The sequence below is a fragment of the Ptychodera flava genome, chromosome 14 (assembly GCF_041260155.1).
Source record: "Ptychodera flava strain L36383 chromosome 14, AS_Pfla_20210202, whole genome shotgun sequence".
Taxonomy (NCBI): domain Eukaryota; kingdom Metazoa; phylum Hemichordata; class Enteropneusta; family Ptychoderidae; genus Ptychodera; species Ptychodera flava.
Window position 1 is genome coordinate 7413728 of NC_091941.1, and position 72089 is coordinate 7485816.

At 38.4% G+C, this 72089-nt stretch overlaps 4 protein-coding genes across 6 annotated transcripts; 1 reads left to right on the plus strand and 3 right to left on the minus strand.

Annotated features, from left to right (window-relative positions):
* Positions 1-468: 468 nt before the first annotated feature.
* Positions 469-13767, minus strand: LOC139149156 (netrin receptor UNC5B-like). The gene is made up of 9 exons (XM_070720728.1): positions 13641-13767; positions 13060-13149; positions 7919-8145; positions 6948-7128; positions 6466-6507; positions 4476-5429; positions 3899-4045; positions 2500-2673; positions 469-1677 (listed from the first exon to the last, which is right to left on the minus strand). The coding sequence occupies exons 6-9, from the start codon at positions 4767-4769 to the stop codon at positions 1297-1299; spliced, it is 996 nt and encodes a 331-aa protein (XP_070576829.1). The 5' UTR covers positions 4770-5429; positions 6466-6507; positions 6948-7128; positions 7919-8145; positions 13060-13149; positions 13641-13767; the 3' UTR covers positions 469-1296.
* Positions 13768-26660: 12893 nt separating this feature from the next.
* On the plus strand, positions 26661-36228 carry LOC139149142 (netrin receptor UNC5C-like). 2 transcript variants are annotated; one of them, XM_070720711.1, is made up of 7 exons: positions 26661-27067; positions 30560-30832; positions 30972-31188; positions 31685-32704; positions 33706-33852; positions 34585-34773; positions 35430-36228. In XM_070720711.1, the coding sequence occupies exons 3-7, from the start codon at positions 31078-31080 to the stop codon at positions 35802-35804; spliced, it is 1842 nt and encodes a 613-aa protein (XP_070576812.1). In that variant the 5' UTR covers positions 26661-27067; positions 30560-30832; positions 30972-31077; the 3' UTR covers positions 35805-36228. The 2 variants fall into 2 exon arrangements, with proteins under 2 accessions (XP_070576812.1, XP_070576813.1); XM_070720712.1 differs by lacking the exon at positions 30972-31188 and having other exon boundaries at positions 26773-27067.
* Positions 36229-37489: 1261 nt separating this feature from the next.
* Positions 37490-40508, minus strand: LOC139150576 (netrin receptor UNC5A-like). The gene is made up of 4 exons (XM_070723012.1): positions 39552-40508; positions 39225-39377; positions 38727-38909; positions 37490-38298 (listed from the first exon to the last, which is right to left on the minus strand). Exons 1-4 carry the CDS (start codon positions 40506-40508, stop codon positions 37888-37890), a joined length of 1704 nt encoding a protein of 567 aa, XP_070579113.1. The 3' UTR covers positions 37490-37887.
* Positions 40509-53492: 12984 nt separating this feature from the next.
* On the minus strand, positions 53493-69575 carry LOC139149143 (UNC5C-like protein). Of its 2 annotated transcripts, XR_011556077.1 has the most exons (9): positions 69323-69559; positions 63447-63709; positions 62377-62557; positions 61443-61502; positions 60158-61165; positions 59835-59981; positions 58966-59142; positions 57214-57864; positions 53493-56856 (listed from the first exon to the last, which is right to left on the minus strand). XR_011556077.1 is itself a non-coding variant. In XM_070720713.1 (8 exons), exons 1-8 carry the CDS (start codon positions 69389-69391, stop codon positions 57442-57444), a joined length of 2328 nt encoding a protein of 775 aa, XP_070576814.1. In that variant the 5' UTR covers positions 69392-69575; the 3' UTR covers positions 53493-57441. The 2 variants fall into 2 exon arrangements, 1 of the variants encoding a protein (XP_070576814.1); XM_070720713.1 differs by having other exon boundaries at positions 53493-57864; positions 69323-69575.
* Positions 69576-72089: the final 2514 nt, after the last annotated feature.

The window sequence follows — 72089 nt, forward strand, 5'->3', positions numbered from 1 at the left end:
CTATAGCCCCGCATATAAGTATTCAAAAGTTTATTTCTTGTTAACACGATTGGACTTTGGGATAATTGGATGGTGAAGTAATGTCGATTTAATCTACAAATGTAATCTCATGTGTTTTTCTTTTCACATAACACACTTGTTTTTATGTGTAATTTCCAAAATTGTCACATTCAGCGATAGGGCCCCTAACACTGTTGAGAAATTTGAGAAATATAAAAATCCAATTATCCCAAATGGTGTCAATTTAAGTTTATTGAAAACGCTTGATGACTCGGTTCTCAGGGAAGGATAGCAGGGCGCCCCCTACTATTGCAAGATAGATAGAAGGCCGTCTGTTACCTGAAAATCCATCTATTCCTTTTACATGTTAAAACTTTGCTAAAACATGATAAAAAGAAAACGTGTTTGCTCAAAATAAAGAAATACGTAATCAGCGTCTGCTCACTAACTAGTACCACCATTCAAATTAGAGATTGGTTCATCAAAAAAGCTTTATTACAATTTACCCATATTTTATTACAAATCACTGCAGTGAATGTTAATATAAATTATTACAAATTGCGCTAGTGCTAGTATTAAAAATTACTCCAAAGTTTATTACAATTTACTGCAGTATTACAAATTACCGCAAAATTTTATTACAATTTACTGCTGGATTACAAATTACGAAAGTATTACAAATTACTGCTCTACAGGGCGCACTAGAGTGCAAAAAATGCAAGCTGCTCGGTAAACCATACATCCTCCAGAAAACCAGGGTCTATGATCATGAGCAAACGAAGGCTTCTTTGAATAACTGACAAAGCAGGACTACATACCGATTAGATGTCGTGATAACAAGACACTAGCAATCAAACGTCGTGATAACACTTTAAAAGGAAGTCACATCTCACACAAAAAAGCTTTTCATACTTGGAAAGTTGTCACAAGTTTTCATCCTCTTAATTCCCTGTAGCCGTAATTTACATCTAACAACATATTCCTATATATCTTATAGCTGAACGTTCAAACATCAAAGAAACTTTAAAAATTTTACATTTCTCTTGAGCACACTGCTGACAGAATTATAAAATATGAAATCCACTTTCTGACCGACATACTCGTTGATCAGAGTCCATGGCAGCATTAAACAAAATATACATAACCTTTACTTTTGCAAACTATGTCAAGATAATTTTGAATTGGATTTTGCACATAATCGGACTTCAACAGTTTGTCCTCGTATTTGCACCAGCTATCTTAAAAGAAATGAAATTTCAATTGTGCCGAAAACAAAACTATCGCAAAAAATAATGACTAATTTGATGACTGGGCTTCCGTTTTACTCTCTGACAAAACGTTCCTCAAAAATTCAACAGCGTCAAGTCGTTCAATGTCCTCTAGAATGACCAGTAGTTCATCCAGGGCTGCGTCCTTCTTTGTCGCCTCCCAATAGTTCAGTACCTCTCTGGTTGGGCTGAGCACTGTACCGACCTGATATTGCCTCTCCATCTGTTGAATGGTATCATAACTGAGAGACATTTTGTCAGCAACCATTCTCCAGTCGTTTCCAAGAGGACTGGCAGGGTCGAGAAGGTGGCTGAGTTTCAATCTATCACGGTACTTCAATCGGAGACTGCGTCTCGGGTTCTGCTGCAACGTGTAACGGGCGGCCATATCTATCGAATCAGAAATTAGCTGAAAGTACATAGGAAAGCTTGTCAATTGGATGAGCTTACGAAGTTTTGTTTAAGACTCTCGACATATGGCCTGCAGTGGGTTGAGAGTAGACTTGGTTCAAGTCGGTGAATTTCTAAAAAAATCTTTTGTAATAGTTTCTCTTGTGTATCTCCTATTTCATACAAACCTATTTGGAATTTTGGCAGCCAAGGCCAGGTTTCCGTGCAATTAATTGAACGCGTTACCTTTGAGTCTGCGCAGTAGTGAGTTAGTTTCTGTGATTCCAGGAGAAACTCCCCTGTATAGCGTTCACCCCACTCGTTGCGTTCACCCCACTCACACGTTTCACATGAAAACAGAACACAAATCATCACGTTCACCCCACTCAAACATTCACAATCACAGACTTGAACCAAGTCTAGGTTGAGAGTAACATAGCATAATATGGGCAGTTCGCAGGTTAATCGACTTCTCGGTTGCCCACCCGCCATCCTGAACAGTGTTGCTCACAGAATGGAGCGATCTTCGTATAATTGCTGTGCTCATCAATCATATCATTTTGTTTTTAGGTAACATTTATCCCACTGTCGATTAGACACATAGTCACTGATGGGCTTCAGATCGACTACATTCTAGTTGGCACAACGATTATGATGATGTTGATGATGATGATCCCATCATCATCATCATCATCATCATCTTCATCATCATCGTCATCATCATCATCATCATCATCATCATCATCATCATCGTCGTCGTCATCATCATCATTATCATTATCATCATCAAACTCTCCATCATCCTCTCAATCATCTCCTCCATTATCATCATGTTACTCACCGGCTCGTTGATAGTGAAATGAATAGGTAGTCTGTTATTTTCGTCGTATTTTGGATTGTCTCTCTGGAAGGCGCTGACTGTGCAATCGAAGGTGTTGGCCGACTTTTCTTGTCTAGACATACTATAAGAACACGCCGAGAATGACGAAGACATCACTGCTTCAATGTCTACATACTGTGGTGGACAAATTGGTAGATAGATTTACTTCATAATCATTATCACTACTTAGTATTATTTATTCATTAAATTCAATTTTAGAAGAGGCATTGCAGACGTCATTCCTTTGCCTTGAAAGCCTGTAAAAACTAAATTTATAACTCTCGCTTTCAGATATTCGACGCTGTTGGTAATTTCAAACTACGAATCAGTGCAGCGAAGCACTGGAATGTGACAGATCAGTCCAGAAGCGCTGACGAAGGATGTGCTTCCTACAGTAGTTCGTATCACCGTGTGTGTTAATTGTTGAGTTTGCCAATAATTGCGATATATCAGAAATCTAGTTCTTGGCAGAACTCGCAAGAGAATACCTGACCCATACGCTAAACTCCGCCCTTTGCGGTGAAGGCCAATCGTATAAAATCATTAAAAAAATCATATAAAAATTAAAATGTTCTGAAATAATTACTGAGAGGATCCACTACCAGATGAACCAGACGTAACAGCTGGCTTATCATAGGGGTGTAACATCACAACGTGAATTTACACTGGTAAGGTAATGCCAGGTGAAATTTAAAAGACGTACTACCATGTCTCAATGATTTGGTTTGTGGCGATGCAATGCATCTAATTAGTTTTTATATTTTTTCTTTTGTTTACTATAGAACTATTATAATTAGACATCCGGGTAATACTCTGTGCGATTAGGAGGAGAACCAGTGAGAAGGCACTGTCTTTAGTAGCAAATGTTTCGGTGGTAGAGGAACGAAGTGAGAAGAAAATGTGGAAGTATATAATAAGACACTGAATAGTAATTGAGATACACGAAAATATATATCTACGTACTCATGCAGCGTGGTGTTGAAATACGAATATGGGTTTGTATTTACAGTATTATTTTATCTTTGAACATGAAGATGGCACGTTCTGTGCGATTTAGTGGCAGCCCTTCCTTTCATGTAAGGGGTGTTCGTGTGGATGTGGATGTGAAATAGAACCTTTATCCTGAACACGCTGCTTCAAAGTTGTACATCGACACCCAGGTCTACTGAAAGTTGGCAGCACTTTGATAAACCATAGAGATTGTTTCGGTTCAGCATTCGTGAGGAAGGTTTTCTCGAAAACAAAGAGATCATGTGTAAATCTCAGTCGAGTTACTAGCTTACTCGGTTCGAATCACCCTTTCTATTTTGAGATGAGTATCGACTTTCTTTCGGATGTAAGTCAAGAAATAATGTGTTACCTGAATGGGACCTGTGCCTCCTATTTTCCACGATTGATCAATTTCGGACAAGTGAAATTCCACATCTCGTTGATTGTTTACCACCGACAGAGTCTTCGGGGCATCGGCTTGGTGGCCACGCAGTTGATGTTCTTCTTCTAAAACCAGCTGAAAGGGTAGGCGAGTTTTGCAGGGATTAGGAACAGCCGTTTAGAGAAATTTTGTAAAGCTCCAAATAAAAATTTAATATTCATTTCAACGTTTAATATATTATATTATATATATATATATATATTATATATATATATATTATATATATATATATATATATATATATACAGAAAAACAAAACCTATTCCATGTTCTCTAAAAGTCATGTTACAGGAAGCAAGCGAACATAAGTGTATTCTAATTTGGACTTAATGCGAAGGAGACGATATTTACGGTCGCTCTGTTGACGTTAACATAAAGAAAATGCAAAGATGAGAAACACTTCAACGCTGGAGTTGATCCAGCTCATAGGGTGACTACCTACAGATAACCATGCATGTCAATAACCATGTCAGGAGATATGATTAATGTGACATTTCCTTAATACCTGTTTTGCATCGTCCGTCTTGTTTACACAATACAGCCGGAGAGGCAGTTTCTTAACCCGTGGATTCAAATCGCCATGGAAACCAATGATGTCAATCAGTTTTTTTATAGCAGCAGTTTGTCCCTGTATGTCAACATCTTGTTTCTGCGTCGATGATTCGGCAACTGACGTAAAACCTGTGAAGTGGGAAATATGTAGTATGCACTTGCTTCCTTGCACAATACTGAGAGAAGAGTGGTCGTCGTCCAACCTCCTGTATTCAGCTTTGTCTCCGGGATCTGCGTTCGAAGACATCGCCACAACATGCACCCCTCGGCTTTCGATGTCTGCACAGTGTTGATACGATAAAATCACCCGTTCGTTGAAATTCAGCCCTGAAGGACCACAGTGGACAACAGCACTTACGGAAACGCGATTTTCCGAAATATCAGGCTTGTCTTTTGGTCGCCGCTTACGTAAAGGTACACCAGCGTGGGTTCTTTATCCTCGCTAAATGCTCCAGGTGGAATGAAGAGATCGATGTCCATCTTCTCCAAGGAGAGACGACCGCCCTCAACGTCATACAAGCCAGCCGCGAACACAGGGTTTGTGTAGAAAGTCTCGTTCCAAGTGTCGGTTCTCTTGGCCTCCTCGCACAGCCGTCGCGCCTCTGAGAGATACTGCTCAAGCTCTTTGTGTTCTCTTATAGTCGCCAGTCTGTTGGTTCTGACAACGTCCTCATCAGCAACGAAACCGAGGTTTTCTGCCGAGGAGATATCCGCTTCGACTATAACCGAGATTCTGTTTCAATCGGATCGGACCGTCTTCTAGAAAGCCTAGATTGTCATGATAATTGCATAAAAGCGAGAGACGTTTGACATCTTTTCCAATTTCTTCGATCTGGCTTTTAGCGCCATGATCCAAAAACGTTACCAACTGTACAGGAATAATCTTCGGAGAAGGGGGCGTTTTTACCTGAAACACATATCGTTGAGACATCATTGAATATTGTAGTGCGAATCATACTTTAATGAATGGCAAATCTAACGGTCATTTAACCAATAATGCGATCCTTTTAAGATGTACATTTATTAAAGCTTATTCGGAAGTTACCTTTATGACAATACAACATGTACAGGACATCCCAGAGGTATTTATTGCCAACAAAAACATCGCAAATAGGTGTTAGGTGTCCATAGCTGAATGTTCCAATATTAAAAATTACTCATAAAAATAAGTGTATAACTGAAAAGAAAGGCAGATGAGCTTACGTTTCCAGATTAAACCGACATTAGTTCACCATCTAATTATCCCAAACTAGTTCCAATCGTGTTAACAATAACAACAACAACAACAACAAAACTTATAATATAAAAACTTTACCTGGCTTGAACCACTGAACAAAGTATTATTTCAGATCAAGTGATCATTGAATATACTGCATATGTAACGTAGCAGTACGTATATAAAGATGGGTTTCAGATGACACTTACTATTATTTCACTCACAGTTCAGTATTTAGAAAAGGAATCATATTCAAATTGCTATTACAAGCTTAAGGCTAAGCAAGAAGACAGTCATCGCTGTCTGTGATGGTCTCATCATTTGCATTCGGACTGTTTCTCATTTACGAGTTTAAAGCTATTGGAGTAAGAAACACTTGCACCGTCTTAGTTTTTGAAAAATCGAAAAATTTTATTTTTCCCCGTAGAGCTAACACGGGAATGGTGGCCATTTTGAATTGAAAGTATAGGTGAATGCCAAGCTATTTTCTTCTCTATTACCAAAATTACACGGTGATCCCTGATTTTTATTCTTGATTTGGTAAGAGAATGGCTGAAAATTTTATTGGGAAAGTTTGAGCAAAGTTTTAAGTATTTCACTTTTGCGGCGCGTACTACCCTAAGCGACCTGAAACGATATCGTGTATATTGTTGTCACCAATTGTGCCACCTGTGTTGTAATTGTCACATATTGTTACACACATGTATTCATTGTAATTCATACTTACCTCGTGTATTATTTCGATATCGGTCAACCTGATCTCTTCAGGCTGGGATATCAAAGCGTGTTCCAATCGACAAGACGGAAAAGAAACAGAAAAGTATAAATGGCTTTCAAAAAAAACACAAAAAATGATGGCACTAGTGCATTTAAATAAATTTTCGTGCACTGACGCCGTTTATAACAGGGTGTCAGTTTGTTACATACTAATGCATACCGTAATTTTTTTAGTATTATCAACACAATTACTATTGCGTTCTATCATCATCATCATTTTAGGTCTAGTTAAGGTATTGAATGGTGTTTTTATCATTAAACAAACGCTTTTCAATTAATAATATATATATATATATTATATATATATATATATATTATATATATATATATACAAAATGTATATATAAACCTGGAGGTAGCAGTATAAGCTACTTAAACCCTTATTTTCCCTTTTCATGGAGAGTATGACAATCTTGAATTGCTCTTGTTTACCTCACAACAGGAGCTTTGCACCTTACAAGTACAGGATTTAATGACGTGGTGTCTTCGCAAGCAATAATAAACGGTCGCTGCCAAGATAACCAGTACAACAACGCCAACCATAGAAACAGCGATTGTCAGAGCTAAGTAAAACGAGGAGTTGTCCACTGGGTTCTTTGCGTATTGGCCTTCACTGGAATACATATAGAAATAAAAATGTCAGAACGTCAATACAGATTGCGGCTCTTCAGACCGTTTTGCTGCAGTCAACGAAGCTTTTAGTGACATCTCATAAATGTCACCAACGGGACGAAAATAGATTTGAATAGCCCATTAATTTACTTATACTCTTCATGTCGTCTTGATTGGAGGGACCTGTTTGTCGTTTTTTATCCATCAACACGCAAGGAAAGTATAACGTGGGGGCTATGTTACTCATGTATTTCTACCACTTTCCTATCAGTGGTGCGGTGGAGTGACAATCACGTGTCACGTAGTTACTCCTGCATTGTCGGAGTGTGAAAATACAGGGATAATATGTGGACTTGGTTCATTTGTGATTTTAGTCACGCCTTGTTTATTGTGATCGTTCGCACTGAAATACAAAAGTGAGGACAACATATGTTGGAAGTTTTCCTCCAAAGTTGATAGTGACAAGTTTGATCAAAATTAGCCCTACTGCGCAAACTCGACTTTTTCGTCACTGTGAATACTTCTAACTTGCGCTCACCAAAGTCAAATACCTTTGGATGAAGTCATGAAGGGAGATGCATGATGGGATGTTTCACGAGATTTCTTATTCACCCTACCGCTGGCTCATCTAAATAGAAAACTACGGTTTTAAATCGATAAAGTATTCGCACCTATAGTCTGCGTTGGCGATTCAATTCAGATATCAAAGACGCTGTATATTCTATTCAAACAAAAGACCCCGTATGCTAACGGCGTTTTCCGTTTTCTAAGGTAATGTATACAACTCTGACCTGCAACACACTCCTTTGTTGTCCGAAGTCATCACCTCCCCGTCTGAACTGTTTCTTGCCGGACACATTACCGGAACTGCGTCTACTCTCACCTGACAACCGTTGTCAACAGGTCGATAAGCCGCAGAGCATGTCTGCGATAGGGTGTGGTTCGACGTACAGCAGTATTGACAGCTCGTGGGCGACAAGCATGACCAGCACTTGTAAGGCGACGCAGTGAACGAAATCTTCAGATAAAAGAAAGAACCAAGTCAATCGAGTCAGCAATGAATGTACCTATTAAATGATTGAGTGAAAGTATTTTTTTCAAGTTTTTTTATTAAAGCTTTTCCGTTTTGCTGACACAATACAAAGACACAAGAAAAGAGACAAAAACAAGAAAGACACACAATAGTGGCATACAGAACAATTAAGCGCATTGGAGAAAAAACCCTGAATTACACGTCTTTCAGTAATGACCATTTTGTGTCATGAATTTCTATTTTGCCATTATGCTTTGCAATATATTCCTCAACATTCCGTGTTTGTTTTATCATTGCTCTAAATTCTGGAAATATCGGTAAACACTTTTGCATTTTGCACTTGTACAGATATTGTTTCCCAATAATCAAAAGAGGGTTTAAGATGCTTGGAAAATCCACGGAACCGAGAATTACACGTTGTAGAGTTGGAATCTCTGAACTACTTACAAGTTCTTTATACGATTTGTGAAAAGTATCCCAGAATTCCCTAGTAGTGAAAGTAATTGAAAGTGAAAGACTTAAACTTTTGCTCAACCTTTCCTTAAGGAATCTTTAAACCATTCTCTTTCAAAATAATGAAAATTGGAGGTCATTGTGCAAATTTTGGTACAAGAAGAGCAAATAACCAAAGATTTACCGATATTTAAAATTCAAAATGGCCGCCATCCATGCCTTAACTCTATTTAGAAAAATAAGATTTTCGAATTTCGTATATTTTAAGCCGAGGAAAAGTGTGCTTACACAGAGAGCTTTAAAATGAACCCCTACAAGTGATATATCTGAAAAGAATTGTAAAAGTTTGAGAGTCCAAATTTCTGTTCCCAAGGCGCATTTTAACTTAAAATTGAAATATAACTTCTAGTGTTGTTCGTTTTTACCTTTATGACGGTGAAAGGGGAGACTTTTTTGAAAGCGGGAATTTAAATTTCCCACAGTATTTACGCCCTATGTTACGCGTATTGTTCATAATTTGTTATATTGTATCTCTTAGCAGTCGTACAACCACCAATGAGATAGCACAGCGGAAACTAATACATACCCAAACATTCAAACGCACAACAAGAAATAAGTAATATACCGCAACATCATTTATGGAACAAACCTCTAACGTTTTTAACAAGTATTACTTTTAGTGTTGCAAATATCATATTCAAAAATAATCCGCAAAATGTTGATTCGAGACGTTTCATTCTTTGCGTATGCGTTGTAACAGGCATCTCTTCAGACAAAGAAAGCACCAATGTTATGAGATTTTATACCTAAAAGTGAAAGATATATCTTTACAAAGGCTGTAAAATGTGATACCGGGACCGAACTTCATCGGTAAAACCGTATACCATGGTAAAAGTATCAAATTCAGTGGACAAAGTGTCATTCAAAGAAAAATGCCGATACTTTATGGCATTTTTTGATGTCTGGAAATTGAAACACTGTGTTTACTTTATGGTGGATGTTGCGACAAGAATAACAAAGTCAGATAAAACACTCAAGGACCACGTCACAGCATCGCCTTCAGTCACGGTGTTAAAGCAGTTTTCATCTAATCTCATCCTAAAATCTGAGAGTGGACACGACAACACTTTACTGGCATTTCCGTCACCCTGAAATTGACCTGAATGATATCGCACCAGTAAAATTGGTTTACAAAATCGTTTTAAAAAGTTACGATTTAGTGGCCTGTCATTTAATTAGCGTCAAAAGTCAAAGGTGTAGCAACTGTTGACAATAAAAAGGGCAGAAGATGATAATGACAGAAGATGATAATTAAACGGTATGTAATAGCAAAACAGGTTTGTGTTAGTTTTCTTCAGTTTTCCGTTTATTATAGTTATGATTTTAGTGATAATCATTGTCTTTCATGAGTCAACTTATTCACTATGTCATTAATGTTCATAGCAAAAGTTGACAGAAGTTTTTTGTTGTAAAGTAGCGACTGAGATACAATACACTTTACACGTCACAAGGTTTTGCAAACATACGAACAAATTGGATTGATCAACATTTAAGGGAGGCGGTCGTCGGAACGACTTTATTGTTTACAAACAGTGTATTTCATGAATGATGTCTAGATGCATCCTCAACATAGCTGCAACATTTAAATTTATGATATTTCATTGTTAACAAACATGTTTCAACTTTCATCAATCGCCAACGTACCCAAGTAGACACAGTATTTACATCGGCCGCAGGGGTCGCTGGCAAACTTTGAACAGAGTTCGACGACCGCCTCCCATTCACATAAAATTGAAAGCTTCCGGGTAAGATGTACACTGTTTGGTGTTGGGTTTTTGGGGGGTCCCTTACCGAAACTCTACTTTACTCGATCGTCGGAACATTGAATCAGCAGTTTCTGAAACAACTTCCCAAGCAATTACATGTACGGGAAAGTGGTAACATTAAGATTCTGACTGTGTATAGGCGTGTAAAATATAGTAGCTAAAGTACATGCGACCCCGAGGGCAATCGGTTGCTTATATTCCTTCCAAAGAAAAGGGAAGAGGTGCGACAGGTGCGTGTGTCGCATCAGTGACCAAGGACACGTGATGGAGACCACATGATAATAAAGAATGCAACTTCAAATGAGCGCTACACCACATGTATAAGTCGGTGTAAATATGGTTCCTCACAGTACGCAGCTGGACCCGAGAGCATGCCGATCTGTTTCCACCACACTGACTGTGGTTTCACACTTGAACATGTTTTGTGGCATGCTGGAAATGTTTAACCTTTAAGAAACTTAATTGATCATGACTTTTTCGATGCCACAGATTATACGATTTGGATTTTTTTTTCGATTTGTCGTGATAGTTGGCTCAGAAATATTACTCACACTCCTGTTATTACGTTCTATTCTTCAAAAACTGAGGGGCATTGATGTAATTTAATCTTCATTTGTTTTCAAGATAAAAAAGTGTTCGACGTTTAGTTCCTCTTCAGCAATGGGAAGCGACCATTGTTTTGGTTGTCGTGTTCTCGATACGGATCATTGTCTGTAAGCTCACATTACAATCAAGCTGTTTTATTTATGGATAGAAGGTGACTTTTATGAATTACATATCAAATAATTGCTATCATCCGGCCACTGCTGTTAAGCTATCAACTCAGTGTAGGAAATTTAAAGCAATAACACTTCTTAATTAACTCTTTGAGCGCCGAAGTCAATTTTTGTCACCTCTATAAAATATACTCTAGTCAGTTTTTTTCATATTTTGCCAAAACTTTGATTAAAAACTGTAGCAAATGAAATGTCATTTCTAGTTAGTTCAAAAGTATTTAAAAAATTACAGAAAAATTCTCAAATATTGGTAAAATGTTATACTAAAATTTTGGTGGGAAAAAATTCTGGCACTCAAAGTGTTAACAAGTGAATGTGTCGAGTTTATTGGCCTAACTTCCCTTTCCACATGCCTTGTTCAAGTTAATGACAAATAAAATGATTCATAAAATCACAAACTCTATCTTGCTTGTACAATTTGATATTATTACACAAATCTGGGCTTCACATTTTTTTACAAATCTGGAATTTTAACACAGTAATATGACAGGTTTTTTCATGGGAGAGCAGTAAGCAAGAATCCTTTCAACTGTATTTGAATTCAACACCGGTTAAGCAAGAAATCAGATACATGATGACTGTTGGATAAATGTGGTGAACAATTCTCAGAAAATATTTCTATATTCGAACATAAACTAGTGCCGACATCAGAGCTATATGCACTTGATTTATGTAGAGAAACCTGTTTCTGAAACACGTCGACGTCCGAAGATTGAGACAGGTTGTTTGAATAAGCTTAATATTCCAAGACGAAACAAGGCTCTAGACAACAGTGTGCACGGAACCTGAGGATGAATAAAACTGTCCATTTGTACGTCGGAGGTATAATGACTCGAGACTTGAATACGTTTTTCCTATTTTGCAAGCCTCCAGTCAAGTATAATTTATTTATTTATGAACCAACAGGTTGCCCCAATTACAGGTTCTTTTCATAAAGGAAAGAGAAATGATAAAAATGACAAAGAAAAACGAGATAATCTAACCCGACAAAAATGGACAATGAAAAAAAAACTAACATAAGAAACAAAGAAGTAAAAACAGGTTACACCGTTTATAATTTCAAGATATTTCTTGTATCTCAAAATAGTATCATATTTCACATCGAGAAAACAATATGAATTGATTGTTCTGGCAACAAAATGCATGGAAGAGCTTACCATTGATGGGTAAATGTAGCTGCGAAGTAAAAAGTGCTATTTATTTTGTATGAAATTCTAGCACTAAAACGCTTTAGTTTTTTCTGAGCCATTTATGGTTGAAGTTTGATTTATAAAAATGTTGTTTAACATTTTAATGAGATGACGCTGACCAAAGCAAAGCAGTATATGTCCCTTTCTTTAATTATTTTGAACGTGATGAGTAAGCAATGACTAACGAACAAAACTTTAAATAGATGGGCGGGTAATGGTTGTTTATTTGGATTGTGTTTATTTGTATGTGCCCTTTTCTGTATTTTTAAAATTTTACAGCGATCTGTATTCTGTTTTTATTAGCTCTTTCTACTCTTGTACCGGAGGACATAAACTGAAGTCAATTGAATTGAGTTTTTCGTCTCTCTATACATTTTTATTGTCCGTTTATCGCGACATATCCCGGAACTTCCTCAGCTTACTACAGAAATTACCACAACTCACAAGCTGCGATAACTTCTGTAACACAATGGCCTGAATGCTAGGGAGGAGCGACCCGGGGTCAAGGCAGCATTGGTACGCTCAAAGGGTTGTCTGTTGTCACCGTGCCCACATCAGGCAAATAATGGGCGTTGGAATGTTGCGATGGGCGACTTTCCTAGCATTGGCAATGATATAGTGTAGTTCGTGTTGAGAGTGATATAAGTGACATACCTTCGATTGAAACAATACGATGGCCGCATTGACCAAGAACAGTCTAGCTATGGTCATTGTCCTCAAACTGGTCTTCCTCTTCAAGACTTTCTGTAAGATGGTAAAATGTCAAACCATACGATCAGACATGTGTAAATGTAAACAGAGTGACAATTGACGAGTTAAAATAGCTATATATTATTTAAACTTGTCGACTGACTCTCTTTCAGCCAAACCACATATAGTAATTACTATGGCCGGACACATGAAACTTTCAGAGAGTCGTTCACTACTTGTTTGCCAGTACAAGCTGACCTACATGTAATTAGGCCAAATAATAAATACACGTGTTTCCTGTGACCCGACCGAATAATTTCTAATTTTACCGTATTTTATGGGTCTAAGTCAACAGAAATAACAATAAGAAAATCCCCCGACCTATCTTCTCTAACTTTCAGAGGTATGTTATAGGAAACACACAATTGTTTTCATTTCAGTGGCCCAAGACCTGTCGTTCTCTAACTAATATATTGCTAATAATAAAGGCAGCGATATCTGTAATGTGGATTTCCATACGTTCAAAACGGTATTATCGTACATACCTCGTCTTCTGGACCGGAGCGACTCTGTCTAAAACTGAAGCGCTATGTGATTGTTTACTCATATGTCAATCCTTATGTACAAAGACAATGCATGCAACGACTACGCCCAGAGTTTTAGTCTCCTTTTGAGGACCCGACTGTGGCGGCGCTCCTTAATAGGTCACCACCCAGTTTCTTATTGTCATATGTTTATGAATATGCACATGCGTTCGTTCGTTCGTTTGACCGATGTCCCCTAATTTTTTTAATTAAAATATATCATTTGTTTCTAGCGTATTATAACGGTTGTTTTTTCAAGTTCATTTGTGGAACTTATGTATGCATTGTGTACTTGTGAATGTGCGCAGGATTGCGTGTATATGGCTTATCTGTGTGATTTTTCTTCTGTATTTACAAAGTATTGATTGCAACTTGAGCAGGGATCGAGTTTTGAGGAAGAGAGTAATGAAGCTGTTTGAGCGATAAGTTGTCCCGTAAAGTTGTATTTGCAGCAGATTCGGAAGATTACCCATTGTACCTGATTATACTTTAAAATATGTTCATTGTACTGCAATGGGATGCAGTAAAAGTGCTGCAATACTGTTGAAGCTCAAGTGGGCGGTACAGTTGTGGTTGATATAAAAGTGTTTGAAAGCAACCTTGCTCTGTGTTCCTGGAATCCAAACACTTTTAGATGCTCATCTGTTGACATCTTCCACATTATTCTAGAAATGAACAACCAGATGAATTAACAGGGAAATAATCGACTGAAATGACCGTCAATGTAAAATGACAATTGCAAATAGAATATCTCACCTTCCTGTATTCATAAATGGCATCTTGACAGTACAACTTGATGTCAGGATAAACGTGAAAAATGCCAGGAGGACCGCTAGGATGACCGCCAAATATACCGAAATCGTTCTGATAAATCCGGTATAAACTTTGAATATATACCTTAAGTTCCGCTGATATCACAGAAAGTAAGATGCTCTGTTCAGACGAACCAAACGGGTGCCCTTTGTTGCCACATACATTTGTAACGTAACGACCTCCTTTGTAGAGATTTTATCTCGAAGCGTCCTTCACGTGGCCAAGGCGTGTGAAAGTTGGTTCCAGATCGTTCGAGAAGGAGATAGGAGATAGTATCAGACTTTTAAACAATCGATAATGGGATATGTCATGGTGTGTGGTCTTGTTTAATCTTAAGAAACAAAAAAAGACTGGCGGGAAAATTTCCACATGATGATTATTATATAATGATGATAATTTAGAAGTTATGTGAGTTTAGAAAAGGTGTATAACTTTGTAGACAATGCACCATGGGGAGATAAAGAACAGAATAAGACGTGGAGTGTTACTATGCCATCTTGAAATAACTTCATTTGCAAAAAGCATTACGATCCAGACCGGTACCTCAACTCGAATTCCCCTAACTACGAGCGCAACACATTACAGCAAACTAGAATTCTACCTTTATGAATTCTTTACTCCAACTTAACCCCTTAGTCAATTATTGGATATTCACATGACACTCAATATATCTTTGAGCGTCCGGATTCTCTACCACGTATATTGACATTTTTGTGTGCGGGAAACTTTTAAGTTGAAAAACTTGTATAGAAGGTAAAGTTAACAGTAAAGTACGGAGATAGCGGGTAAGTTTGCGCTCTCACACACACACACACACACACACACACACACACACTCACACTCACTCACTCACACTGACACACAAGTATATAAGACTTTATTTGTTCAGAAGCACACTGGAGGTAACACAATCTCAGTGCTTCTATCGACACTCGTGCTTCTGTCAACCTCAACAGTGGCGCATTTACAGCAATAGTAGATTCGGTGCACGGTAGGCAGCAAAGCTACTTCCCACGTCCTGTATTTCCATTTGAAATAAACGAAGACATTTGAAAAGGCAGGAAGTAAAGGTCGGCAATGTTTGTATTCTTTTGAAGCCCTCAACATTCAACTTGTTGCTTGTATTTTCTGGGAACAACGATTGAGTCTTTTGTAATACCTGTATGCAATAGAATGTTTAAAATTTTGCTTCCCTCCAATGCAAAGGCACTTTTTAACTTGAGCGTTCGTCTCACTGAGAGCTCGAATTCTCTGATTGGCAGCTTTGTAAATTCTGATTCTTATCGTTGGTCATCCTTTTTGATATACTTTGATACACGACTGCTTAGTGTTTTTCATTACTTTGTATAGTTGATATTGGTCTAAATTTGCCTGAAATAATAATAAAAATAATAATAATAATAAAAATAATAATAATAATAATAATAATAATAATAATAATAATAATAATAATAATAATAATAACAAGGCAGTATTGCTGAAGGCAATGAGTACTTGGGCCGTGATGGAGTAATTTTGAGGACAATATATACTACTATTCAAATATGGTCTTGAATTTCCTCCTGTCAATTAGGCATTTGATTAACTGGTTATTAAACGAAGCAATGGCATGACAACGGCAAAATATGTCTAGCAACTTTTGTGGAGTTTGAGGCAGGGGTTCTTTATTTATAGTGGAAATTGCTTAAACTCCTTAAATATTCAAATTACAGCAAATTTCTTTTGTTCTGGATGGTAGATGTCTAATATTTAGATGGGCATATTTAGATTTCTACCCTATAGTTATCCCTATATACCAAAAATCGGACATCCAGCTCTATTGGCTTGCTCAGAATTAGATATGCGCATAATTAATGAGGTACAATATGTGGTGTCATAAGGTGTCCCATCATACCGAATATGAAGGGTGTAGCACTTGTGGTTACTGAGTTGTGGACAAATATATATATTTGAGGTCAAAGGTCATTGAGGTCACGTGACGTTTTGTCAAACAAATTATATTGTTAACTTATCCCTATATACTAAAAATCAGACCTCTAGCTCTATTGGCTCGCTCAAAATTAGATATGCGCATAATTAATGGTAGAATATGTGGCGTCATAAGGTGTCCCATCATACCAAATATGAAAGGTTTAGCACTTGTGGTTACTGAGTTATGGACAAATATGTATATTTGAGGTCAAAGGTCACCAAGGTCACATGATATTTTGTCAAAATGTCTGAGATATCTGCGTGAACCTATGGACTCACTGATGGACTCACGGACAGACATGACTCAATCTATAAGCCCCTCGACTTTATCCATGGGAACTAAAAACTGTGTCGCTGCATTCTTTTGAATACGATGAGAAACTAAATTTTTTATTTTTCTTGGCCTTATACATGGGAGTCTATGGAGAACTGTCTTAAACATGGGAGTCTATGGAGGTGTAAACTATAAAGTCCTCTAACACCGCCAAATTTGATAGCATTGTGAAACAAATCGACGTACATCTGTATGGGGTTGGGTACTATTCTTGTGCAAAGTTTGAAAGAAATTGACCAGGGCATGTCTGAGATATCTGCGTGAACGGACGGACGGACGGACAACATGACCAAACCTCTAACTCCCCCAGGACTTCGTCCGTGGGCACTAAAAACAACGCAACAGTTATTACAGCTACACCGGCGGTAGGTTCATATCCAGAGCCCCGTACGGTCTGCTGCCGTCGCTTGAAACAATCTCATAAACCTGGCCATATGGGCAACTGTGTATGGGCAGCTGGATGCTTGACTTTCCGGAGAAGGCGAGCTGTCACGTTCAAGCTCAGGATTATTTGTCGATCAAATTTCAGTAAATTTACCTTACCTAGATGAAATTTTTTCTATAGGCTGAAATTTCGCCGAAGTTTGACAAAATTGCATCGATTTTTCAGGTTCATATCCGACATTTTTGAGTTTTGAGTGCAGACAGAAATAAGTTTTGAGGCAACATGGCTGCGACCCCATGTTGACCCCTAGCCCTGCGTACGATGCTATGTGCTACAGCTAACACACAGCATCGTACGCAGGGCTAGCGAGAGAGTTGCCGACATCGACGGTTATTTACGAGAAGTGAATAAAAGACTGTCATTTTTGGAAGCGATCGAGTAGCTGAGGTAGGTGTGGATACGACTTGGGCCCAAGAACGCTGAATTTCGGCAGTAATTTGGCTTTTTACGTCAAGTCCCAAAATGGATTTGAAGTCACGACCCTACGTAAGGTCTTTGCACTTGCAGGGCTGTGGTGAGCGGGACGATTAGCTGTAGAGGAACACACAGCATCGTACGCAGGGCTAGTTGACCCCAAGTGAAAATGTGTTCGCGATCAAATCTTCCTATATTTTTTTCAGAATTTTCGACAAAATCATTGCTTCTTAAATCTTTTGTAAAATACAAAATACTAAAATAAAAATGCAATGTGCCATGTCTCCAGATTTCTAAAATATCGTTCGTTGACCGTTCGACGGAATACTCATTTCACAAACTTGTGACGCAGTTGAAATTCAATACTGACCGCCAAATAATCTTAATGAGACGAGATCATTCTAGTACGGTGGCCCCTACACGCCACGGAACTCTATTACTTTTGAATATAAACTCTAATTTTTCTTGACAATATCTTTAATATTTGTAAGAGATTTTATTTCTCCACCGCAAACTTTTATTTTGTACGGGCAACTTATCTTAACATTATCTTAACTTTAACTTCTCGAAAGTATTTTTAGTTTTAACCATAAACAAAATATGTTTCTCAAAGTATTTTTTATTTGTAAAACAAACGTAAAATTTTTTCAAGATAACAAACTCCCCTACACGTCATGGAAATTTATTACTTTTGAACATAAACTCATATTTCTTGACAATATATTTAATATTTGTAAGAAATTTTATTTCTCCACAGCAAACTTTTATTTCTGAACGGGGAAACTTTATTTTTGGGGTAAACTGTTTTTAAAAACTTTTAACAAAAAAAACTTTAACTTTTAAAAAATAACTTTAACTTTGAACAAAATATTTGTTTCTCAAAAGCGTTTTTTATTCGAAAAGAAGTAAATATTGTTCACAGCACGAATTGAAGAGTTTTGCTAAGCGCGAACTGAGTTACTTAATGACATAACCTTATGTCTTTAGAGCAGAAAACTTAAATTCTTAAATAAAAGTTTTATTTTTCCAAGAGTAAAATTAATTTCTTTATGGAAAAAAGATTTTCTCAGAGCAGCAAATTGAAATACAGAGAATAAAACTTTCTTCTCAATGGCGAGAAATTATTCTCTGAAGACAACAAAACTAATTCTTTCAAGATATATCTTCTACATATGAGTGTGGTTTACATGTAAGAATTTGGTAAAACTGAAATGAGAAAGAACGAAAAAGGAAGGATGAAAAAGTCAAACTTACTTTTCTTCAGAGCGAAATTTATTTCTGAGAGGAGAAATATTTCATGTGAGGGCGCAATTACCTATAATGCATAGCAAACTCTTTCTAGCGAGAGTAAACATATTTTTGGGAAGAGTAAAACATTTTTCCGACGAGCAAAACTATTTTAACGGCGGCGGAAGTTAAAGTATCCCACCATGCAACACCCAAGTTTGATGACCCAGAGTCTCCGAGTTGGTAGCCGGTATCAGACAGTTCGTGTTCGTGTCGGCTACATGGACGATCTGCTCTCCGAGACAACCATGACTGACTTCATCGGCGATACGGGCACGCCAGCCCGGTGTCCGGCCCTACCCTGCCTGCGTACGATGCTGTGTGTTGGGGCCGTATAACGCCGGGAACTCACAACATCGTACACAGGGCTACGGGCACGCGGGTCAGTTGCCACTTGTCTGAGTCCCCGAAGAATGGTTTTATGTTTGAGTGATTCGTCCTGACGGCAGACGGTGTGCGACAGGACCGCATTGGGGTTCTTCATTAGCTCTGCATGTGGCATAGCCCTGCGTACAGGTCTGTGTGTTCCCGGCGTTATACGCCGGGAACACACAGACCTGTACGCAGGGCTATGCATGGCAGGGCTGTGTGTTACCGGCGTTATACAGTCTCCCACCACATAACACAAGTAACACACAGCCAATGTGTGTGATATTCATCTTTTCTAAGAGGAGAAGCCAGATTTGTAATTTATAGAAACTGAAACTGAACCGAGCCCGCCAGATTTGACCACAGTCGCGGACTGGTTTTGACTTTCACGTGTGCTCTGCGGGGTCAAAAACGTGAAAGTCAACCAGCCCGTAAAAGGCATATCCCGTCAGAAAACACCACAGCTGTGGACCCACAACTACTGTATTGAACCACGCTCGACTGTGGTCAAATCCGGCGGGCCAGGTTCAGTTTCAGTCGAAGATTCTATCAATTACGAATCTGGCTTATAGAAAAGATGACTATCACACAACATAACATTAACAACACAGCAACTGATGAAGGCATAGCTCTGCATGGCAGGGCTGTTTGTTACCGGCGTTATGTGGTGGGAGGCCGTAACACACAGCCCATGCAGAGCTAATGAAGGAACCGAATGCGGTCCATCCCGTCGCACAACGTCTGCAGTCAGGACGAATCACTCAAAACACAAAACCGGTCTTCGGGGACTTAGACAAGTGGCAACTGTTGAACTGACTCGTTTGCGTGCCCGTGCCCATAGCCCTGCGTACGATGCTGTATGTTCCCGGCGTTATACGGCCCCAACACACAGCATCGTACGCAGGCAGGGTAGGGCCCGGCTAGCTGCAATAATTGTAGCCCTGGCCTTGGTTGGTGGGGATTGGGCTTCTGTCGTGCGGCTCGCGCCTTGCCCCAACCAGGGCTACAATTTCTCCAATACCTGCTCGTGTAAAAGCTGCAGTGCGGATCTACACTGCATGGTCCAGGCACACACGGGGCCGCATTATCAGAGAATCTCCCCTTACCGTGTGCAAATTTCACCATAATCCTGCTCCCAGATAATGTTAGAGCCCTTGTAACTCCTATCGATGGTCAACTTTACTCCTTGCGGCTGAAAAATGACAGTTTAATGACTCAGGCGCGAAGTCAATTCGAACCTGACCGCCGTCGTTGAACTCTGTACCCAGCCGACTTGTACCATTACATTTTAGGGGTGGCCGACAAGGTGTGAGGGACTAATGAAAACGGTGGCATTAGCAGTAGCGCGCTAGTGGCAGTAGTTGTTATTTTAACGTTATCTTTTCGAAGGATTGTAAAAAGGTCATAGGACCGTTTGCTCCTTTTCAATTACTGCAAGAATACAACTATCGCTGAAAGCAAAGAGAGACCAGTGACCATTGAAGAACTTGCCATCTTTATTTCTGAAGAAGTGAAAGAGATATTCACGCCATGCAAAGTCTGTCGTCTGGTCTTTGTCATTTTATACAGATGCTCTGACAACAAGAGGACACCGCAATATAATTATAAGATATCCAATCGATATTTACGGCTACTATACTATACGATATAGATCTCTAAGGCTATAAAATCTTCGATATATATCGGATATTTACCCGCCTAATTAACAAACTCTAGTATCATCTAGTAGCGAAGTTCGAGCCAGACTAGCGCTTGGCCAGAGCTGTAAAGTGGTGAAATGTCTGACATATATTCGCAACTCTTTTTAATCTTGAAGCTTATAGTGGTACAATTTCCGACTGTTTCAAATGTGCTGAAATAGTTCCGATTCATAAGGGAGGCTCTAAGAGTGATGTCAACAACTATAGGCCTATCTCCCTCCTACCAGTTCTTCTACCTAAAATACTAGAAAAACATTTTTATATTAGTTTTTACAGTTTTATGCATTTAATCTTTTTGTCACAACTCACAATCATCAGACAACGTTAACATCACTCTTGTCACATTGCTTTAGTCAAGTTAACTGACCAGGGTCTATACTTTTACAGAATATGGATGAAGATTTACGTGAAGATTTTTTCATCGTTGATCATAACATTTTGCTGAGCGAACTTTCTGTGTACAGGTTTTCTGATTTGTCACTGAAGTGGTTTCGATCATACCTTACAGGAAGAAGTCAATGTTAGTTTTAGGTGTACACGCTCATGTTTTGTCGATTGGTGTGGTGTATCTCAGGAGTCCATTTTTGGTCCACTTCTGTTTTTGATCATGTTATGTATGTCATTTTCCCTCCACACTCATCATGACATGAGTTTAATTAGTCTGGAACATTCTCAACTTTGTGTAAAAATGGGAAGCTTAGATACTACTACTACTGTGACTACTACTACTACTACTACTACTACTACTACTACTACTACTACTACTACTACTACTACTACTAATAATAATAATAATAATAATAATAATAATAATAATAATAATAATAATAAAGGGACAAGTCTTCGTTGCGGTGCTTCAAATCTTATTAGATTTATTCAAAAACTGTTGAGCTCAATATCAAAGCAGGTATGTAAAACATGCTGATTACAAGGAATTTGTTACAAAGAGAAAGATGTATCCATGAAAAAGCACAGACGTGAAAATGATGTAAAGAAATCCTCATACAACCCGGCTACTACGTCATAAAGATGTATGTTGACAGACAAGAAAATGCCGAAATTTTAAACTGATAAACACTGCATTATTGAAGTAGTCATGAACAAACGGATGGAGGAATTCCATCTGATTAAAATCAAAGGTAGAGTACGGCGACGTCTTCTTATGCGTACGCGGTATTCTCTCGCTGTCGCCTCTCACTACGCGACAGCGAGAGAATACCGCGTACGCATAAGAAGACGTCGCTGTACTCTACATCTGATTTTAATCAGATTGGAGGAAGTCGTTCCTATATTGACCCTATTTCCATACTGAATTCATCATGCACACTGTAAAGTTCACTATGGTTCGAAGCGAGACTACATAAACGTCCTGTGAGAAAATTAACCTGGAATGTAATCCGCGTTTGTGTAATGAGTTTATTAAGATAAAAAATGTTACGACCGTACAAAAACAGTAAAATACCTACGTGTAGTATACAAATTGCAAAGTATTTTGCAAAGTATAAGTATAGTTAAACTATAAATAAATATCGGCAATTTCACAGACCCGGCGTGCCGTGGCACAAGGCTAGTCATTGTAGTATCATCTAGAGTCCGGAAATCGCCGATAAATATTCGGTAAGTAAAGTAAAGTAAGCCTTTATTGAAATCGTATCCCAGTTGGGATCTTGATCATAAAGTACAATAAAGGTTTTGCAAAAACAACAATGAAAGAGTATATATAATATATATATAAATATAAATATCTATACATGAGGTCAACATATTAAAGGTTCATAAATAGTTTACTTTGTCTTTTTCATTTTGTCTTAAGTATAGGCGATTTCACAGACGCAGCGTGCTGAGGCACAAGGCAAGTCATTCTCGTCCAGTGTCGATCGGCGATTTCACAGTAATCCCGAAATCGTCGATATGTCAAACTTTGATACTAGATGGTAAATATCCGATTAAAAAAAATTGTGCAAAGTCACGCCGTCATGGACAAGAATGCCGTATTGGCACCCCACTTCACACATTGTGACCTTTTCAGTCGAACAGATTTTGCTTGGAACCACTCTTTCCACATTGAACAACAGCGGCATCTTGTTCATGTAGTTGTACCATGAAGGTGGATGGTTGAACTTAGTTGTGAAAGTTGAACTAGTTATGGAGTTTAACTTAGGCACGCGCCTCTGAACAATGTGCATGGGCACTAAGCTCTCACTGCTTTAAATGACCCGTTCCCGTGTAGGATTTATTGAACTAGTACGTAACTTTAATATTTGAGAAAGTTGGGAAGATACGTACAGCAGAGGATTTATTGAACTAATTAAAATGCGTAGAATTCGGCAAAAGTATCTCTCTTTATTCACCAAGAGTTACATATTGTCATGAAAATTACCCATCCTTTCACTCCCATAAGCTAGTCCTACGAGTATGGCAAGAGTGTCCGGCTTTGGCTCCGGAGGCAGTGTAGGGCTCGTAGGGCTACCCGTAAGCATGCTCATTCAGCTCCCTCACACCTGTCGGCCACCCCTAAAATGTAATGGTACAAGTCGGCTGGGTACAGAGTTCAACGACGGCGGTCAGGTTCGAATTGACTTCGCGCCTGAGTCATTAAACTGTCATTTTTCAGCCGCAAGGAGTAAAGTTGACCATCGATAGGAGTTACAAGGGCTCTAACATTATCTGGAGCAGGATTATGGTGAAATTTGCACACGGTAAGGGGAGATTCTCTGATAATGCGGCCCCGTGTGTGCCTGGACCATGCAGTGTAGATCCGCACTGCAGCTTTTACACGAGCAGGTATTGGGAGAAATTGTAGCCCTGGTTGGGGCAAGGCGCGAGCCGCACGACAGAAGCCCAATCCCCACCAACCAAGGGCTACAATTATTGCAGCTAGGCCCGGCTAGCTGCAGTACAGTACGGCAAACCGTCCGACCCAAATACCCAGGTAAAACCTCGAGGTACTGTACTGCAGCTAGGGCCGGGCTAGTATGCCTGTATCGCTGATGAAGTCAGTCATGGTTGTCTCGGAGACTCTGGGTCATCAAACTTGGGTGTTGCATGGTGGGATACTTTAACTTCCGCCGCCGTTAAAATAAAGTTTTGCTCGTCGGAAAAATGTTTTACTCTTCCCAAAAATATGTTTACTCTCGCTAGAAAGAGTTTGCTATGCATTATAGGTAATTGCGCCCTCACATGAAATATTTCTCCTCTCAGAAATAAATTTCGCTCTGAAGAAAAGAAAGTTTGATTTTTTCATCCTTCCTTTTTCGTTCTTTCTCAGTTCAGTTTTACCAAATTCTTAAACCACACTCATATGTAGAAAATATATCTTGAAAGAATTAGTTTTGTTGTCTTCAGAAAATAATTTCTCGCCATTGAGAAAGAAGTTTTATTCTCTGTATTTCAATTTGCTGCTCTGAGAAAATCTTTTTTCCATAAAGAAATTAATTTTACTCTTGGAAAAATAAAACTTTTATTTAAGAATTTAAGTTTTCTGCTCTAAAGACATAAGGTTATGTCATTTAAGTAGCTCAGTTTGCGCTTAGCAAAACTCTTCAACTCTTGCTGTGAACAATATTTACTTCTTTTCGAATAAAAAACGCTTTTGAGAAACAAATATTTTGTTCAAAGTTGAAGTTATTTTTTAAAAGTTAAAGGTTTTTTTTGTTAAAAGTTTTTATAAAACAGTTTACCCCAAAAAAAATAAAGTTTCCCCGTTCAGAAATAAAAGTTTGCTGTGGAGAAATAAAATTTCTTACAAATATTAAATATGAGTTTATGTTCAAAAGTAACAAATTTCCATGACGTGTAGGGGAGTTTGTTATCTTGAAAAATTTTTACGTTTGTTTTACAAAATAAAAAATACTTTTGAGAAACATATTTTGTTTATGGTTAAAACTAAAAATACTTTCGAGAAGTTAAAGTTAAGATAATGTTAAGATAAAGTTGCCCGTACAAAATTAAAAGTTTGCGGTGGAGAAATAAAATCTCTTACAAATATTAAAGATATTGTCAAGAAAAATTAGAGTTTATATTCAAAAGTAATAGAGTTCCGTGGCGTGTAGGGGCCACCGTATTCTAGACATCCTCCAAATTATCCAACCATTCGCGTTAGAGTTCAGCTCGCTTAGAGTATCATAACATTCCTTCGGCCTTCGTTTAGATCGACCCTAATCTCTCCCATTTAGGAAATAAATACACAAGCTACCTTGACAAAACTTCGTGCACCATCCAGGACCAAACACACTACAAATCTGTCTTGACGTCATCATCTCCTTACATGGTAATCGGCATACCGTATTTTTTAGCAAAGGAGACACAGAATACGTCGGAGTATTCATTTCAAAACGTATTACATTGTGTGATGTTGTCAAAAAAGGTAATGTTACTGTAGTGGTATAAATTACAAAACACAAAAGTTCAAATCAGTTTATTTTGGACTGGCTTTACCCAACATTTCATATTGTTTCTTATGCCAGATTTGACCACGTGCTTACTGGCGACCCCTTTACATGCAAATTTTGTGTCAAATGGTGTGTTCTCCCTGGAAAAACAAACGTACGATTTCTATATGAAGGAGGCGAAATTTGCTCTCAAAACTCGAAACCACCCTTTAGGGGTGTACCTAGCTATTTTGAACGAGCTTCTCGAATCTGCAGCTCTATTTCGAAATGATGGTCCGGTTTTCTCAGCTCAAGGATAAGTGTTCTCCATCGCTGTGGGCATTACTATTCTCAACTGGGGGTACAGTTTCCAGTCGTAATGTTTTTCATTGTGTCCGGGATATAAAACCTTTCCTGTTCACATTTTACTTTGATTAACACTAGTCCACATCTTGTCAGCGATTAAACATGTTTCAAGTTTAAATGTTAAATTCTGGTCTCGAGCCCTCTTGTTCGACCAAACTGAAATTACCCCTCCCACTTTGGCTCGTCCAGTGGGTGTAGCAAGGGTCGTGCCATCGCCTAGGAAACGGAGGGTGCATTAATTGTTGCATTTCGATGCACATTTTGATTATATTCAGAAGATTTTGTAGCAAAAACTCAGATAGAGAAGCATTAATATTCACATCTCACTTATTCAAGACTGGCTGAGAGCAGCACTTCCATTCAGTTAACATCATTACGCCATTTATTATGCCAAGAAAGATGAAGCCAAGACATTTTGCCCTCCCTGGTCTCAGCCAGAAATGGTTATACCTTACAGAGTTTTTTCCCACGGAATGAAAACAAATGTACTTGGGCTGAGGCCCAAGTACAATAATAATATTTCAAACACTTTGCCACAGAGTATTTGGTCAGCATTAGATCGTTATACATTGTCTACTGACATTATACAATTTCATACTCTCATTCTTGCCGATGATAGAGTTTAACTCTTCAGTGTAAGGGAAATACCCGAAATTTTTGCCTTTAATGCACATAACGATACTTTTTGGTTTAACGGAGTATATGCTATGATCTCATCTTGTCACCGCTATCGGCAGGATATAGTCATTGTGGGAGTATTTTTAATTTCATCCATTGTTTTGAATTATTTCAGGGATTTGCGACGGGCTCGATGGGTGTCGGCGAACGTGGACAGTCTGTCTCCAATGCAGTGGAATATTCTTGCTCTACCGTGAGGTTCGATGTTCTTGCTCACACATGCGTATAGCAACTACCCAGCTGTTCATTCATACTTAGGAAGTCAAGGAACAAAGTTCAACCGTTGTCCACGGCACATATTTAAGGATTTGTCTATTTAGATAATACTTCGAGTTGGCTAAAGGTGACTGTACGATGCACGTTCCTCTTTGACGAAGTCAGTTTTGCATGGCTGAAGAGCATAGTCCCCCTCTTGACCATCATTTAATTGGGCGTCCAAGCCTCAAATACGGACCAAAAGATAATATCATTGACCGTTTGTTAGAGACACAATGGATTCAACCTCTGTGCGTAGAGGGGATACTTGTTAGACCGGCTTTTAATAGAGGCGGAAGAACATCGATTCCGACCGACTCACAAAAATACTACATGAAGTCAGAAAGGGAGGTAACTCAACAGTGGTTTTAGGCATCTAGGGGGCGGTAAGTAAGATCTGTAAATTTATGAGGAAGTATCGCCTTTGAGAACGGTGCATATTATTCTGATGCACCCAATACTTGTGTACCCCGCCTAAAACGTGTGAATGCGTGTCCTTTCAAGTGCACGGTAAAACTCAGACATTTTCAATCTCCACATTTTTTCGAGACTATATTATCGATGTAGGTCACGGTAATTCCTTTGAATGTAAATCCAGATGACATGTACACATGTTTGAACCCTCTGCCTCTGTAGGATTCGTGTACAGTCAAGGCTTACAAGACTTGCATAATCATTTTGTTCATGACCATACCACCTTCGAAATGAAAGGCAACCAAGTGCAACTCTAACCCTTTCAGACCTGAACCCCCCTATACAGAGATAATTCTGGTAAGTTCTTAGAAAGTCAGGCCTGAAGGGGTTTGACGGGAAAATGGCGTGTTTATCACCGCAGTAGAGTGGTGCGTGATTTGGTCTAGCTAAATCCTCTCCAAATGACAGGTTGTGACCTCACTGCTGTGTCATGTATAAATCTGTTCTGACAACCGTTTTCGAATTCATATCGATATTGCTGGTTTGTTTGATCTATGGTCATTCAATGATGAATTGCAATTTAAGTTGACCTCTAATGGCCACACAGGTATTTCTATTAAACAAATCTCCTACGCTGTATCTGTTGACCTTTATTTCTACACGAAACAGGAACCACTCTAATGCTCGCCACATTTTTTACATTTTTGACTCTAATTTGCAAGCATTACTGCGTCATCTGATTGAGCTTCTTCTAAAGAGCTCAAAAGTTATTCATCGTCATTCCGACATTCCAACACGCATGGCGTAACCATAGAAATTAAATAACTATGGTACGGTTAAGTAGTTTGGCACAACGTAAAACATGACAAGTAACTTTGATTTCATTATCAACATGTCGGCACAGATCTAGATCAATAATGCTTGAAACGTCGTTGGTGTACATGCCCGTATACTTCAGTGCCGAACGATTGCAAAGTGTGGCCAGACATTCGATGACGTCGTTAGATAGTTCTATCCATCCTCGTGATACGTACACGAACACGCACAGACATACACACACTGCAAACATAGTACATATATATGTATATGCAAATGCATGTATATGGTGTTTGTCTGTGCATTCGTGCATGCATACATACATACATACATACATACATACACACACACACACACACACATACATACATACATACATACATACATACATACATACATACATACATACATACATACATACATACATACATACATACATACATACCTTGATAGTAGATATGTCTACCATCAACATGAGTTTCATACGCGATGTTTTGTAATTGCTCACTAAGTTAACTCAGTAGCAATCGTGTATATACTATATGTAGGCCCAATGTCGTGAACTGGCCAAAATCTCATCGCACCCATTCGCGGAGGGTTCATCACCCTTGACCCGACAAATATCTTTAAAAATACCAGCATACCAGTATGACAGGCATCGATAATCGACAAAAGATTCTATTATCGGAGCCACGAGGGTAGCTAGATTGTAGGACGTCCAGATTTGAATGTGGTGCTTGCCCATGAGCAGCAATTCTCAACGAATTTGTTCGCGCATCGGGGCATCCCAGAGATATATTGTATGTTCATCGCGCAGTTACAATCTTTACTCAATGAAAGCATAGGTTCGAGTATATGAAGTGAAGGACTTCATACAATTTTACAAATATCATTGTGATGATCTTGACTTCTCACCTGCTAATCTGAACATGTTGAAGGACAGAATTATCCGGCATATTCTGGCTACAAATTGTCCAAGTTTATAAGATTTTGTCTTATACTCCGACTATGGATTCCCCACTCAACTTTCAATGTCCCTTAAAGGGACATTAGCTGTAACTTTTGACTAATTTTGCATTACTCTCTTTCAATGTATCAACTACAGAATTTTACTATAATCCGATCATCATGACCAATGCCCGGTGTCCTGCTTGCCAACACAGCCTGTGTATGTGAAATAACCATTGTTATTGTTGATAATGTATTCTAGTCCGGACCTGAATACAAAATGTAAACAATAACAATGCATATTATACTCATATAGGGTATATTTATGAGCTAAATATTAGGAATTTCTCCATGTTCAGGGATTCATACCAGAAACTGCAGATGATACACAGAACTAAGAAAATAAAAAATGACCAAAGTTACAGCTAATGGATCTTTAATTTCTTGATACTGGTGTCGAAAAGGTATAAATACATAGCCAGATGGAAACAATAGGACAATGAACTTTGCATTCTTTATTTTTTATTTACTTTGTACAGAATCTACAGAAAACGACTGTTTTATCACAAACAGAAATCATAATATCGATACTCATAAAGAATTGGCGGAAATATTTGCAAATAGTTGGCCTGTAGGAAATCGCTTGTTCTCACAAATGTATCTTGCAGAAAACTTCAAGCTATACTTTCCTGACAACATTTATTTCTGTAAGAAGAGACTGGAATGGAAAGTTTATATACAAAATAAAACTATAATATGGATTTTATTGTTAATGTCAAGCTAAGCAAGAACATAATAACTGGCGGCGAAAACTCACAGACCCGACCAGGAAATATGTGAAGAGGGAAGTGTTCGATGCAGAGATAGAAAAAAAAAGGTTTTGTAAATAACACGGTGGCTGAAAGGTTATCGTCTGTGGCGATCCCTCATTTTTCATGAAAAATGTGACGAAATTTTTCTCTATACATTACCTGTGAATATGCGACAGCGTTTTGTTTGTTTGTCGGAAAAGGTGATCGGGGTCACTTCAGAATAAACGCCTTTGTATGGCTGGTTATCTATTAACTACGTGTCCTTTACAAGGTTAGTCCCTTTTTGTTGGAAATCGCCATTTTATGAACTGTAGCTGGTATGAGAAGGAGAACCAGCGTACACCCAAAGTAAAAGCTCTGGCAGCAAGTAAAGGTAACACAAAAAATGTACGTACATTTCCGAGTCCCTTGCTCGTTTACATGGCGAGGACCAGAGATGACGATGATGATAATTACTTAAATAAGATATAGATTCAGCTGAATTTTCAGCGATGTGTGCAAGATGTGGGACACTAATGTGAAGATTCACAACATCATGCCGACCATTTAATAGTTTTAGCTAGTACGGTTGTCCTTTTCTGTTCATTACGACGTAATGGAAATTAAAAATAATTACAGGAATATATGCTTAGAACTTTAATCAACTGCATCTCTCAAGTATAGAATGCAGTGAAAGTATATGAAGAAAAATTATATCATTTGTAGGCCGAAGTTTCATTCATGCAATTATTTCAATTGACAGATTTATTGCAGTTTGGTTTGAGCATATATGACTATTCACTTTATTGTTAATTTGTATGATCAATTCTGGTTGGCAATCTTTCTCCACTTTGGCTCCAATGGCAGTCACTCACGCAGTACCTACGTTTAACTTCTGTTTCCTTGCAGAAAACTGCGAGGGGACACTTTTAAAGTACATTGAGTTATTTGTGAGAACCTGCTTGGATCAAGCAGCTGCACTGGCTGTGTTGAATGAGGGTAAAACGAAGACAATGACCACTTTATCTCTGGATTACTTATAAAGGATCAACTGGCGACATAGTGCATCTAATCAACTGAACTGATGATGACAATCCTGATACATCGGAAAAGTGGGTCAAAAGTCAAACCAGGAGAGACCTGTGGGCTCATAAGTGTGTCATCACACTGTTGTCTATCCAGGTGAGTTGTTGTCTTCTCGGTCAGCTCATAAAAGTTAAATTTTCAGTTTAAAGGGAATAAGGTTCACTTTATCATGGAATAATACATTCAAAAGGAGCACTGTTTCCAAAATAGCCTTCGTATTTCTACTTTTTTCAAGGGCCAGTAGATGTTGTGGCATTTCATTCTGTCCAAACTGCTAACATAAAAACATCCACACATTAGCAGTATCGCTCAACTAACCTTCAACTTTAAGAAGAGTTGCCATGGATTCAGTTGTTATTGTAGCAGTTGTTGGAGTGTTTGTCACTGCAATTGTGGTTGTCATATTGCTTCTACTGTGCCGCTTTTGTAGGCGTCGTCGAAATGAAGATACGGTAAGCTATACTGTTACAGCAATTCCAAGTTTTTATTATTTAACGCCTTTTTTCATTATTTCACCAGTTGTCAATTTGCCGTTAAAACTCAGTGTACCAAGATACGTTTGATTGTTTGTTCTTTCGTTTATTTTACATTTCTTATTTGTGATTATAGGACCCATAGTCATAATAAATCTATTGAGTTGTGACAATTTTATTGGGGGATTAGGTTATGTTCGAAATTTCTTGACGAATGACGATTATTCCAAACAGGGTAAAGGGAAGGAATACGTACGCGTATACTGTCACTGCAACTTTACGAACAGCGGACAAAATTTGAAATATGTGTTCTGAACCAGGTCTGTATTGGTGCGAGTTGTGGTTCATTCTGACGCACCATTCAGCTGAAAACTTCATTCGAATTTCTAAGTTTTCAGTGTTCCATTTTCAGGCAAATTGTGTTTTGAGTTCAAGGATGATGGCCAAGCACATACCTTTATCTTCTGTTTTACAGGAACATGAGTCAGCAGATATTGTTCCAGAGAATCAATTGCAGGAGACTTTGGACGTCATCGTGAACAACAATGTCGATCACAACTTAGAACTAATAGAAAGCGAATGGGGAAGTGTTCCAACCGGTGATCAGAGCTTTGGTGGGCTTGATCACAGCGTTGGTGGGCTTGATTTTCCCAACATATCTGACATGGATGAAGACCTTGCTACCGACGCAGCCCCTGGAGAACTTCCCTCTTTACCACTGCCGACGAACGCAGTTCTGGGAGAAATGACATCATCATCGCCTCTTTCTGATTTCGGGTCAAATTTGCGGTCTTCACATTCACCATCCGGCGCGACGCCCGCACTGGATGAACTTCTCGCCCGAGCATTCACCGAGATTGACAGGGCCAAGAGAAGAGGTACTTGGAGGCAGAGTGTCTTCGCTTGTTCCATTTTCGCAGCGGGTATGTTTGACATTGAAGGAGGTCATCTAACTTTAGAAAATATGGACATCGATTTATTCATCCCTCCAGGGGCACTGCCAGAACCCACCTTCATTTACCTGTGCATAAGCACTGACCCGAGAGACAGGCCTCGGACGACACAGAACAGCATTTCTGTCAGTTCCGTTGTCTACTGCGGTCCCCCGGGATTGCGATTCCGAGAAAGGGTGATTTTGACTTATCAACACTGCGCGGATATTGAGGACAAAGACGTTCGTGTAGTTCCTTTCTCCACCGACACACCGCCAGGTGAAGTCCCTCGATTCAAGAGGGTTTCAGAAGACGATAGTTCCCTCACTTTCGTCGATGGGAAAAAGTGTTTCGTTTCTGTTAATCATTTTACGGGTTTTACGTCTGTGGCGGAAACGTCAAAGGATAGTGCCGATTCTGCCGGAGAGACCGGTCAAAATAAAGTGACCGGTGTTGCCAAAAAGATCATAAATATCGTTGGTTTTCATGGTGGATTGCGCCCTGGCCTCAATAAATTACCAATAAGGGTACACTTTCACAATGATACAAGCGATGCTAAACAGGTATGTATCATCTTACACGTATATATTCAGTTTTAATTCTGATAACTCAACACATTTCAAGAGTATACGAGAACATTGCAGTTGGTATACTCATGGATGTAAAAAATATTTTTTCCATCCATGGTATACCAAATGTGCAATGCAGGGCACAAAGGACGTTTGTGACTATTAAAATAATGCTTTCAAATTTCTTGTTTCAATATTCGGTCGAGCTTTGTTCCGCTAATGGTAAATGTTATTTACGCAGGTAAGCCCTATAAAATTGATAACATCATTAACTAAAAATTGTTATAATATCTGAAACATCATTAGCAACACACAAGCTTTACCCTTATGGACTTGCTGAGTACACTGTGCTTGAAGAACGACATTTTAATAGTGATTGTGGATAACACCACCACAGCACTCACTGAAAGGGCGTGAAGAGAGATGAAGGGTCGGGTGTGAAAGGGCTCCCCCATTCGCTCGGTATCAATTAAGCTTCGTTCTCTAAGGGAACTTACTGGAGAATGTCTTTTGTCCAAAAAACAAAACAAAAACAAAACTACATCGGAAGTTCATGTTTCTATAGGATTATGAATTACGGCAAGGCATAAGTATCTGAAACTTTATTTCAGGACCCTGGTACTCATCTACAATCCGGAAAACCAAGGGTTTTTTTTTGAACCCGAATTGACCCAGTTTTCCGAGGCAGAAAGTTTTCCTCATTTAGGCCATTTCTGAAAAATTACAATTAATGCACCAGACGAAATAGACATTTTGGATTACCAAGTTTTGGCAGAGTAATTTGATGTATGAATGAAGTACATTATTTCTCTTCGTTACCGTGCACTTGAGGTTCACCGTTTCAAGAAATTGTATGTATGGCTTTAATATTTATTCTTACGACAGTACTAGCATAATTACCGGTATGTAAATATGGCGTTCTATTCGGATTTTCCTTGGGTTCCAGCCACGCTGTCGAGGCTGCGATCCTAGTTATAGTCACATTTGTTTTCCAGTTGGTTTTAGAAGAGGAACAGCGATTGAAGGGCCATCCAGCAGATCAGCCGAAGAAGATGGTATTCCTCAATAACGGACAAGACTTGGAGTTTGATATTGAATCAATTGATGAAGCATGGAAACTCGAGGGTAGTGGACCAAAACAGGTGATAATTTGCAGTTACAAAGTTGAAGTCTACAACAGTCTATAACGAGAAAATGTTTATTTATTCATGTTCACACAACTGTAATGTTTGATGTACATTCCGGTTTGGTTTTGTTCCTTCAAATTACAGTTTCTTGTTCTTCTCTGAAAACGGCCTATATACATGTAAAGTCCAACATTGCCGGCAACTGAATTTTTTCAGGACTCGTACTTTTGTCAACGCTAACACTGCCCAGTGTACATGATACATCGTACTGCCAGGCTGTACTTTTCTTTCCAACGTACTTTTGCTGAAACAAATTTTAAAAAATATATACTGTTTTCTAGATCAGAACGATGAACATTTGATCAAAGGTTACTGCTATGTTGTCATCTATTGAAACTTGAGAGGGCCTGTCGAATTGATGAAAGAGTCATTTAATATGCATATAGGAAATACAACGCTTCGGAAACTTCGTCACATTGATGTGAATTTTACCTTATATTCCCTAGTCTCTTTTGCAAATAATTCCATAATCGTCGATGTCTTTTCCACCTGACTTCAAACTCTCGCTAGAAAGAAACCAACGGATCAAACATTTGGCGACATATTCGCACCTTACATTTCCAAATTTCAGCGAAGTAAAAGTCCTAATTACTGCATTTACTTTCGATTCAGTTCCGTTTGTTATTAACCTTGGAATCCTGCATATCATTTTGTGTTTATAAAATTGGACGTGGTGCTGACACCTAGACTATTGACGAGGAGATTGTCATGGCTGCAACGGATGCAGGTTGCTCGTACCGGATGGCGAAGCAAGACCCTTCATCCAGAACATTTCAGTGCGACGTCAAAGCATTTCAGAGAGGAAACCTAAAATATAACGAGACCAGCCCACTAAGCTTGCTGTTCACTGTCAGCGAATTGGTCGAAGAGCAACTGGTAACGTAGCGTTGGCTTTTATCAACTTTCAGCATATTTGTGAAATTTGATATTGTTCAGTCGATTGCCTTGAAAATGGGGGAAACTGAAGACCCTCTTTACTGAAAGCTGAAGACCAACTTCTTAAGATCAAAATGCGCAATGTCTTTCCGGTAATTCACACTCTGCGTTCACATTATAGGATTTAACCCTTTGAGTGCTAAAGTCAATTTTTCGTCGCCTTTATAAAATGTACCCCAGTCAATTTTTGCCCAAATTTTGATGAAAAACTGTAGCCAATGAAATGTGATTTCCGTTTGGTCTAAAATTATCAAAAATTAAAGAAAAAAATCATAAAAATTGGTACAAGGTTGCACTAAAATTGTGGTGTGAAAAATTACAGCACTCAAAGGGTTAATGATAAATGAAAATTATGGGTGAAACAAATTCATGGGAAGTAATTGTTTCTGCCGTAAATTGTTCGCAGGTCGATATCAAGAATATCATATGAAGCCGTTCAAAACACTTTTATCAAGATCTGCTGAGTACTTGATATCGCAACAAAAAGTTGAAACACTGAAAGTCAGTACATGTATTTGTATGTTGAATGTGCCCTAATGTGCAAGAATGTACTTTCAATATTATTACTCGGAGCTTTCGCGCCTTTTTGCTTTCAGGTACAAAATCCATCAAACCTTGACACTACTTACACACTGAGAGAAAAACGGCGGTCAAAGGTAAAATTACAATACAAAGAGCGACTCGAACTCAGTACTCTACTGGACCCTTACAGTCCGGTTGGCCAAGACTGGCGGCTATTGGCTGACAATATCGGACAAGACTATGACGTCATACGGCAGACAGAGGAGCAATTCAGAGAGGGTAAAGTGACGAGTCCAACGCGGGTAATTCTTGATCATTGGGACAAGATGAGGGCGCAGTCGTCGCTCGACGACCTAAAAGATCTGGCGGCAAAGTTGGAAGGCATTGGGCGCCTGGATGCGGCGGAGGTAGTTCACAATGTCGTAGCCAAGAGTGCTAGTGAAGACTGAATCAACCTTGTCACCAAACAAACAAACAAACAAACAAACAAACAAACAAACAAACTAACTACGTAACAAACAAACTTTAAGGGTTGTAAGAAAGTGCCGTTACCGAGCACGAAAAGCTTTTAATCAAGAGAAACATAATTTAGTGCCAGCATATCTGTTATTGACTACATAAACGTGATTTTAAACTTGTGCATTTGAACTATAAGAACCCCATGTACATGTTTGGCGAGGCCAAACATCAATGTCATCAACATTATCTCCGAAACACAAGGTACAATATTCAGTGACCCAATCCTTTTTATTGTGACTAACCTTTCAAACATTCCGATTTATCTGAAGTTCGCTGCATAAAAAATACTTCCACAAAATGTTGTTCACAATTAAATCATATTAAATGTAATTAAAGACAAGTACTTAACTCCCCAAAAGCATTGGCTACTATATCTTTATTTCTGCAGAGCATGTTCCTAATCGCTCTTTCAACACTGGAATATATTCTCTCGGAGACTATCAAATAATAATAGCAATCATTCATGATGTCATATTTGGATCGAGGCAAATTGCTCGCCAAGTTATACAGACCTCGAGCAAAAGCGATTGAAATTAGCCATTATAATACCATGCCCTGCCTGTCGCATTTTAATTGGTCGAGCTGAACCACGTGACTGACCACAAATACACAGTAATGGTCTGTTTATATGCCCGTGAATATGAATAATAAGATTAACAACTCAAAGTATCGTAACTTTGCAGCTCAAACATAATCATAATCAATCACAAAATAAAATGGAGCACTTGTGGGGTAAGTTGAGATACTTTTTTCTGAAAATATTTCCAGATTTGCCAATATTTTACAGCGCGCGTGACAGTGCGTCGCGTATTGCTCAGTTCTGGGGCCCAGTTGTCGTTCGCTCCGAAAATTTTCACAAATTTTGACGGTTTTCTCCGGTTCGTTGATAATATAATGGAAATAACAGACTCTGCACTGACCATTAACGTTTATTTGTGGGCGCGGGCGAGAGGAAAGCCAAATTAACGGGCTCGGCAAGCCTCACCCGTTAATGTTTGGCTTTCCTCTCGCCCTTGCCCACAAATAAACGTTAATGGTCAGCGCATCGCCCGTTATTTCTATAATAACCGCTTTACCGCGTGTTTTCCCATGCCTTGCACGTTACCGTGGCATTTTTTCATTTACGGCTTTGCTTGCTCGTAGACGTTTGTACCTACTCTCTCCTGTTGGCGAGAAACCCAGTCTGGAACTCTGTACACTATAATGGCAGTATTAGATGGTTTAAACTGAATGCGTACTGCACCATCGCCAAAGGAGGAGAATGGGGAGTTAAATACAGTCTGCGGGTTAAGTGAGAAGAGAAAATAAGCAGTGAACTCCAAAATAATACATACTGGAAGACAAAGTACGGCAGACTATAAAAGAGACCGTATGACTATTTATCAGCCAATTTGAAGCTTTTCTTCTACACAATCCGTTAATCCTCAAGGACGTGTATAAAATTAGCAAAATATTTTAATGTAACATTTTGATGCGTAGCGACCTCAATCATGATAGTATAAGATATACTTTTGCAATTTTTATATGGTGCAATTGCGTCTGTTATTTCGCGTACTTGTCATTTTTCAAAACTAAACATAATGCATGCTAGAGCTAAGTATGTCAATGCGATAGTTAAAATGGATCTGCAAGCTGAATATTCCGTTCTGTAACACATTTTTCCGAACGGAATAACAAGAAGCAGTCGTTGTACAGGAGAAAATTATAGAAAAATACCCAAGCTGCAGATATCGTTCCTTGAAAAGTAGGTATAGCGTATTTCTTGACCCGATGGCACATGTGAATATAGATACCGTAACTTTTTAAAACGGTAAAGGGTAAGCATAAAATAACGAGATTTATAAAAATATCGGCATGATGTCGAAAATACGAGTGTATATCTCAATTGTTCGATGGCATCTTTTCTTAGCAAAGTTAATTAATAAATTTCTTAATTAATTTATCAGTGATATAGTTAATCAATTAATCAATCGGTGTGATTTCTTGACAAAAGTCAATCTGTACTTATTATGATCAGTGACCCCCGGATGCGCCCTCGCATTCCGGGTCATGACTTTCTTCAAACTTTTCGACGACACTTTGAACGATGAGGGCTGCGTCCTCTCTCCCGATATCCTCGAAGATTTTCTTCAGGTTCTTTAAGTGATCGACCGACATTGTCCTTTTTTGGGCGTCCCAAAGGTTTAACACCTCCACTGTCGGACTGTGAATGATACGCCGTTTGAACATATCGTCAATCTGGTTTATGGTATCGCAGTCAAACCCTATTTTGTCGGCGAAGAGTTTCCAATCCTTCCCCAAAGCACACGGGGGGTCCAACTTGTAACTGATTTCCAGGCGAATTGCGTATCCAAGTTGCGGCTGTACACGTTGTTTCATTTTCGTCAGAAAGCGGGATAACAGTCTTTCTTTTTCCTCATACGCCTGAAACACGTAATTGAAGATGTGGGCACTGAAACAGTTTTCAATTGGAGCACCCGTTTAAGAATCGCGAAGAAGTTAATAGCCATTGCAGACATTATGATTGGTTTAACAATACACTTGGGAGGGAGGGGCTATCGGTCAACACTATAACAAATTTAAATGTATAGCGTGATTCGATGTACATGACAATAACATGGGCCTCATCAAATATGCCTCTGTACGGAAACCCAAGGAAAACTTCAACGTTAGCTATCTTACACTTATATTCAACAATGGGGTAATGATAACACTTATATTAGAAATTATACGAATGTCTACAATCCAATTCTTTGTCGTCACGATGTGTTCCACTGTACAATGGCAAGGGACCTGAAAATCTCACGTCCCTATTTTTTTAATATGAAATATAGTGAGATTTAAATACGTACCTTATCCTCGCTGACGCTGATGCTAATAGTTTGAGGAGATACTTGACTTGCAGTATCGTTACCATGCTGGTAGAAATCCAACGAACACTCACACTCTAACATCGGTTTAGTTCTGTCCTCCTTTATCAACCTGTAGCTGGTGGCGCAATACTGGGCATTGTTTAGTATTATGCTCTTAATGCTCTGTAATAAAAATAATATCTCATAGTGTTGATTGGTAAACAGAAGACAATGCTTTTAATAAGCTAAGTGTTTATCAAAATTACCTTACAATGCTAACAGGAAATAAAGGATCCGTCTCAAATTAATCAACATTCACCAGTTTCCAATGTGCATATCATGGAAAGTTCACCAATACAAATTTGTATAAACGTTGGTGTCGATGCTATATGTACAAGGCCGGTATGTCTATACAAACGCGATCAAAGTCACAATTACAACTCTATATTGATACACTTGGTGATTATTTTACAACGTAAGTCCGTCCAAGGTACTCACCCTGTGAGGGCTATTATTGACTTTCCATCCCTTTGGGGAAATTTCTTTGATCATGAACTCCAAATCTGTCTCGTTGCTACTGTCAAGGATGATCTGTCTTGTACCATCACCAATTTTAGCTCCTCCATGAACAAGTTCTTCGTCCCAGACAAGCTGTAGAATAGAAGGGAAACACTGTCTTTTATATTTGCTCGCTAGATTTTGTTTAAAAAATGCGTAAATGCACAATTTTATAAGTAAGTACAAAGCTCTGCAGTAAACCATTCATCTTTCTGGTTATGTGTACCTTTGGCGTTAAAATTGAATATTCGAAGCAAATCAACTCACCTTTTTCGCGTCACTCGTCTGGTTGACGCAATAGATCCTGATAGACAGATGACTTGCTTCTGGCATCAAAGAATCAAAGTAGCACATCACGTCCATCGTCTTGCGAACGTGCTGCCCCTCCCCAACATTCGCCACCGTGGTGAAACCTGTGAAATGATTTACGAAGAGGAAACACTTCTGACCCATGACAAAACTGAAGCAAGCCTCGTCCGTGGCGAGATCTCGGAAGTTTGGCTGATGCCCAACGTGAGTGTTTGTGAAGAGGGTTACAACTTTCACATCTCTTGCATTAAGTGCGCAGTGATGGTACGACAGCACAACCCGCTCCTCAAACCTGAGACCGTCGGGACCACAATAGATGGTAGAGCTCAGAGATACGTGATCTTCGGAGAGTGAAGCACTGTGCTCTTTACTGACGTAGATGTAAATCAACTCTGGGTCTCTGGTGTTCAGGGCACCAGGAGGTATGAATAGATCTATGCCAATTTCGTCCAGTGTAAGGTGACCGCCATCGAAATCAAACAATCCTGCGGCAAACGTGGAACCGACAAAATTAAAGTCTTTCCAAGTGTTTTGTTCCGTCGCATGTTCAGCAAGGTCATTCACTTCCTCAAGAAAGTGTTCGAGGTCAGTTTCCTTGGGAACCGCAAGTTGGAGGTCGCGATGTTGTTCCTGGCCGGCCGTCTCTTCAGCCCCAGAGGCCTGTTCACCATCTTCTGGCCCATGAATAGTGACGTCACCTCCGTGATGTCCGCTTGATAAATCCAAGTTCACGTTCAGCGGCACTTGCAGGGGGGCCTCTGGATCGGGTAAGCCTACCAGCGTGGTTTGTGAATGTCCCAAAGATATCAATTTGTAGCGATGTCGCTCCCCATCATCATTTGTGGATTTCTTATTTTTCTTTGATGGCCCCAATATGTTTTTTGGTGCTGTACCAACCATATCTTCAGTAGCCATGTTCACTGTCTCATCTTCAGGGATATCAGGACCCCAGACAAGTTGTATTGGAACAACAATATCGTCATTTGGTAGTTCCTGAAAAGAAATAAGGTTAACGTCCAGAATTCAGAATTCCAACGGCTAGACTACATTTATAATAAGGGGAGATTCACCGGGATGCAAACTATTCTCTCGCCTTTTAAGAATATCTAAAGACGTAACTTTAATATATCTATTCTATAGTATATTTCAAGATTTTTCTCACCTGCGCCTCATCAAATATATCTGTGGGTTCCCAGGTGCCCGATCTACAGGGACACTGCAAGAAATTGATGTTTAACTTTTAAATATAATACAATAAATATATATATATATATATATATATATATATATATATATATATATATATATATATATATATGTGTGTGTGTGTGTGTGTGTGTGTGTATATATATATATATATATATATATATATATATATATATATATATATATATATATATATGTCTGTCAAGATTACTTCAAGTACAAAGTAATAATATATGTTTACTTAAGTTTCATGCATCCTGTAATCTTCAGATAGACGTGAAAGGATTCTGAGCTCTACACTCTCATTTATATGTTTATAAAGGCCTAAATATAAATGAGAGTGTAGCGCTAAGAATCCTTTCACGTCTAGCTGAAGATTGTAGAATGCATGAAATTTAGTAACAGATATTAACAGATATTCTTACTTTGCATTTGAAGTAATTTGTGTTATTATTTATTTATAACGCTCTGCTTTGCGCATCGAACACTTTAGTTTCCAACGAGGACATCGGTATACTTCGATACTTTATATATACTGTCTCCGTAACTCAAAATGAATAACATCCCGATGTAGTGGTGCTTTCACACTTCATTTCCGAGTCTGTCAGCCGTGGACGTGTCTTTTTACCAAAAGAACGGTGCAGCAACAGTGATTGGCATCAAATGCATCCAAATTATCTCAAGTCTTATTCAGATATTTCCGAGTGTATCAAATTAGTGTTTCACTATGCAGATCCGGTGATCAGGTCTCATCATCGATGGTTAATTTGCATAAATAGCGCTGTGTGCTGTTCCTTTTTGCCGAATGAGAGGAAAGAACAAAGTATAGAGAGTCTCGGGAAAGTCACTCACCAAGATAAATCGCAACTTGACGTAGAACAGAAAGTAGCAGAATATTCCCAGGAATAGACCGATGAAAAACATCAACGGAGTCAGCACGTATAAAAAGACGTAACTTTGAGTGTCGTCTTCGGGGTCATGGTCTTCATCCGTTATTTGACTCTCCCTTTGTTGCATCAAAAACAAAAGACTAAGGCTGTTATCTACATCGTGTTCTATTGCTGGGGCCCTGTCTCACATTTTGTTGCGCGTGAGTGCTTTATACCATTGCTATTGTCGGGGAATGCATGTCTCTTTGTATCTGTCTGTCTGTTTGTCTATCTGCCGTGTGCTTTATGATATTGATAAAGTCGACTACGACTTATCACCCAATTTTATCTGAAATAAAGTGTTGTTCTCCTATAGATTATTATTCTAAGTATACTGTTCTTATTGAACCTTCAACAATAGTAATGGAGCTATGTGTTATTTCATTCGAACTACATCATTCGTTTCTAGCAGCGAGCGTGAAATGTACATTTTATCTGTTTCTCGTGCGTCCTAAGTGGTAGATTTATCATGGAAATTTAAGTGAAACTTGTCGAAAAAAAATATCATCTAGGGTCTACAGCGTTGTGTTATTTTTTCATTTTACGCCAATACGGCGATACTTGAACTTTTGCTCAAACTTTCCTCCGAGAAACTTTGAACCACCCTCTTTGAAAAATGGACTGGACGGTTTCCTCACTTTCTTGAAGGTAATCCTGCTCCGTTAACCTAGTATGCACCTAGAAAGTGAAATACTTAAACTTTTGCCAAAACTTCCTTAAAGAATCTTTCAACCATTCTCGTTAAAAATCTTAATGAGAATTGCCGTGCAAATTTTGGTACTAGAGAAACAAATAACCCAAGATTTACCGATATTTCATTCAAAACGGCCGCCATCCCTGTGTCAACTCTATAAAGAAAAACAAAATTTTCGAATTTCGATAAACTAAGCCGGTTAAAACTTTTCTTACACCAAGAGCTTTAAAATGAACCCCCACAAGTGGTATATAAGAAAAGAGTTATAAAAGTTTGAGAGTCCGAATATCTGTCCCCGAGGCGCGTTCTACCTTAAGTCTCGTGCAGCATACTTGGCCACGTTTAAATTGCGGACGACAACAAAGGGGCACACAAACAATTGAATACAATTTGTAGTCGTGCAAAATTCTGTAATTAATTGACGCAAAAATGAAATAAAAGTATATCTACCTACCTATCTATGAACGCTACAAACGTATACGTACATACATACCTGCACCACATACATTGTGAACGACTGTTCATATCATCCTTTAAAAAATAGCACGAATCATTCGCTTCTTCGACTTGACCTCTTGACATTTCTAATTTTGTCCCTATCTCTGGTGGGCATGGCTTTATGGATTTGTCAGAGGTCCCTGAGAATGAAGTCGTGGCACTGTAGCAGACAAAACACTCTTTTACTCCCTCTCTGCAAATAGCGCACGATTTGATTTCATAGGCGACCGGCTCTGCTGTCATAAAACCAGTCGGGTTTCCACATACCTGAAACAAGATTTACACAGATTTTAATACAGTGCCTTATACTATAAAAACCATTATAACTCACTCCTAAGCGGTGAACTATCCATATCAATCGCTCCACTCATTGCTCTCTTCAGATAAACGTGCCATCGTCATCAAAACCCCCGCGCAAACAGCCTGACCCAGGCTCCTTCTTACCCCGGTCTTTGGGAGTTTTCTAACTTACCGTACAATAAAAAAAAAATTTCAAGTACACTGATTACACAGCAGTAAATAGTCTGTGAACACATTTTCTTACACAATATTTTTTGTGTTTGCTGTCCACGAAAACAGAGTGTTTCATTGTGCCAGTATGGTCAAACGTTGTGTGGCAAGCTGACACCAAACTATCTGCTTAACTTACATAAATTTTAAGATTTGACTTCATAAAAAATGATATTTACAGATTTTGATGGATACAGCAAGTCATGCGAATGGATCCTTGCAACGAAGTGATTGGTTTACTGTAAAATGCAGAAGTCATATGAGATTCTGCCAATATGGCAAATAATTTATATGAAGACGGGAGACAAGTTATATCTAGCGCCGATATCTTGTATATGTCCATATATATTTCTTTATATATATATATATATAATATATATATATATATATATATATATATATATATATATATATATATATATATATATATATATATATATTACAAACACCGTACCGATTTGAATGTGTGTATCTGCCTGATGCTATAGAAATAACGGGAATTTGGCTTTCCTCTTGCCCTGGCCCATAAATAAACGTTAATGGTCAGCGCGTCGTCCGTTATTTCAATTATATTATCAACGAACCCCGAAAAACAGTCAAAATTTACGAAAATTTCCCGTGCTAACTACAACGGGGCCCCAGAGCCTGTCAGTGAGTAGTGCGCGCTGCAAAAATTTTGCAAATCCGGAGATTTGTTTGAAAAAAGCGTCTAAACTTGGCTCACAAATGCTCCATTTTATTTTGTGTTTGATTATGATCTTTGTACAAATCACAATTTTCGTCTTAGCCGTAAATTTACTATGTTTACGATATTCACGGGCATGAAAACAAACCATTACTGTGTATTTGTGGGCAGTCACGTGGTTCAGCTCGACCAATTAAAACGCAATGGACAGGGAATGGTAATATAATTCAATATCTTGAGCTCGCCGGCTGTATGAAACCTGATCTACAAATACGTATTGTTAATCAGTAGTGGCGTCTATGGTTCGTATGACACTGAAGTTAAAATTACCTTTAATTGAAATACTATTTACAATGACGGCCAGAAGGAGCAAAATTGAAGACTATTTTAGTGATAAATAAAAGGAACGTAGAGTGTACTGTAGTCATGCATATATTTCCATGATATACCCATCAGATGGACTAAGATTTATTTCTGTCCAGGGCCATTACTCGAGACATGCATGTTTTGCAACAACGACAAAACCCTCTGCCTCACATGTAATTTTGTTTTGCAATGTGATCCAATATTGCTAGTGGATAGCTTTGTTGTCGATGTTTTACAAGAACAATAAACAATGACAAAGATATGCGTCACGGAATCAATTTTATTGCTAATCTGATCACCACTGAATAACAAAGGCAGTAAGTGATCAAATAGTGCATAAATCTTCTTAAACGTGAGAACATATTCAGTTCATATCTGATATCTTTTTTAATTAGTCTCCTAGAGTACTTATCCTTTCAAGATATAATGTATATACAAGACATTTGTTGTAACATTTTGTAATCATTCACAGACGGCGACACAACAAAGGAGATCAGACACAGAGGTGTAGTTTACGCAACAAAACCAGAAGTCAGATGGCGTATTTACAAATTCAAACGTTCCTCATTTCTCAGCTTAAAAAGGTCAAACAGAAGCTAAACTTTTGAGCTGTGATCGATGGACAATTCCAGGAATGCCCTGCAAAGTTTTTTCTTATGAAACTATTGAATGTATTGGTATAATATGGAAGCTTAATCTAAAACCAAATAGTATGGCTTATACATTGAGAAATTTTCACAAAATGTCAGCTCTTCGCCAGCCGATTAGTCTTATCAACTCGCAGTATTCAAATAAATGAGCTAGACTTTGTCAAATGTAGGATGATATAGATATTACAGTGTTAATGATGACAGCAGCGAATCCACATTTCCTTCAAAATTGCACGTTGTTATTATGTATATAAAGGTAAATGATGTGTTGTGAATGAACTTGTAGCCTTCCGAAGCATTGGTGTAGATGACATGTTAAATATTTGGCAATTCAGAAGCAATCAGTATAAATAAAACAAAAATATAGTTTTAGGAGTTCTTGTCGTAGAGTGTTGCAAGACAAAGGGCTATAGTCCTGAAGAAAAAGTTTGTTGTGTTTTTAGTTTAGAGTTATGTAGTCGTCAGGTATTGAAGGATTTTTGCCCTTTTCACTTTGTGTTTAGCCTCACTGAATAATTCAATAAATTCAACTAGATTTGCTGTTTTGCGCACGTTACATATGGTTACTTGTGACCTTATCCCTTGACATGCATGTTAAGGTTCGAATGTATCATTTTCATCATACTTTTACGCGTGATTTCCGAAATCTTGTTTAAATTTCGGACAAATGTTGATTTTGCACAAAACTGTTAGAACCGGGATGTCAGCTTTATTGCGGCTCTCGTTGTTATATAGTTGTTTACACCCTCCCACGCCTGGGTTTCCAACAAACATCACGGATGGGTAATTTTCAATAATTAACTGGAATCAACTCCAAACATTTCTACAAATTGGCTGGTTTTACCTTACTGTGACCTCGATGTGAGATCAGATTTGGAAGTGAGTTAAGACAGTGTCGTCGAAGTGCTTCTGGGACGCTGGAAAAGTTTACAGGGAAAGAATGGGATGAAAGCGATAAAAAATGTTGTGATATTCTAAGGAAAAGAAGCGAACATGCCGATTTGATGTCTGAAACCTTAGTCGCAGCCGTATGTGCCAAGTCCACGAGCATAGACGATGGTGGACGAAGAACAAAACACCATGAACAAAGCACGAAACAGACACAATGAAAAACTGCAGGTAGAAAAATGTAAGAAGTAATGTCATGTGTTACGAAAAGAGTGAGCACACCCTGATCAACATGCAGTACATTCAATGTGTCTTTGAGCCATGGTAGTAAATAGTCACACTATAAATAAGACAAATGTCATTAATGAAATCATACATCATTAGTCTAACAGAACGTCTTTATCTGACAAGTCGTGACACCTTCCAAAAAGTGTGTAGATAAACAGATAATCCGTTTGTGTCTCCTTGTGTCTGTGACACAGGAGGTTGTACATCTGCAGAGCTTCAGCATAAGTACTGCATGGTCTGACATAGCAAATGATTTTTGATTCTCACACTTGAGTGTGAAACTGGTATGCTGCTGTTAAGATAAGAGAAACTGACCGAATAGTTAAAAGAAAGACGATATTTATACAAGAAGCAGATGAATCAGAGTCAGTAGTTTCTGAATGTTAAACTAAAGGACTGTACCACCTAAAATTCTATCCGTTTCGAGTGCAGAAATTGGCTAGCAGGTGAGTGGGACAATTATTACCTATATCATGCACATTCTATGGTGTGTGTGGCATCTATCTATTTATCTAATCATCTTCTTCTATCTATCTATTATCTATCTATCTATCTATCTATCTATCTATCTATCTATCTATCTATCTATCTATCTATCTATCTATCTATCTGTCTAAATATCTATCTATCTATCTATCTATCTATCTATCTATCTGTCTGTCTCTCTGTCTGCCTGCCTGCCTACCTGCCTGCTCGCCTATCTCTATCAATCAATCAATCAATCAATCAATCAATCAATCAATCAATCAATCAATCAATCAATCAATCTATCTATCAATCAATCAATCAATCAATCAATCAATCAATCAATCAATCAATCAATCAATCAATCAGTCAGTCAGTCAGTCAGTCAGTAGTCAGTCAGTCAGTCAGTCAGTCAATCAATCAATCAATCAATCAATCAATCAATCAATCAATCAATCAATCAATCAATCAATCTATCTATCTATCTACCTATCTATCTATCTATCTATCTATCCATCTATCTATTATCCATTCATCCGTCTGTCAGCCTGTCTATGACTCTCCCTATCGTCTTTCCTTCCATCAGTCTGTCTGTCTGTCTGTCTGACCGACTGTTTTCCCCATACAAATCATAATTATCACATTTAACTTATTCCATAATTCATACACTTTTTGTAAACATAGATGAAAGAATAGAGTTAAAGGGCCATAACTCTAACTTTTTGTATTTTTTTCACTATTTTCGTTTTTTATTGTCAAATACAGTTTTTTCTACTCTCCAAAGAATGTTGAAATACCAACCATTCAGATGCCGACACTGCTCCTGTACGTGTAAAACGCATCTTTATTTTTACGTTTGAAATTTAGTGGGGACCAGAATTAACTTGTTAACGACCACCATTCAGTCTGGCTATGTACAGACAAGCTTTAATGTTGCGTATCCCAAAATGCTTTGGGAGGAAACAAGAAAATATAGTTGACATTAAAAAAACTCAGTATAAGCAATTATTAAAGTTACAATTTCTGGCCCTTTTAATGCACTGTACGGTATTCCTTAGAGACTCGACCAAAATACCTCACAAAAACCCCCAAACTGGTGTAATTTTATGCTTTTATGTAAACGCTGTTTTGTTAACATATCGTGTTCAAATACTTCCTCATTAAGGAAACACGATGAGAAAACCATTTAAATAATATTGTTTTGAAAAGTTCCTCATTGTAGCCATGTAGTTTTACGAGTGGCGTACCAGGGCATGGTGTCGGTAATCCATAATAAAATCACGGTGCCTCCCTAGGAACCGCCATAAAACAAACTCTGTCAATGTCCAATGTTCTTCCCCATTGAAGAAAAAGCGATGGAGCGTGCCCTTTATCACCCTGGGCACATTTTCGGTACATATAAAAACGGGCCCGTCGATTCGATGACTTCACAACTATATTTTTACGACTATATACGGTTTTAGTTGGTTTCAACGGTCAAGGAACCAAACGGCATACATTGTCATCAAAATAGTAAAAACAGTACTTACTAAATCCGGTCCCTGTGAACGGCAGAGAAGGAAGATATAAAGAGTTATGCGTTGGGCAAGCTTTTTCATGGTTATTTTCTGTACACAGTGTCCCTCCTGTGATGGACTCGATTCAATCGTAACTGCCTGAAGTGGCTTAACTCGATCTGCCTGATCAACAGGCACGCAATGACTCTTCGCGTATTTACAGGTAGGGGGATCCCTGGGTGTGACACTCTATGAGTGCATTTACAGCAGGAATTGTTTATAAGGGGTCCATGAAGTAGGTTAGGAACAGGGGAAGTTGGTGTGCTTTATTTTTCAATTTTAGTCTGCGGTATTTCCGCAATTACAATATGTATCACTGGCAGTGGCCTCCTCCCAACTGTGTACACTTTGTCTATTGGCTAAATAGCGCTGTTATCAGCCAAACATACCCAAATGGCAAATTTTAGCCTTCAGAGAGAATTACAAAAGAAGTAAAGAGAATGAGGACATAGGCGTGATTAATTCTTCGTTTAGAATCTGTGATATCTCTAATGAAATGTGTATTTTCTATCAACATTCACCTCTTTTTTCAATGTTTGGATTTCAACGCTCAGGTGGTACCGCAGCACAGTAAGTGACACTACCCACAATTCATCATTATCTGTACATACGGAGATTTCTTATTGAACTGAAGCAAATTTCTTCTGTACACAGTACAGCTTGGTCCATATTTCAAAATTCTAACGACATAATATTGTTTGATAATCATGAGTTTCTTATTTCCCACTTTGAATAATGAGAAACAAACACAGTTTAATGTAGATTCAGTAAGTGATGTTTCAATGCGGACTTGAAAACTTGTCCACTTGACAATTGTTTTAGATAGCCAGGCAGGGGGTTCCAGTGTTTCACAGCTGCATACCTAATATTATGTTGTGAAATTGTCAAATTTTAGCTTGAGATACGAAAATTTTCAACTTGTGTTAAACGTGTTGGATACGAGAGCTTTGGAATCTCAAAATATGTTCAAATGCATGAGGAAGATTGTTATTTTTCAAATCACAAACAAACATACAAGTACAATATTTACTCAGCTTTGTAAAAAATATTTAGTTTGTAAAACAGTTCTGAAGGGGAAAATTTGTCTCTAAATAGCTGGAAAAAGTGGTCCCCAGATTTCCAAATAGTACATTTTATGAGGTAAAATGAACGACATATATAGTTGAATGAGAATGGAGTTTGAAACATAGTGTCTTAGTCGTGTAATAATACAATTTTGGGTGTAATTACTTCAATAACCTTTCGTATATGATATTTCAATGACAAAGATGAATCTATCATAACCCCTAAATAGCTGGCACAAGAAACTTGTTCTATGGTATCATTCCCAATTGACAGATTTCCTTCAAATGTGGTGTTTCGCTGTGGTGTCTTTATGATCATATAATTGGTTTTGTCAACGTTGACTGTGAATTTGTTGGCCATACACCAACTGATAATTTCATTAAATTTGGCGTTAATTTGAGTTAGATTTACATTCTGGCCACGTAAAGATTTAAAAATGTTGATACCATCTGCAAAAAGTCTACAATTAAAATAGTCAGTTGAATTACAAATATCGTTAATGTAAACCAAGAATAAAGTCGGACCCAGAATGGAACCCTGCGGTACACCACATTTGATTTGCCTGTAACAAGAAGATTTACCATTGACAATTACAAACTGATTACGATTTGTTAAAATAACTTTAGTGATGGACCTCGCACTCCATAATGATGCAGTTTGTGAAGAAGGATATCATGATCTATAGTGTCAGAGGCTTTTTTTCAAATCAACAAATATACAAATTTGCATGTCTGACAGGTGGTATGATGAGACCATCTCAGTTGTTTATAGTGTAAACTTGAAAAGTGTACAATTTTTAGCACCGTCAATCATCACATTCTTATTCATTTTATTCTTGAGTTTTAAAATAATAATTTTAGAAAATATTTCAACGAATAAAAATGATCGTAAATTAACAAAATTGAATTAGCCTGTAGCAAATAATGTTTCATTGAATAAATCGAGGAGAATTGTGGGTAACCTCATTTACAGAGCGTAGGGTGAGAGTTCGTATCCGACAGAAAAAAAAATTGAATTTATCACTGGCTACACACTGCTGTACCCTGCACACAGTAATATGGATAAGTGTGTCGACAATATTTGGGCGTTATAGAAATCTCAGGTGAAATACAAACTTAGTGAAAAGAGACTCTTGTGTGTTGTTGACAGATCGATGTTTTACACTTTACAACATTTTATTCCCCCCTTCAAAACTCTGCCATCAACTACATGTAGCTGCCAGTCGAAAATGTGTTTTCCAGTGTAGGCATATCAGTTTACTCAGTGGAGGATCTGCCTGGTGAGTTTGGTGGTTTCTTATCAGTCTTCAGACCATAAAACAGACTCTTGTTTAGGTAAATGCCAGGTCAAATAGCAAAGTACTCAGCCAAGTTGCTGGGTAATTACCTAATTTGGTGTTCCAATAACTGGTGCGCCAAGTGTAAACATAAAGTAGAAGTGTCTATGGATTACATGTAATACACTGGAAAGTCTTGGTAGGCAGATTACAGCAGAGTGTGAAGATGTAATCAACTATATATGAGATCTTGCGACCGGGAGCAGGTGACCTCCTCTACCTCGGTCCATAAAAGGCAATTTGTTGATGTTGCAATGCAGAATGTTTATAAAAGGCAATACTGATATGAGCCATTTCTCGCATGTCAGGCAGTCGTTAGCAGGGCTGATGTGCTGTCAGTTAACCCATTCAGTTCTCATTAATAACTGACTTGGTTAAAGAACTTTGTGTAAGAGGAGGGACTGTGGTTAAAATAATAGAGAAGTCAAAATTATGTGTGAAAACATGATGTATTAGATTCATATACAATGACGAAGTCCTGGATAGAAGCCCATTTTGAGGAACTAAGTGTGCACGTAGGTTTGGCTACAGGTTGAAGACTCGACGCGACTCTGCGTTCATCGGACAGTGTGTATCCAGCGGTGACACGATCCCGTTCACAGCTAATGCAATTAACCTAAGTACTTTAAAAATTACGTAAAACGACATCTTAACAGACCAAGCTGACGTCTCTAGCACCGCGTTCGTTCCCTCATTTTCAAAAGTAAATAAGGCTGCGTTCACAAAAAAAAACCAAAAAACAAATTTAGCTGCAAGCAGCGTTGGCAGTGCCCAAGCCTAATATTACATATACACACAAAAATTGACCTTGAAGAGGTGTCACATGTCACCAACTACCAAGTCTGTATATGAATATTTAATGAGGTACTTTAAGAAGGAAATTGAACATGATTTCATAGTTACTGTTGGTTTTACTAGTAAACATAAGTTTTACGCAAAATCCAATATGGCGGCAAAACCGCTTGACAGATCAAATGTCTTTTGCAAGCATGAAAGAGATCACTTCAAGGATGACATGACGACTCAATCGATGGTTTAGTTTTGGAAAAGTAGATTTTTGAAGATTAAATTGGTATTTTTCGAAAATCCAATATGGCGGACAAGTCACGTGACCGATCCAAATGTCTTTCGCAAACTTGAAAGAGATAACTCTAAGGATGACATGAGTAAAATTTCAGCTCAATCGGTGTTTTAGTTCTGCAGAAGAAGATTTTTGAAGATTAAATTGGTATTTTTTCGAAAATCCAAGATGGCGGCCAAATCACGTGACCGATCAAAATATCGTTTGCAAACTTGAAAGAGATCACTCTAAGGAAGACATGTGTAAAATTTCAGCCTAATCAGTGTTTTGATTCTGGAGAGGAAGATTTTTGAAGATGAAACTGCGATTTTCGCAAAATCCAATATGGCGGCCAAATCACGTGACCGATCGAAATGTTTTTCGCAAACTTGAAAGAGATCACTCTAAGGATGACATGAGTAAAATTTCAGCTCAAACGGTGTTTTGGTTCTGGAGAAGAAGATTTTTAAAGATTAAAAGGGTATTTTTCGGAAAATCCAATATGGCGGCCAAAGTCACGTGACCACATGCGATTTTATTTACAAAATCTCAAGACCTTAGGTCATGCTTGCTATGTAAAAAAATTCAAATTGATCAGACACCTAGATCATCAGGAGAAGCCGTTTTTAGGTTTTGGAAAATCCAATATGGCCGCCAGGTCATGTGACCAATAACAAATTCAAGGGTCAGGTGCACCACTTCTCATGGCCCCCATCATTGTACCAAGTTTGAAATGTTTAGCATAGGCGTTATTCAAGTTCTAGGCTGGCAAAAAATTGACACAAAAAGAAAGAAAAATTCCAACGAAACCAATAGGTGCCCAAGCTTGGGCTTGGGCACCTAAAAAACCGAAAAACGGGTAGGGGTGCTAGAGGAATTCATCAAGAGGGGATTCGAAAATTTTGAGTGTAGGAGAGGGTGGACTTGAAAGTTTGCACTGCCTATGGGGACCTAAAACGTTTTTGATTCCTTTTTACTTTTTCACATTTCCCGATTCCAAGGTTTGGCGGGTAATTCAATGAAAAAAAACAAAACAACATTTTGATGTCATCCGATTGTTCTAATGTTAGTGATAATTGAACAAAATCTAGAACCATTTTGTAACATTTCATGACTTTTATCTCGAAAAATTCTAAACATGTATGATTTTTCTTTAAAAATAAACAACTAGGCATAGTAACGGGGCAGAAGCTGCAACTGTGAATAATTTTTTTTCCCAATATTTCTATGCAATTTATCAAATTTAACAGTTTCTTGCTGTCTCCCTACAGTATGCTGAAACACAAAATATTCAGTCTGTCTACAAAGCCTGTATACATAAATATGAATTGGATGATAATTGAATTAGAATCAAGACTGAAAGTTATTTGTTAATGATACAAATGCACTGTACACATACACAGGCTGTGTTGGCAAGCTGACCCTGGACAGTCCAACATGCCGTAGAGAGTAGAACAAGAACACAGTTGTATAAACCCACCGTCCCTCCACTCAATTTTGAGCAGCATCTAAGTCATATGTGTCTTGTATTTTTGAAAAAATATCTTTGGCAAAGTCACTGTGATCAGTTTTTCACAATTTTGCAAAATGTAGCCAGGTCACAATTTGCATACTCTCTCATGATCGTCATTTTTTGTGCTCTTCAGCAGGTGCCATTGACCTGGGCTATTTACATGGGTATCAAATAAACAGTAGCAAAGTCATTTTGTTAGAAAAGGTTTGTTATGAGTTTTTATTTGAAAAAAGCTTCCAGTGTATTAATGCACAGCAAATAACACGGGTTAATGTAAAAGTTTCAAAGACAAGATAGAAAAACATCAAAAAAAATTATAAACAAACTTGAAAGCGATACATATTTGGAAATATTTCTTTGTCGTCCTGTTAGAATGACATCGTCACAAATAGCAATCCGAATGATGATGATGATGATGATGATGATGATGATGATGATGATGATGATGATGGTGGTGACTACAATAAAAAAAATTAAGCAAAGACTTAATGTTAGCATCGTTCAAAGATAGATTGGGGCACGTCTTCTTTAGTATCGATCCGACAATATTGTCCCTGAAGAAAAGTAACCATGCACTAAATTGCTTTCGTAAAATCTGCATTTTCAATAGATGTTGTCAGAACTTTAGGGAGCGTTCAGTTATTAAGGCTAGATAATGAGTCTGTAAATTCTTCTTATGCTTCAGTGAAATTTAATGAAACCCTCTATACACAATTCTTTTAGTATTTTCAATGTAACAACTCCAGTTTCATGTTCCACTTGCTACAATATTTTGAAATACCACGTGCATGTACTTGATTTGTCAGTGCTGTGGCGTGCCAGTGTGCGACGTGCGTTGCGTTGTTGACAATTGAATGCATGTCTGGGGCTAAATTTGGTTATTAACCCGAACAGTGCAGGGCACACGTATACAATCAATGTTGACAAGCTGAAAACCAGGAATTTCAATTTCGGAATTTCAATTTCTGCTGGAAGTACATCATTCTCTACAGAAAATGGTGCTGACATATGCAACAAACAGCTGAAAAAAATTCTAAGGTTAGAGTTAATTTTGAATTACACTTCTGTTGCAATGAGCTATTTGTTTGCACAGTTTCCTAACGAACCAAATCTTTCTCTCTGTTTCCCTATTTTCTGTTCTGATTTGAGTGTACAGGTACGTAATTGCACTAGCTTTCTCCTGTGTTTCTTTGGTCGATAAATTGTAACCATATTCACTGAATTCTGCACTGAATTGCCACTACAACATTGACCCATTGACACATTTTCATACACAAAAAGTGTACTTTGAAGACCATCACACAGTCAACATCACCAGAATGTTAGGTCATGAAAATGTCCAATAACATAGGTTTAAGCACCCAAGGCCGAGGGCAAGGGATAATCAAAGAGAACTGAAACTGCCATGCTGCGAGACATAATGTTGCAGACATACCAATCACGAAGCTTCCTAACTGGGAGTGGGTTCTCTGGCCTCAGCACCGTGATGTCACTTGGTACCACCACATGTTTATGTATTTAATATGCAATTAAGGAAAGCTTATATGCAGAAACATACACTTAGTGAACTACAGAACTTCCTATTCATCACGTTCCAATATTACTACTAACTGACGATGGAAAACAAGGACAAAGATACTTTTCATTTATATCCACGTTTTATATTTCCCAAGACAGGGTCTGTGCATCTGTTTCCTTAATAATAGCTAGACATCAAAACTGGAGCACAGAATGAACTTCTGAATACACCCATCAGGGTATTTGTTTACGCTTTAACTAGTAGTTTCCTAACTTCAGCCAAAACGTGCCAGGGACGTGTCAATTTCACTCTGCCAGTAAAAGATATGGCAAGACAATGCCGGGACAATATAGTTAATAAGACGGTAGATATGTACACTTGTATTCAGACCACGGTGTCCTCTGACTTCAGAGAATGAGAAAGTGGAGTGAATCAGCTATATTTGCCGAAATATTTTTTGTGCAAATTGAATCCAGGCTTTTTTGTTAGAGTGGAAATTTCTAAAAATAAAGTGACTCCCGTGCTTTGTGAAGATGGCATGACTCTCTCCCTTTGCGCATTTCCCATTTTAGGTGACATGTCCCTTGCCCTGAGTATTGCCGATCAATACCCGGACAATATATCTGAACGCTCCCTCAATTCAGAGTTAACCACAACCGTTTGAAAATGATTTCCCTGAAATATTATTTTTGATTGAACTTGACTTAAATTGAATTCTAACTTCTACCATATCCGTATTTGTGCACAATGATGATAATTTAAAATTACATTTCAGTCAATTATATTTTCAATGTAAGGGCATGTTCTCTTGGATACATATCCGATGATTTCACTTGTACCTTTTTGTTGAAAATTTATATGCACGATGTCAGATTAGGGTTGTGGCAAAATATGTGTTGCCGACAAATACCCGACTATTATAACTGAATGCTGCCTTCAGAGAACACGATTGGAACTAATTTGGGATAATTGGATGGTGAATTAATGTCTATTTGATCCGCAAATGTAAGCTCATCTGCTTTTCTTTTTAAGTTATACACTTGTTTTTATGAGTAATTTGTAATCTTGCAACATTGAATTATAGGGCACCTAACATTTTTGAGAAATTTGAAAAATATGAAAATCCAATTATCCCAAATTAGTTGCAATCGTGTTAGAATTAACCACAACCGTTTGAAAATGATTTCCCTGATATATTATTTTTGATTGAACTTGACCTAAATTGAATTCTAACTGCTACCATATCCGTATTTGTGCACAATAATTAAAAATTACATTTCAGTCAATTATATTTTTCAATGTAAAGGCATGTTCTCTTGAAGACATATCCGATGGATATCACGTGTACCTTTTGGAAAATTTATATGCATGATGTCAGATTGGGGTAGAGGCAAAATCTGTGTCCACTGGTCTGGGCGTCCATTCCATTTGTTGTTCTTCATGTATGATTACATGGATTAGAGAGATATAAATCTGGTACTTTGTTCAATACTTTACGATGTGTTGCACATTTCTATACTGACACATGTATTGATGCAGCGTGTTCAATACCGCATGCACGCATGCGTGCATACTAATCATGTACCTGATATTTTCCATAATGACTTTTCACCGTACAGCTGTACTCAAAGAAAAGGAAGGTCGTACATGTGAGCAGGTGAATAATCCGCAAATATCATAAAGACTGCCTTACAATGCAAGATGAATGCTGAGATTATCCGATCTACGGTCGAATAAAAAATGTGTATTTCCGGTAACATTCCTCAGAATATTAGGGTAGGTAGGTCAGAGGATTGTTTAATAGTCTCTTTTTGTTGGTTGAGACCCATAAAATACGATAAAATTGTTTTTTGAAAATGCGAAAACAATGTCTTTGGTCGACTGGTTTTACAAGGGTCGGTCGGGTTACCGGAAACATACATTATTTCAATAGGCCTACGGAAGAAAGGTTACAAAATGATATTTTTATCTTTTTTATGGTGACATGTTCGTGCAGGTGGTTTGAAATTACGAAATTAAAAAATAGATTTCACCCCTTTAAGGTAATATGCACCTCGAAAGTGAAAGACTTAAACTTTTGCTCAAACTTTCCTCAAGGAATCTTTCAATCATTCTCTTTCAAAATCAAGAATAAAAATAGGGGGTCACCGTGCAAATTTTGGTACTAGAGAAACAAATTACCCAAGATTTACCGATATTCGAAATTCAAAATGGCCGCCATCCCTGTGTTAACTCTATGGAGAAAAATAAAAATTTTCGAAATTCGAAAAACTAATCCGGTGAAAAGTTTTCTTTCACCAAGAGCTTTAAAATGAACCCCCACAAGTGGTATATCAGAAGAGAATTGTAAAAGTTTGAGAGTCCGAATGTCCGTCCCCGAGGTGCGTTCTACCTTAAAAGGTTTCTAACATTTAATCCGGGTCTGTTAGCACCTCAGTCACCGTATGAATTGTTGGAATAAGTTTGATTCTAGAAAAGGGTACACATGATAATTCACGAGTTTTGAAATGAAATCTTCGCGATGATGTAAGTTCGTTTACTCAGTTGTACAATAGAATTGGTCTCCATGCGAAACTAATCATGAACTGTCTATAAAAACATTAAAATAGGCTTATATGCTCTAGCAGAGATCAGGATTCCACCCAGTTGCGCCACCGCTTTCCATGCCATGAATTCTATGAAATTCATCGACGGCACTCTGAACGATTGCGGCAACGTCTTCTCTCCCCATGTCCTCAAAGATTTTCTTCAGGTCCTTCAAGTGATCGACCGATATTGTCCTTTTTTGTGCGTCCCAGAGGCTTAAAACCTCTATTGTCGGACTGCGAATGATGCGCCGTTTGAACATATCGTCCATCTGTTTTATGGTGTCGCAATCGAGCCCGATTTTGTCGGCGAAGAGTTTCCAATCCTTTCCCAAAACACACGGGGGATCCAAGTTCTGACTGATCTCCAGACGAGTTGAGTATCGAAATTGTGGCTGTACACGGTGTTTCATTTTCGTCCTGCATTGGGATACCATGCTCTCTGTTTCCTCGCTCTCCTAAAATTTACAGAAATGAAAATTAACGCTCTGGAAGGGACAGCCGTGGAAATTTAAGGACATGTACCAGTACTAAATTAGAACTTTATATGGCAGATGGCAATTAGAACAACATTTTTAGAAGCAACAAAGAATTCTGATTCATGCCATTTGATGTGAAAGGATATTTGAGTACAATATATCACGAGCCAAGAGTTCAGGCCTTTATATGGTGCACCCAAATCAAGTGTGTACCTGCAGACGAGAGTTGCGAAATTGACACACAGATATAATAATTTTATAACACTCCACATGCTCATTCCGTGTCGCGATTCGCTAAAACATGTCACGTGACGAAAACATTGCTATGTCTAGTCCCTACTGGTTCGAAAAAAAAAAGTTACGTTAGATGGTATTTTTGAACGACTAGTCCCCTAGGGAAATAGTTTTTGTAAACGAGCCCGGTCAGGTGATCATAGCTCTAAGCGTCGTCTGCAACTTTGAAACAATTGCAGGTGCCAGAGCACGAAGAGCGTCGGGGATGAGCGACGATCCTCTGATTAGAATAACAAAAATTTCCATTCCAAAAGCGTAGGAACCTGAAGAGTTCCTTGCTAATAAATATTCATGAGCAAAAAAAGACATTGTGCGGTATGCTAAGGACTCTTTTTTGCTTTTTTTATTAAGAAATTGGCACAACCTCTATTTAAAATCGCCCAGTAAACTTCCCAAATGTGTTGTTTTAGTGCCTTCATCATATCTTAGCACATTAAGTAGTGTGTTATAAAACACCTATAACCTGATCTCTATTTGGGCTATAACGATAGTTTATCACCCCTTGTGGCCTTGCGTTACCAGAAACACATCAATTTGACCTCGGCCAAGGGCCTCAGGAATAGCTATGTATTTCTGGTCACAAATGGCGTCTCTGGGTAATAAACGGGCGCTAATATTTATTGTTTGTCTATGTTGAGGGTATGCATAAGTGTACATTACCATAAGAAGATTGCACGTGTATAAAATCTCACAGTGACATTGAACTATGTTTGCATGTGTGGGAAGTTCACACATCCTTGTCTCTCTTGTTTATCATATTTGAATTGGTATGACATAAAGATTTACCTTTTCCTCGTTAAGAATGATGAGAATGCTTTGAGGAGATACTTCACTGGCAGTATCGTTATCGTGCTGGTAGAAATCCAACGAACAATCTAACATTGATAGAGTATTGTCCTCCTTAATAAAATGATAACTGATGGAGCCACACGAGCCGCTGTTCAATATTCCGCTCTTAATTGTCTGTAATGACAAACAAGAAACTGGTTGGTTTCTCGGTTTGTTGACAGATAGTTTTTATGTTTATAAAAATATCGGTAAAAATTCTTAGTCACGCTGAAACACTTTTTTTCCAGGTAAATTTTAATCCAATTAGAAGACAACATAGTACAGGCAACGCCCAATTTAAAACAAGAAAATTTGAATTTTTGAGAAGTGGTAATTGTACAAACGGGCCGGTGATGTAGCTATTGAGTTTTTTTTCTGAGGGTTATTGTAATGGCTGCAAAGTGCCATCTTCATCGCCATAAAAGCAGAATTCTTCCTTCACACACGGCAAACAATTTCCATTCAACATTGAAAAAACAGCTTTGCGTGTACAGGCTTTGCTGAAAAGTAATTACTGGCTATTTCGTCATACTAGGCATCCAAACACTAAATTGCTCGACAATGACATTTTCATTCCCAGGGATAACCACAGCCATTCATTCCCAGGGATAACCACAGCCATTCATTCCAAGGGATAACCACAGCCATTCATTCCCAGGGATAACCACAGCTAAACTGATGATAGTTACTATTTCGATTTTCTTTTTCAAAGTGCAATCAGTGTAATGATCGGCCAAAATGTGTGACGTGTTGCAGCATACCCAATACACAGCCGATAGGACATCCAGACGATGACGTCACAGTTGCACTCAAAGCTTTATACCCACCTGATGAGGGCTATGTTTGACTTTCCAACCCTTCGGGCTCATTTCTTTGATCATGAACTCCAAGTCACTCTTGTTACTACTGTCGATCAAGATCTGTTTAGAGACGTCAATTTGATCCCCTCGGTTGAATTCTTCTTCTCGGACAAGCTGTCGAAACAAACGTAAAACAAACGGAAATTATTTTTTCTCACCGATGCTTCTTTTGAAAATGATTTTTATTAGTCTTTAAGTTTTCTGATACATAGATCGGCAATACACTTTTTATTCGACATGTATGTGTGACAGCGCTGTTGAAGTAAAATGTTCGAAGCAGATCGTCTCACCTGTTTCGCGTCCAGTGTTTGGTTGACGCAATAGATCCTGATAGGAAAATCGATTGCCCTAGGCTGCAAGGCACCAGCGAAGCACATGACCTCCATCATCTTTTTAACGTGTTGCCCTTCGCCAACCGTGGTGAAACCTGTGAAATGGTTTATAAAGAGGAAACACTTCTGACCCATGACAAAACTGAAGCAAGCCTCGTCCGTGGCGAGATCTCGGAAGTTTGGCTGGTGCCCAACGTGAGTGTTTGTGAAGAGGGTGACAACTTTAACGTCTCTTGCGTTTAGTGCACAGTGATGGTACGACAGCACAAGCCGCTCCTCAAATCTGAGACCGTCGGGACCACAATAGATGGTAGAGCTCAAAGATATGTGATTTTCGGAGAGTGAAGCGCTGTGCTCTTTACTAACGTAGATGTAAATCAACTCTGGGTCTCTGGTGTTCAGGGCGCCAGGAGGTATGAACAGGTCAATGCCAATTTCGTCTAGTGTAAGGTGACCGCCATCGAAATCAAACAATCCTGCGGCAAACGTGGAACCGACAAAATTAAAGTCCTTCCAAGTATTTTGTTCCGTCGCATGTTCAGCAAGGTCATTCACTTCGCCAAGGAATTGTTCCAGATCAGTTGCATTCGGGACAGCAAATTGTGGTCCCTGGTCACTTGTCTCTTCAACCCCAGGGCCTTGGTCACCCTCTTCTGGCCCATGAAGGACGACATCACCTCCATGATGTTCAATGAATGAATCCCAGTGGTCCTGCGCCGGCAATTGTGGAGAAGTTGGGGAATCGGGTATGCCCAGCAGAGTATTTTGCGAACGGCCCAAAGACATCAGTTTGTTGCGATATCGCTCCCCACCGCCGTCAGCTGTGCGGACTCGGTCCCGTTTCTTGTAAATTGTCAATCCGTTACTCGGGGCTGTGCCAACCATAGTCGCGTTGTTTGATCCTCCCTCGTTGTTTTCAGGACCCCAGACAAGTTGTATTGGAGTGACAGTACCATTGTTCTGTTCCTGAAACAGATCGCTTGAACTATAATTCACTGTTCAGAATTTTTATCTACAACCTCTCCGCAATTTCAGCACACAAAAATTATATAAAGAGTTTCTAGTTATAAGAAATCTGAAGAGCGTATTCCATTAGTGTTGACAAAATTGTAGACATTCAACTTTAATTATTTCTGCAATTGCCTTCTATATGTTCGTCCAACTCCATGTCTGCTGGTCTTCAACGTGTCAGCTATAGAATCAAAATAAATATACTTTTAAATCTGTTCTAATGATTTCTCACCTCTACTTCCTCAAGCATGGTAATCTCGGATAGGACCCAATTTCTCGACCAACAAGGGCACTGTAAAAAATGAGGGATAATTTTTATCATTAACTAAAATTGAAGACAATATTGCTGTAACTTTTCAATAATATTTCATTTTAACATAAAAAAATTACGCGTACCTTCGTCGTCTTAAAGTAAGCTGAACCACAAAGTATTTATGTTGCCAACGTAGCACATGATGTACGAAATGCATCGATATTGTTCTAGTTCATCAATAATTCGTGTACCACAACAAATTACATAACACACAGGCTACGGTGCCCTGACAACATATTTTTGATGCAAAAAGAGAGTATTTCACAAACGTGTTAGCAATAAAATACTTTATAATACAGACACAGTTACAGTTAGCGGAATTTTAAGTACACAATGACTCCAGATAGCGCTGCTACACTATGATCGATGAACTTTGCGAGAAGTCGGTGAATTTGGCAGTCTGCGTGTCGAAGTTTCTCCCATGCAAACAAGCCAATGAACGAGACGCCCTCTAGACAACCCAACTGGCACACTGAGACCATCATATGACTTCTTCGGTGGTAACACATTGTCGACTTTTTAGTCCCCGCGGACGCAGTCCGGCCATTTTGAATTTCTAATATCGGTAAATCTTGGGTAATTTGTTTCTCTATTACCAAAATTTGCACGGTGACCCCCCTATTTTTATTCTTGATTTTTAAAGAGAATGATTGAAAGATTCCTTGAGGAAAGTTAGAGCAAAAGTTTCAGTCTTTCACTTTAGAGGTGCATACTACCTTAATGACTTGTATATGGCAATGTGCACTCCACGTTTAGTTCAATGGAATTGCCAAAACACAGTCCCTCCACCCACGTGGGTAGAATGACTGTGACCAAAGCAAGGGACTGAGAGTCTGGTAAAAAAAATACTCACCAAAATAGAGTGCAATTTAGGCCATATACTGACCCTCTTGATGTAGACCAGGTAGAAGCAAAGAATTCCAAGAAACAACCCAATGAAAAACATTATGGGGATGAGAACATAGAAAATGGTGTGGCTGTCGGTTTTGACAGTCGAGTCACCGTCTTCGTGATCGCCAGTTACTCGACTTTCCCTGTGTTGCAAAGAAAACCAAAATATAGTCGCTCTGTTGACACTGAGTTCTGCGGTAAATTGCTGGGAGAGCTCTATATGTTATTTTAAAACTCACCGCACGGAAAGCTGTGACAAATTTCTGTAGATGACTATTAACCAAAGCCAGAGCGGCCCGAGTTTAATACTAGAGCCTTACATTTTGGATAGAACATCTATCTATGGTTGTGTATCTATGTTCGAACTAATAGAATCAGAGAGTTCAGGGCATTGCTTTGTTGACTAATAATTTGCTGTTTACCAGACTACAACTGGTGAAAGCATCAGACATTCAATTGTAATTTTCCGTACTTTTCGATAATGAGGAGCCACATGTGAACTGTATATGCCCCCGTGATCGAATGGGAAATGGACAGTCGGTGCTATAATAAGAAATTAATTCTAAGAGGGATTATATTGAAGATATGTTTTATTTGAATCCTGGTTTAATGGTTAAAAAGAAGCTAGTGGAATACATTCAATAAGATGTATGCATTTTCAATATTTCTAATTCCTAAAAGAAAGAAGTTGACACACGGAGCTAGAGGTGCAACGCAACCGAAGCATTGTTGCGCGTATTTCTCAGGGAGCTATCATTAATTATGGTCTTGGAGGTTGAAGGGATTCCAACAATCCGGAAATTTGAGAATCCTCAGATCTACGTAAGATATCTCAATGATCTCCTTCCTTACACAAAAATTTTAATGACTTCATGGTAATCTCTCTCTCTCTCTCTCTCTCTCTCTCTCTCTCTCTCTCTCTCTCTCTCTCTCTCTCTCTCTCTCTCTCTCTCTCAATGTGAGTGGGTTATAAACACAAAAAATCACACAGCAATCGTTGAGCGCATCGTATTGATAAATGTATAGGTCTACCTGCAGCACATCCACCGTGACCCCTGCTGTACCTCGTCCGTTGCCAAATTGCACGTATTGGACTTAAACACGTTTCCGTCTTCGACATCATCACTTGAACTTTTAATCTTCATCTCGGTCTCCGGTGGACATTGTCTTATGGAGTCTTCAGAGGTACCTGACATCGAACCCGGGTCACTCTCGCAGACAAAACATGATTTTATTCCTTGACTGCACGAAATGCACGATGGGTATCCATCGTTGCCCGTCGGGATTCCATAAGCCTGAAACAATAAGAGCAAGAGTACCGAACGATTATATATATTAAGGGTCTTTACTCAGTGATTTAAGGCCATCGGCCCAATACACTCTAACATTACATGAAGGAAAGTTCATAAATTGACAGGTAACACGTACTCAACAATCTCAGTACTGTTCAGTAGTCTCTTTTCTTTATTTCAAAGCATGGAATGTATATGCTGCTAGACGTTGAATTACATGTGCATCAAGTGATTGAATTTTCTCTATGTCGGAGGATTAAAATAATAACGGGGAATATATTTCACCCTTAAACTATCGAAAAAGTTACATAGTAAAACAAAGTTGTACTCGTTTTCAACCTCTTTCCTATCGCATAACAAGCATATTCGTTCATGCACACCATTTTTTAATTTTCTATCTTTTTCAATTCGTAAGTGATGAGAAGAGAATATTAGACAAGCTAGCATAACCATGTGCATCTTAATTTTCACAGTGGAAAGATACTTTTACGGTTTTAAGAGAACTCTTAAATTCCCGATAACATGAAAGTTTATCAAGAGTACATATTCCGCTGTACCAGTTATTATGATCATAAAATGCTCTCATCAAGAACTTCCTGGTTATCCCATACATCCCGTAGATTACACAGATAAAGTAAATTTTTCACATGATGTACCCATGTGGGTTTTAACCTTACACCAAACTTGTCAATATGATAAAGCATCTGGTAACATTTCTTTGGATAGCGATCGTTTGGCATTCTTAAAAGCCTGCACCAATATTTCACACATTTTTCGCTATATGCAGATAAATAGGATATCTGCCACACTCACCTAAAATGGCAACATTTGATGAGACTCCCAAAATAGTTTACATGTTAGATATTGGATTCTTTCTCTAGAGGTAATCGTATTGTGCGTACTCCCATACTTTTGAGCCGTATGTAATTATTGGTAAGACCATAGCATCAAAAATCTTGAAATATACATCACACGAGAAAGAGCCTGTCTTTTTATTTTACTCGCTCTATGTATACTCATAAATACTTTTTTAGCTTGTTGTGCTAGTGTTTTCGTAGCCACAGAGCAATAAAGTCTACAAGAAAACATAACACCTAGGTACTTGTGATAGGATACAACATTAACTCTTTATCCATTGAAAAGCCACTTTTCGTGTTTTGAAAGATATCCCCCAGCTTTAGATACAATAATTTTCGTCTTTTTCAGATTCACGGTGATTTTAACTTGACAAGAGTCAAAGTCACAGGTTACATGTCTACGTCGCTCTGAGAAAAAAGCTAGTTTGTGCCACCAGTCTGTGAGCATTGTGGTTGAAAGTCGTTTGACAAACTCTATGAAGAATGGGTCTCGGAGAATTGATGCTTGGAGAATTTGGGAAAGCTGTTTTGTCCAGCCTAGAAATTGGAGAAACGTATATCCGTTGATTTTTATTGCCCAACAACAACATGGACTTATGCAAATGAGTTGACGTACCGTCTCATGGCCTGCTTCACGGTATGTACTTTCACTATTGTTGGTACGGGTCTACTGATTTACACAAAAATCTATACTGGCAGTGGTTAGAAGATAGTGGAAAATCTTATATATATTTACATTTAGAGACGGTAAAAAGTTATCCACCTTTTTAACAGAACAGGGTTCATCAGATGTTACTGCACCTTTCCCATACACATGTATCTAGAACTTTGGGAAAGCAAGACGTGGGCGGTATAAGAGTTAAAAGTAGGGCCAGAACATTTAAATTATTGCTTTATAGGCGTTGATATGAAAAAAGTCGTGCAATTGGATTTTTTTCAACGGAATGACGCATGGTAAAATGCAGAAGTACTTTTCAATGTGACCTTTTGATAGAAGGTGGTGTCAACACGTTATCATAAAATGGAAAAACAACACCACGGCTACTCTAGATTTCTCATACTGTAAGTCGTTGTGAATAAAATTCTTTCAGAGACAATGCTGATCCTTGTGTCAATGGTACATGCGCGACGTTAGTTGAAACTTTTGATTGTCGTTCAGAGGCAATGACGTACAACAGACTATATAGAGACAACTCGACAAAACCAGAAGTCAGATTGCGTATTTTCATTTTCATTTTCATGTAAATAGCAAGGGTCAAACAGAAGCTGATCTTTCCACTTGTGAAGGGCGGACCATTCTGGGGACGCCATTTGCAGGGTTTCCCCTAACAACTGAATCTTTTTATTGGTTCATGTAAGCTTACCTTCAATCTAAACTGTGATTGCATATTACATCCTGACATTTAAAACCTCGGAAATTTCCTGGTTGATTTTGTGCGTGATGATAACACGATGTTTGATGTGAACGATGGCATATGTCATAATAATTGAGATCTGAGTCGTAATACCATGATGTAGACGGGTGAAGTATATTGATTTTTGTAAAAATAATGACGACATTAAACGTGAATTAAGATATTTATGTAAAAACATCAAATATGAGACAGGTTTTGTACTTTGCGATTAATCATTCAAGAGGAAAAAAAGGGGGGCTGGCTTTCATCATGTCTTGATGGGTACGACATGCAGACGTACGCGTGTTAAACACTCTTTCGCGTTTTATTCAACTGCGAATTACAAACCAAGTCAACGAAGGTTATTCAAGATACGAAACGAGGTTTAAAGAGATCACATGTGCTGTGATTTACGTAGATTTTGTGAAACTTTTGAAACTTTGTGAGAGAACACAGCAGAAAGAAAAGATAGCAAATATAATTATCGACATCAACTGCATCATTTTGCAAGTCCCATAACGGACACATCAACAAACTTTAAGCCACAGTATACTGCCACTTTGCATACTGCTGTTTATTTTGAATAAAACAAGTCTAAAATCAATGGAAAGTTTGTAGGAACTAGGTTATTTTTATCCATGCATGACAAGTGGGTGTGCTTACACGAATAGAGGTGGATTGCTAAAAACAGACTGTCTCTTGAAGTAGTATACACCTCGAAAGTGAAACACTTAAAGTTTCGCTCAAACTTTCCACAATGAAACTTTCAGCCGTTCTCTTACTAAATCGTGGGTCACCGTGCAAAGTTTAGTACAAGAGAAACAAATAACCCAAGATTTACCGATATTTAGAATTCAAAATGGCCGCCATCCCTGTGTTAAAATGGAGAAAAAAAATACAATTTTCGATTTTCGGAAAACTAAACCAGTGAAAAGTTTTCTTTCACCAAGAGCTTTGAAATGAATACCCACAAGTGGTATATCAGAAGAGAATTGTAAAAGTTTGATAGTCTGAATATCTGTCCCCGAGGCGCGTCTACCTTAAAAAATCGCCCACTTCTCTTGACTTTAACGCTTTTCAGTCAGATGCTTCTCCGCCATGGTCAAATTCGAATAAAACAACGAATAGCTTGCTGTTCCGTAGTTATGTGGGAAATCTTCAAATTTTACTCGATTCTTTTTCAATAAGAAGGGATTTCATCCTGTCGGAATGACTTTTCCTCTCGATGAGAGACTTGTTATTATCTAGCTATGGGCACTGTTTGCACGCTTGTACATACAGAGCGATACAGACGAGTTTCATAAGATAACAAAATTACTGGTTAAGGACACTCTTCTTTATGTGGAAGAAGATAATATGACCTCGACAAAGGGATTGAAAACTTTTCCTCATAATTACCCTAGGGAAAGTTGGACCTTTTTAAAATGAACTTTTTAGAATGTTGTATTTTCGTTATTTTACCCTGCGTGCTTTTTATTGAGTTTAACCGTGTGCACCCCGGATTTTAATACATGTATTTTACTTTGTCATTTTTGTATTTGATGTATGTTGCTCACTGCCGCAATGCTACTTGCCCGAAATGGGATGATAAAGATTGGTTGATTAATTGATTTTTGCCGTCTTTCATAGCTGAAAAATGAAGGTTTACGCCACAAGTTGTTGGATCGGCCGGAGATTGAAGAAAATTTCCCGGAAAAAATGTCCACAAAATAACGTTAACAGATACTTGAGGTTCATAATTGGCCACCGCCCACTGTGTTGACTCTCTCTCTCTTGAAAATTAGATTTTCGATATTCGCAAGACTAAAAAAATGATTTGTCCACAGTTTGAAAAGCATTCACACAAGCTGTTGACGGACGCACAATTGTAATCTTATGGACTTATCTCCTTGAGGCTGCTGTTACTTTCACGGAAGACACAAGTCTGTCTCAGAGTTTGCTTATCATAGGACACATAAATAAGTCATGCTAATTGAATATGCAAAACATTTGTAATCGAAATTGTACAGCCATGACCACAATAATGGCAGTGTTCTCAGATGAAAATTATATCTATCCCCGGTAAGAGCGAGAAAGATTGTAATATCGAAAATTGTATCGTTGCCACAGTCCCTCCACACATGAACAGTTGCTCTGCTAATTTTATTTGATAAAACAAAACAAAACGGGTGTCTAAAATCGATGGAATGTTTATTTAAGCTTAGTTATTTTTTACTCAGGTTCCGGAAAGCTAGAAATGATATGTGAGTGCTCTGACACGAATTGGCCGCTTTTTGAAATTTCAAAATATATGGTGCGAAACAAACATAAACATCAGAAGTTGAAGGAAGAAATCTGCAAAAAACAGAGAGAACGATCATGGAAGCTGTTGAAACACTTGGACACGCCGCACTTTCAGAAATGAAGACGTGTTGACCAAAACTTGGACCAAAAGAACTCGTAAATTTCTAAAACTCGGAGTGATGTAGTCTCAAAAGCCAACAGTCAAAGCTGGTAATACGTAATGAAAGTCGTTTCTGAGAAAACAGTTTGACCCCAGAAAACTAGTTTCAGAGATTGAAGTGGAATTTTCTGACAAAAAACGATCAAATTGGCCTAACAATAGGCGTATGAAATTTCTTCATCACTTCAACAAATCTGAACCTGGCAATCACAAGGAATCTAGCGAATAGAGTTACCGGACAAAGTTGTTTCGGAGAAGAGGATATTTGATTTTAAAAAAAAACCAAGAAACTTCGCCCAAAAATTACATATTCATATGTCGTTATTATTTGGAAACGCCCCCTTCATTGGGCCGTCCGTGATGTTTAATACCAAAGCCATTGCATCATCATCATCATCATCATCATCATCATCAGATCAATTACATCATCAGATCAGTTTGCACAATCAGCATGATTGTGCAAATAAGTGTTTTCATTTAAATATTCCATATGTCAGAACTGGTCACGTTTGACTTATTATTTTTTAACACAGTTGGTCAATATATATTATGATCTCTTTGTCAACATATGTTGTCAGAATACTTCCTCATTAGAGCAACATGACCAGAAATTGACACTAAATTATAGTCATAAGGAATTCTAGGGAAGCGTATTAGGTTAGGGTTGGGGTTAAGGTCTGGGGCATAGTATCGATCAGCAATTACAAAACTAAATTTCCAATGTCACTCTTGTGCTGCCGTACTGAAGAAGGCCACGCAAGTGAAATGCACCGCGTATATCCTGGTTGAGTTTATGCATCTCAAATCGCACATCAGTTCCTGAGGTCTACATGACAGCTGTCCATTTTTTAAGTCAGTGTGCGATCTTTGTCTGATCGCTTTCAATAAACACGCGTAGAGAACAAGCATAGGATGTACTCACCGAATGAAGGACTAGTGGGCTAAAAAGGAGACAAATACAAAACATCTTGAGTAGAAATGGAAAATTCATGACTGTTCTCTATAGACGGTAATCCTTCGGCAGCGATCAGGAACTTCTCTCAATTCACAGGTAAATGCCAGATCGTGAATGAAAACGACTCATTTGGTTGGATCAAGGAGGTCGAACTACCCTCATGGCTTGATCACGGCAGTTCACAAGACTGCCTTGCGTATGAATGAACTGGGGTAACTTCAAAAGTCCGTATATACACGCATGCCGATAAGGAAATTGTAATATCCAATCGCAGACTTCCTCATTGCATGCATTGGTGACGAGTCACTCGAACTGAAAAGGCGGGCCCATTGTGTCCGTAGTTGTATCGTGACATAAGTTAATAGTACACATACTTATCGATTTCTACATGTACATCAAGTCGTCTTCAGGTAAATGTAAGACAACGCCAAAACTTCAGGTGCAGCCAACGAACAATGCACTTTTAAAGGGGTCTTTACTACGACAAGATATATTGTGCGGGACAAGTAATGTGAACTGACTATATTTAAGTCGAGAGGGTAATTGATTAACTGTTCACAATTTGCCCTCCAACTGAAAATTTTTCGACTTACCCTCCCGCACTCAAATTTCATTTTTACCCGCTCCTCACATATGTCTGCCTGTTTCCTTACCCAATTGTGAATTTTTGAAGCTCCCCTGCCCTGCGGCGAAAAAAACTTGTCGATTTCCCTTACCCAGGAAAAAAATTCCCTTAAAATTTTGTCATTCCCCTGCAGACATGAAGCTCCCTTGCCTTGTGATTAAAAAAAACTGTCGATTTTCCCCATATTTAATTTTATAAATAGGCTCAACTTCCCCTGTTCCCGTTTTACAAGTAACTTCCCCTCTCCTCCTTTTCCCCATTCCCAGCCCCCAGACCAATCTACTGATATCTGTCCTGCCCGACAAAAAAACTAAATCTGCTCCCTGTCAGCTAAAAATATGCCCCCTGCCCAAGCAAAATTAAAATTTCCCCTACCCTCAAAGATCGCTCCCGGAATAGCTTTTTCCGATGAATAACTCCGTTGGCTGCACCTGAAACTTGAACCCAGGCCTCCCGCATAACCAAACCCTCTAACTTAGCAATCGAAAACGTCCGTACGTCTGTACTAGAAGGCTAGGCCAATGCATTTAGGTAAAAAAGTGACTTACCTCCACGGTAAATGTGAGCTTCGGGTTTTGGTACATTTATATCAATTGAATAAATAAATAAAAATCTTTTATTACCATACAATATAGGCCACCGGCCTTAATGTATACAATGATAAATAAAATCTCTTTGACGGCATAGCCGTATAAAAATATCGTGAAAGCAGTACTACATGACTGTACATTATTATTTACATCAATGTGGAAATCCATATTTACACGTTTTTTCATTGCATAAAAATGTATTTTGACAAGTTACACAACAAAGCAGCATTATCAGATTGCAATAACATCGTAAATTTTTCTATTGATGGAAATAGATAACATTTATGTTGTGATATAGGTGTTTTCCCTGAGTTTTTTTAGAAGGAACCTACTGTACAAAAAGAAATTCATCCTCAACATTCTTTGCATCATAAAATTACAAATTCTCTCTGAGCAATCATTGTGTAGGACCTAAGCGTCTTTCACTTTCTATGCCTAATGAATGTGCTGGAATCATAAAGCGACAAAGACAGTTTCTCAATTTATCATCTGGAACATTCTAGATACTGCCAAGGTGACATTTGAACCTGCGTTATATAAATATATTAGATTCAGACAAGAATTGTAAGGTATGCGCAAGCCGCCCCTTGTCAGGATTTCAGCACAGTCACTTGTGGTCTATTCAGCTTGGCGTCTAAGCGCCCCATAGACGTGTGTACATATGGCTGAGAAGAACCGGTTCTTCCCAGCCATATGCACACATGTCTATGGGGCGCATAGACGCTAAGCGGAATAGAGCACAGGTGACTGTGGTATTAATCAGAAAAATCAAAGGCATCAGCGACAACCCAGACAGAGCAATGACACTTCCCTCTAAATGATATGCACTGATAAGCAATTATTACAAGGCCATCTACAGTCGTTTCGTGAACATCCAAATGTATTGAATTATGTGAAAACACATCCTTTCTCCCCGGATTAACGAGATACTGAGATAGCTGCTCTCTGCGTTGCAAACACATCATCATTGTTCAGGCAACAGAGCCCTTTGTTGGGAACCCGGATCCGGACGCGGAACTGAGCAAAAAATGTTTACGCGTTTGTCAAATATGACGTTTTCAAAGTCAACAACGAACGCAAGGGTATCCTTGCTGGTGCGTTCTTTGTTGACTCTTTCAAAGTCAATCAGGCGATAATCTGGTGACAGCGTCCACAGATTAGTAACGTATCCTTGCTTGCTTTGGCCACAATCCCTCCACCCACGCGCTTCAGGCAATCAAAGGCATCTGATAATGAACGCATAAGATTGTCAAGGACAAATACATGACACAGTGAAAAAGAAATCTTGATATTAAGATAAGACCAAGACACCAAAAGGTTGGTAGTATAAATCTTTACTGGCAATAAATATCATAGTTAAACGTATTGAAATAAAATAAACGATAGCAACAAGAAACCTGTTATGTGCTGAAACCAAGACACCCCTATCCCCACCCCATCCCTTGGGGAGGGGGACCCCTGAACGGACTGCCCTGTGTGCCTTGGTTGTGGAGTTTGCCAAATGTTAGCAGTGTCATTT

Coding starts and splice junctions, on each gene's coding strand:
- LOC139149156 (XM_070720728.1), bottom strand. CDS start 4,769: ATGTCTTCGAACGCAGATCCCGGAGACAAAGCTGAATACAGGAGGTTG. Junction 4,046..4,475: donor AGACGGACGATGCAAAACAG/GTATTAAGGAAA, acceptor CTACCCTTTCAG/CTGGTTTTAGAAGAAGAACA. Junction 2,674..3,898: donor GAGGCACAGGTCCCATTCAG/GTAACACATTAT, acceptor TGTCCACCACAG/TATGTAGACATTGAAGCAGT.
- LOC139149142 (XM_070720711.1), top strand. CDS start 31,078: ATGGATTCAGTTGTTATTGTAGCAGTTGTTGGAGTGTTTGTCACTGCA. Junction 32,705..33,705: donor ATACAAGCGATGCTAAACAG/GTATGTATCATC, acceptor TTTGTTTTCCAG/TTGGTTTTAGAAGAGGAACA. Junction 34,774..35,429: donor AATTGGTCGAAGAGCAACTG/GTAACGTAGCGT, acceptor TTTTGCTTTCAG/GTACAAAATCCATCAAACCT.
- LOC139150576 (XM_070723012.1), bottom strand. CDS start 40,508: ATGGCTACTGAAGATATGGTTGGTACAGCACCAAAAAACATATTGGGG. Junction 38,910..39,224: donor TCAATAATAGCCCTCACAGG/GTGAGTACCTTG, acceptor TTTTTATTACAG/AGCATTAAGAGCATAATACT. Junction 38,299..38,726: donor TCAGCGTCAGCGAGGATAAG/GTACGTATTTAA, acceptor TACGTGTTTCAG/GCGTATGAGGAAAAAGAAAG.
- LOC139149143 (XM_070720713.1), bottom strand. CDS start 69,391: ATGAATTTTCCATTTCTACTCAAGATGTTTTGTATTTGTCTCCTTTTT. Junction 61,503..62,376: donor CTAAATTGCACTCTATTTTG/GTGAGTATTTTT, acceptor CATTTTTTACAG/TGCCCTTGTTGGTCGAGAAA. Junction 61,166..61,442: donor CCATGCTTGAGGAAGTAGAG/GTGAGAAATCAT, acceptor GATCTGTTTCAG/GAACAGAACAATGGTACTGT.